General features: G+C 36.5%; 1 protein-coding gene across 1 annotated transcript; it reads right to left on the reverse strand.

Annotated features, from left to right (window-relative positions):
* Positions 1-3,213: 3,213 nt before the first annotated feature.
* On the reverse strand, positions 3,214-36,119 carry TMEM170B (transmembrane protein 170B). Its single transcript, XM_069493455.1, has 3 exons — positions 36,023-36,119; positions 13,068-13,238; positions 3,214-3,958 (listed from the first exon to the last, which is right to left on the reverse strand). The coding sequence occupies exons 1-3, from the start codon at positions 36,117-36,119 to the stop codon at positions 3,828-3,830; spliced, it is 399 nt and encodes a 132-aa protein (XP_069349556.1). The 3' UTR covers positions 3,214-3,827.
* Between the last annotated feature and the right edge of the window lie 35,970 nt (positions 36,120-72,089).

The raw sequence follows: 72,089 nt of genomic DNA on the forward strand, positions 1-72,089 counted from the left end.
ATGAACTGAAGATCAGAGAGGTTAAATAATTTGCTCAAGATCAAACAGCTGACAAGTGACAGCCTGAATCAAATCTACGTTGCTGGCTTAGAGTCCAATATTCTCTTCACTATGCCACAGCAATGATATCTCAGTTATTGAAAATCCATTTAGTAGATGAAGAAGGAAAATCAGAATTTGGGGGTAAAACCCAGGATTTGAACTCTCAACTAGAATCAGGAAGCAAAATGTTATCCCAACCATTTTAAGATTTAAAATTATCTTGCTAGTTCTTAAAGGACTCAAGGGCAGGAATCCCATCTTGATCATTCTTGTATTACTATACGAAATATCTGGTATAGCACTTTGTATATAGTAGAGCCACAAAAAATGTTTACAAAATCGAATTAGCATGTGAGTGTCAGCCCGGGCACATTGACATGGCAGTCTCACTCTCCTCATCTTAATTAGAGGTTCACTAAAGACCTTTTCTGACAACATTCTTTGATTTTAAATTACCCCTTTTCCTTATGTAAGTCACAAATATTTAAGTTATGCAGACCTACTCATTTCTTTATTTCTCGCATTTAAAGTATAAACAAGACCCTTATATGGTTTGGGGCAGTAGTATATTGGGTAAGAAATACTAAGGAAGTATATTGGGTAACAAACTATAACACTGTTTGGTAAACATTAAGACCTAAAATAATACTAAGTTGCAAGCACTGAATATAGCTATCATTTAGGACTTTCTTTATTCTAGGCAACCAATGGAACTGTTCCATGGGGCAGTCACATTTGTAGTTTATAGGAGGCCCCTGGCTAACTCTGATCTATGGACATATCTAACCAGCATATTAAACAATTCGTTTGGGCATACAGGAGCTCCTTCTCTGGAGAACAGATTACACTATCAGCAATATTTCACTAAACATTTTTTAAATAAAGGTATATCAGCTGTAGAGGATTTCCCCCTTCCTTTCTGCACTGTCGCAAAGAAAATTTACTGCTAAATCACATACAAATTTTAAGAAAGTTTAACCCAAATACATCACTAAGAGTTTTTGTTATACCCTAAAAAAGGGTCTCCAGCTAACTATTAAGTCAAGAAAATTTTCCCAAAATTCAAAATTCTCAAACATCCTCAAACCTATCTAAAAAATCATTCAACTGAACAAATATATCAAATTCTCCACTAAGAACATGAAAGTGTTCATTGAACAAAAGCTTTCCAGTTAGACTGTATTCCTATACAGCAGCTCTATATATATGTATATAATGATATATATGCATTTGTATATATATCATTAAACATTTCTTGTCTCTATAGGAAAACCACTAACTTATTTAAAAATCTCAGCATATAAATAGCTATTAAGACAATTTCATAAATTCACACGATTCAACTGCATTTCAAAACATCAAGAGTGACAGTTGCACAAAATCCCAATGGAAATAACTGAAAACAGCAAAGAAACCAAAAATATTCCCTAAAATTAAAAGTACACACACACATACCCAGTTCATAATGTAAAGCAATTTGATAAAATTAAGACAATTGCAGGACACCCTACAAACTAACTATTAACCATTCAATTATGCTTTCATTCTAGAGCAAAAACAAGAGTTTAAATCTCTTTGGTCCACACATTCATGTATTTAATGTGTACAAGTGATTTTCTGGTTAATTCTGGATTATGAACCACGTATTCCATATTACCTTACCATGATAACTTTCTTAAATCATAAAATAACCGTATTTTAAAACAAACATTCATTCTGTAGATCTGAAACAATTTCTACATATTATTGGTAATTCCTCTGCAAGAATATCAATGATTTAAATTATTGACAGAGTAGCCAAAATAAAGGAAAACACAGTTCAAGTCTAACAGAAAAGGAGAAATCAAATTAACATGAAAAGTTATGCCTAAATTTAATTTGTGAAAACATCTGGAATATAAAGAACACATAAAAATAATTTCAGGCTTGCACATAATAAAAAGAATCAATTTTAAGATTTACTTCAAAGATCCACACATAGTAGCTTATTGGTTTTTTTTTTTTTTTTTTTGAAGAAAAACAAATTTTCCAAGTCTCAGTGTTTTAGTAAATTGCCCCAAATTGGCTTCCATACTGGTAAAAGTACCCCCTTCCCAACTCCTCATTTGTAAGTTGTTGATATATCCTGGTTTTGGTGGAGAAAAAGTAGTGTGGGTAACAAAGATGTAAAATTTGAGTGAGACCTAACAGAAGGCCACTATTATACCAAATTAGGTTAAACAGTGAGGCTGGGTTGCCAGATTATTTTTTAAATTGTCCTGAACTTCATATTCTCTGCAACAGCTCTTTGTTTGAATTAGCACATTCATAACTGCACCTGGTAACAAAAAAATCTGATTAGGAGACCAAGTCGGCCAGGCTGTGTGTTTCCCCTATACTTCCTGTACTCTTGCAAAACAACTGTATTGCCGAAACCTCTGAAAATGTTTTATACAAAGGATATTTCCATTTTTAATAAATGTCCTCATAGATTCTTCTAGTAAACTTAAATCATAACCTATAAACTTAAATCATAACTGAATAGCATAAATCAAGAACTGAACTGAAATAAATCATTCAAATACATGTTCAGTACTATACTGATATGCTGAGACTAACTGCCAAATTTTAAAATTATTTACTACATTTCCAATTTTTACTTAGCAAAATTATGATGTTACCACATATCCAAAGTAAAATTGTTTATTATTCTTCCAATATAATTTACTTATTATTTATCTACAAATGAGGCTTTTTATATCCAGGGCCTAATTTAGGCCACTCTCTAAAAATAGTTAATACTCCAGAATGAAAGACCATTTATGTTTCATCAAAAATCAAGATATATGCAACAAGTAATATAATCCCATTGAGATACTAATTATAAAAATGTTTTCTCCATGAGATACAAGGCCAGAACTTTCTTTAGAAGGGTCAAAGATGCAACATGCATTTCAGACTTTTTTCTTACAAAATTTATAAGAAAATTTTCAAATTATATTTTCATGGCACACAAACTACAATCAATGCGTGTAACCCATAAAGTTTTTGAATTCATATAAATAGAATGTTTATGCATGAGGGCAACTATTAAAAGGGTGTTGTTTAAGTTAGTGAAAAGTATGCACCCTATAGATCTACTCTGAGTCCTTAAAACAGTTTTAGCTAGTCTTCCATGAAGAAGACTATTATTTTCCACACAAATTAAATAACAATAATGCCTAAACATATTACAGCCCTAAATCCCAGAACACTCAACATTAAAAATCAAATGTCTCTCATATTAAACGATTCCATATTTAGCACTCATAGGGGATTCAGCGTTACAAAACAAAAATCTTACATTACTTGAATTCATGTCAAAGATGTTCACAGCACTCATCTACATCTATGCTTGCAAATTGTCACATGATCAATGTTAACAAAAAGAAAAGAGTTTGGCACATATATCAATCCCTCAAAACGTCCCTGTAACTGAACACAACACTGTTAAGAACAATGATTTCAACACCAATGTTAACCTGATAGGCAGCTAAACAAGGTGCTTTTCCGTGTAGCTTCACGTAGTGTCTTAACGCACCTTGCCTGGGACGGAGGCACGTAAGGTGCAGTGCGGTAGTGCAACCACTTGAACACCAGAGGGCAACCTTTCCCCGCAGCTCGAGGTCCTCGGTCCTCCTCGAGTTCCGACCCGCTCGCTCGGTCCACGTTCTTGCACACTTGCATTCCTACTTGTTAACAATGCCATTTTCAGGGAATCTGTACATCTGTTTCCTTAGGTGAAGCAGGACATTCCCACAGAAACCTCAAAGTGTAGCAAGGATCCTTGAAAAGGAGATGATTATTGTCAGTACAGTCTGTCCGACGCCCCACACCAGCGCTTCCAGGGGGGCCATGTTCTTCCCCGCGACTCTGTAAATGCCCGCCACCGCTGCACCTGCGGGGACACACGGGCAGGGTGAGACAGGCAGTAACGCTCGCACACTGCATGGCTGTAACCTAATATCTCTTCATTTTATTTAAAAAAAGTTATTATCCATTCGCATTTTGTAAATTTTCTACGAAAAAGTTTCCATGTGATTTAAATAAGAGTTATACTGCATCTTACCACATTTAACCACTTAATTGAAAAACAGACTTTTCTATTCAATCAAAAGATATATATTTATAGTACATGCTGCATACCTGATACCAAATATGTTCATAAAAATGACAATTCTTTATTGTCATCTCTCAACTGGGCATTCAACTAGCTAGACCTCATTAGCGTTTTTGTAAACAACAACATAACACATTGATAATTATAAATCATAATGTACAAAAATGATACAATTTAATGTAATTTCTAAATTAACAAAAATCTTAACATTAAATGTATATTTTTTTAGTAAAATGAATTAATTCTTAAATGTCACATAAACTATAAGAATATTTGACTAATTCATTTCATGGTCTACCATATAAAATAGTTAATTAAATTTTTAAATAAACCATATAACTCTAAGTTATTTGGAGACTAGTATCTTGACATCTAATAAAAATGGAAGATGAACTTGATAGCAATTCTAGGAAAAATTTTTTAGATAATGCGTACTTTCTAGAATGAGAAAATCTCAGAAATAAGAGGAATCAGGGACCATTTGATGCACTTCATCTTAATACAGTAGACAGAATGATGTCGTATCTAAGTGGCAAATTTTAAAAGTACATTCATAAATCTTAAAGGAGGAAACATTGAAATTATAATATGCCTCCTCACAGACTGAGATAGCCTTAAAACTATTTCCCTAGAAAAACTGTCTACACATCCTAGAATAGTTAGAGTTATGTGCTTTATTAAAAATTTCAATTAACTATTTTGCATGATAGACTGTGAAATGAATTAATCAAATATTTTTATATTTTATATGACATTTAAGAATTAATTTTACTCAAAAAAGATACCTTTAATGTTAATATTTTTGCTAATAATTTAGAAATATAATTTACAAAAGAAGAAAAAACAGAAATAAGTTTACTAAATTAACAATTACTTGAGATACTTAATTTTTACTAAGTTTATAATTTTCACTTAATTTAAAAATTAGCTAACAGTGAACTCTTTGTACTTCACTCAAAATCTCCCAAATAAAACTTACTGTATTCCTCTATGAGAGATATAAACAGGAAATACAAATTATTAACCTAAGCCACAGACTTCCATATATATGTTTTAAAATAAAATTAAAATAGTATACTTACCACATAGTATGTATCTTTACAAATATTATCTTATTTAAATATCATACCACCCCCCCTCAGTATTATCACCTAATTTAAAGATAAAAAAACAGAGGTTCAGAGATGTTCAATTACTTGCTCAAGGAAACACAGTAAAAGTGCAAGAGCTAGGATCTCAATCCAGGCTAATCTGGCTACAAATCCCAAAATCATGCTATCATTTCAGATGTATGCTAAGTACAAAAGAGAACAAGGAAATCAGAAAATAATAAAGTAGCTGATAATCTCAACATTAAATAAAACTCCAAATGGCACCAATATTTACTTAATCAAGTAATAAACTCATAAATTGACCAAGTTTTCACTTGGTCATATATCCAAATTTAAAATATCTTAAAAATTTTTAAAGATATTACATCTTGTTTGTTATCAGAAATATATTAAAACAAACCTGAGAAATACTGGTTTTTCTTTGGATTTACCCATGACTATCTTCAATTTTAAAAACCACAATTTGGCCTCTATCTCTCTGACACTAAGTTTTCAATCATGATCCAAGAAGGGGAAAATCTAAGCAATTACTGGCTCAGGCTGCCTGGAAAATGGCAAATAAATTTATCAATTTAAACTTCCCATATTTACCTAAGGTTAAGAGCATGGGTTTTGGAGCTAGATTCATGGATGAAAATCCATGCTCTACTATTTAGTTACTGTGTTACACTGGACAATCACTTAACCTCTCCTGTCTTACTTCCCCACTTGTACAATGGGTGGTGTAAAACTTAAGAGATAATACTGGTAAAATGCTTAGAATAGTGAGTGGTCCTAGTATATACTCAACAAATATTGGCTAGTAGTGGCAGTAGCAGTAAATGATAACGATAATGAATGTGCACTAAGAGATGGACACATTTGAAGCTCTGACTCGGGGGGTGGGGGGGCAAGGGCAATATACGTAACCTAAACTTTTGTACCCCCACAATATGCTGAAATAATAAAACAAAGAAAAAAAAAAGATGATTCCAATCAGTGATTACCCATTCAATAAATGATGCTGTAATAATCTGTAGCCATTTGAAAGAAATAAATTTATGTCCCTACTTCATACCATTCCCCCAAAGTATTATAAGTTTCAGATGGATTAAAGAACTAAATGCTAAAAACAAAACTACAAATGGAAACTTTAAAATGTAAGAGAATACAGGCCAGGCAGGTGGCTCACAACTGTATCTTAGCACTTTGGGAGGCCAAGGTAGGAGGATCACTTGAGGCCAGGAGTTCAAGACCAGGCTGGGCAAAATAACGAGAACCCATCTCTACAAAAAATTTAAAAATTGCCTAGGCATGGTGGTGCATGCCTGTAGTCCCAGCTACTCATGAGGCTGAGGCAGGAGGATCGCTTGAGCCCTGGAGTCCAAGGCTGTAGTAAGCTATGTTCACACCACTGCACTCCAGCCTGGGCAACAAAGCAAGATTCTTCTAAAATAAAATTTAAGAAAAATAATAAAATAAAATAAAATATTTAGGATCCTAGGAAAAGAGATCTTATGACCACAAAAAAAAGAGCAAAAGCTGTAACAGTTTGATGTCAAGGAACAGACTAGAAAAATATTTGCTATGTTTATAACAAACTGATGATTAGTATCCATAATACAGACATATAAATGTATAAACACACATATAATAATCAATGTAGCATATTTTTGTAATCAAACAAAAACAAAATAAATGTTCATCAGTTGGGTAATGGCTAATCTATACAAAGTCTATACTATGGAATACATACAATTTCAAAAGGAAAATATACATCCTTATAAACTGACATATAAAAAACTTGAGACATTTATAAAACAAAAAAGCATAAAACAATATATATTCACTACTAGTACATTTGTACATATGTATGTATGTACATATGAATGTAATGCATAAACAAAAATCTGGGGGCTACATCCCAAACTGAAAACAGGCATTACTTTGGCGAAAAGCACTGGTTTGGTAGTACTGGTCAAAACAGACTTTGCTTTTCCATTTGTTTTTAAGTTTTACACGATGAATACAGTCCTATATTACTTACATAATTAAAATTAATTTTAAAAATCATAGTTTCCATACATCTTACTTGCCTAAACTTCTCTACAATTCCAATAAACTTTCATTTTAAAGGCCAAGATATCTTTCTATCCTATTTTTCAAACAAAAAATATCTGTATCCAATGACAAAGTTCAATAAATTCTTGATTTAAAATACCAGCGCATAAATATATTTATAGCAGAGAATAAATATATTCCCTTGTATGTAGCTGTAACTTATTTTCACTGCTGTACAGAATTCCAAGTATGAATACATCACAACTTATATATCCATTCTACTGCTGATGACATTTTTTTGTTTCCAATCCGTTATGATCACAAACACTGCTCCTGTGAGTGTTCTTGTCCACGACCCCTGGCACACATACACAGTCAAGTGTTTCTCCATGATCTGTAGGCAAAAGTGGAATTTCCTGGCCCTGTGGTATGGGCATTTTAACTTTACTAGGTAATGCCATATTGTTTTTCCAACTTAGTTGTACCAATTTATATTCCAGTTACACCCTATCCTCAGAAGCAGGTAATACCTTTTTTTTTTTTTAATTTTTGCCAATCTGGTGGGTAAGACATGTTATCACTCTGATTAATTTACAAGTCCTTGATAATTAATGTGGTGGAGCTTTTCTTCACATATGATTGGTCATTAGGGTTTCTACTTCTATGAAATTCTTATCAAGTCTTTTGTCCATTTTTTCTATTATCTTTTTATCATTTGATTTGAATGTTTTTTAAAAAATATAGTTTGGACATTAATCTTTTTACATTTATTTATGTTAACAAATATCTTCCCCAAATTTGTACTTTAGTTTTCACTCTAAAGCATGAAGAGAACAGAAATAGGATAGAGTGTTTAAATGACATGTGTGAAACTGCCAATGCTAATGGCAAACATAATCAATTAGAAATAAGGAATGATCCCAAAAGTATTAAATGGCTAAAGAAGATGGGCACAGTGAATATGAAGTGGAGAAACCAATACAACTGCGTTGATCTGAAGGTGTGTAAGATAAATAAACCTACAAGGACAAAGGAGAATAGGATAAGAGTCATCAGTAGACAGAAAATGTCAATAAACAGCAACATAAAGTGCTTGCAGAAAACTATACCAATGGAAAGTGATATAATTTGCCCTGAATATTTCCTAACAGAAAGCAAATAATAAAGGTAAGGGAAGAATTATTTTTAACAGGTGTTGATTCTATCAGTTCATATAGTTAGATCAGGAGTTGGCAAACTACAATTCTCACGCCAAACTGGGCCCATCCACCTGTTTTTGTACAGCACGTGGGCTAAGAATGGTTTTTATATTTTTAAATGATTTAAAAAAAAATCAAAAAGAATATTTTGTGATGTATAAAAATTAAATACAATTCAACTTTAGTGTCCAAAAATGTTTTATTGGAATACAGCTGTGCTCATTTCTGATATTAAACTATCTTTTCATTCCAAGGATAACATTCATAAGGTAAATGAGTCTACACTTTTCTGTTCTGGTGGTCTTTATCTTGTTTAGCAACAGGTAATTACATTCGCCTCAGAAAATAAGCTGTGCTCAGCTTTTACTCTATTTTCTTCAATAATTTGGATAAAATAGGAACTAACTATTCCTTGAAAATTTTATATAACTCTCCTATAAATGCCTTTTGGACCTAGAAATTTGGGGGAGAAGGAGTCTTTAATTTTTCAATTGTTTAAAATAATTATCATCTTATTCACATTTTCTATGTCTTCTTATGCTAATTTGACATTTTATATTTAGGAATATACAGCTGTTCCTAGAGCTTTTATTTTTATAATTCTTTATTTTATCTTTATTATTGAGATAAAATTATTGATTCTAGTATGTTCTATATTTTACTTGTCTGTCTTAACTCTTTTTCTTTATTAGTCTGCCAGCAGTCTATTCAACTCATCTTTCAAAAGAACCAGTTTTTGTTAATCTTTCAAAAACATAAATTATATAACTTAGTATTTCTCCACATCAATAAAACCAATCAATGTAATAAAACAAGATGCCCATACACTATAGCCATAAGATAATAAGTGTCTAGGAATTAACTCAATCAAAAATATACAACCCTCCTATTGAGAAAAACATTTTTTAATTCAAAAAAAAACAAAGATCATGATCTCAATAAATGAGGAAATATTACATGTCCCTGCATGATGCAATTTAATATGCCAATTCTTCCCAAATTAACCCCTACATTTAATTAAATCCTAAAGAAAATCATTCTCATCCTTCTTGAAGGATTCAGTAGATATATTCTCAAATTTATATGAAAGAATAAAGGTCCACGAATAGCTAGCTATGTTAACTCTGAGAAAGAAAAGTAATGAGAGATACCTATTCCTTACAGATATTAAGACATACTACAAAACCATAGGGATAAAAGAATGTTGCCCTGCTGCAAAAACAGACAAAAAGACCAATGAATCAGAATAGAGGTCAGAAACAGATCCCAGTAACTTGAGAAGTAATACAAAAGAAAGGTAACACTACAAATCAATGAGGAAATAATGTATTTTTTAGTGGATGGTATCATAAAAACTGACTTAGTATGTGGGAGGGGAAAACAAACACCTGGAATCCCATGTAATACCAAAAACAAAGGTAGACTCTAGACCTGAATGTCAGATGTCTGTGTTTGTAAACAAAGTTTTATTGAAACAAGCCATGCCCATGCATTAATGTATGTCTATGGCTGTTTTAGCACTGCAATGGCAGAAATGAATAGTGTGACAGAGACCACTGGCTTGTAAAGTCTAAAATATTTACTATCTGGCTGGCCTTTTAAGAAAATGTTTTCTGACTCCTGTTATAGAAGAACTAAAGATCTTAATATAAAAGGTAAAACTATAAAGGAAAATATATAAGAATATCTTTTGACCTTGGTATAGGGGAGAACTTCTTAAATAAAACAAAACCCTCAATTATAAACCATATGGCAAAAAACTCTTGAAGCTGATTATATTGAAATTAAGGATTTCCACTCAATAAATGACATCATAGATGAAGGTAACTGATAAAAGACTGAGAGAAGTTATTTGCAAAGTCCAAAACCAACAAGAAATCAATATCTCTAATATATAAATACCTATAATTTAATCAAAAGGAAACAAGAATACCAGAAGAAAAGCACAAAATTTAAAGAAGCAATCTGCAGAAAAGAAAACCTAAATATACAGTAAAGATAGGAAGAGCTGCTCAAACACATCAGTAATCAGAGAACTGCAAATTAAACCAACAATATGTCACTTTACACCTTTAGACTGGCTAAAATGAAATAGCTAAAATTAGGCATTATATAGAAACCCAGTTTCTCCTAATTCTGGTATCAACTAATAATCCTAAATGAAAAATCACTTTACTCTGGAAATAAAATCTTCAAGAAGCAAAACATAATAGACATGTATCTATATTCGGTCAGCATCTTATTGAATATAGATATTCAGCAATCGTTAGCTGAACTGAATATATAGCTACGAGTGCACTAGCGTTCACAACGTGTTTTAAGAAAATAAATATAGCTAAATATTCACATTAGCTAGCTTTTGCTTTTTTAATTCAAGTGTTTGCGGGTCAGAAAATCAGCCAGAATAAATTTAAATGTTTTCTTGCTAATCTAGACAGAAATTTTTACTTGAAATTGTGTTTGATATATTTTTAAGGATTTTAAAATATAACCCTGTAGTTTCTAAAATCATTGGCTTATTTTATTCTTGAATGAATTGAAAGTACACATAGATACACATTATTAGAGATAAATGTAAGCAGAATTATATTTCTTGTGCTCTTTTAAAGTTTTACAATAATGTATGCCAATAAACACACATAACACATACTACTTAACAACTTCTGAACGAGGTGTTCCTTCTTCCTTCCTCCTCTGTTCATAGTTCTACAATTACAACAGTGGCCCACATCAAAAACACGGGCAGCCCCCTTCACATCTTTGCATGCCACCACAGTGAACAGCAACTAATCTGGATTTATTGTCCTTTGCCACAGTTCTCACCTCAACTTCTCCCTTCCTAACCCACGGCCATTACTCTAGATCAGATTCTGGCCTCAAGCTTAGTAATGTTAACACCTCTTAATTCCTCTTCTTTCTCCTTTATTCTATCTCCTTGACTGACTAGACCCTCTTCCTTCCTGTCTCCTCCTCCTCCTCTCTCCCTGCTTCCATCCATCCAGCTGGTATTTTGAGTCTCTGTTCTGTCCAGAGACACTGTTCTATTGTTGGGGATACAGCAGTGATAAAGACAGACAAGGTCCCTGCTCTTTCAGGGTTTTCTTAGTTCTTTACATACATTCTATATTCAACTATAAAATAAAATTTCCCATTGAACTGCTTTGTCCCTTGCCAACCCCACTTAAAGTTTTCCACGGCCTGCAGGATAAAGTCCAAACTTTCCAGCTGGCTTTCCAAGACCCTCCATTCTATCTTTCCAGCTAAATCTGCTACTACCCCCATTATGTATACGCTGGGCTTCAGCTAAAACCTGAGTACCTGTTTAAAACTGTATCTATGGCAAAATGGATAAGGTACAATATGATAAAGATATAGGTTAAATGCAGAAACAATAAAAACAACTACAAAAACTTAATGTAACACAGAAAAACCAAATAGTAATTGAAGGATAAGAAAACAGCCTACTCCCTGTTTCCCACAAGTATTTTATGATTGTCTTACTAATCCTATAGGACAGTCAGAGACATGAGAACAGGACTTTCCTCTCAAGATAAGGGATGCCAATCACTCTGGAAAAGATGAAGGAGGGAGGCCTTTGAACTATGAAGATAAGTTTTCTTATTTCTGAGGCATGAATCAACTAGAAAGGAAGAAGTCCCTCTCTAAGAGTCCTGAAACAAATCTAGTGGTAGCAGTGGGCTGCCCCAGACATATGGGAGTAGGCCAGAAGTGAAGGGCAATATAAGCCTCTACTATTCACTGGCAGCGACAGAATCAATAGCAGCACAGAGAAGCAGCCAGTTTCTGGCACAACCATATTAAAGAAGCAGCTGTGGCACTCTCCAGTTTCAACAGGATGCATCAAAGTTATGCTCAACTAGAAGGAGCAGAAACCATAACTAACTCTTTGAAGCCAAGGCTGGATTTCGGGCCTAAGTACAGTGTCAAGAGGAAGAGGCTGGAGGAAGTGACCCTGAGGACTTATCTGAAAATACACGAGGCAGCACAGCAGAAACTTGCAAATTGCTAGAGGACACACTAAAGTGGCTTATTTCTAGTGGGCAGAGGAGATCTGTGTCATAATAATTTGTGTATAAGAAGAAAGTGCAATTTTATTTTCTAGTCACAGGAAGATGAATGACATCAAGGACCTGAGGACTATATTTTCACTTTTTTAATGATAATTATCACTGTCATATTTTTGTGCCTTTCTTTCTTACTAGTGAGCAACTTTAAAGCAAAAACTACAATCACTATAAGATAAATTTTCCCATTGAACTGCTTTGCTCCTTGCCAATTTTTATGAATTTTTCTATTTCCCACAAAACTGTGCAAAACGAGACTTCACATAGTAGTACAACTATCGGTTCAATGAATAAATAAACTCATCTTTACCTTCTACGTGGAGTGTGTAAAATCCTGAAAAATATTCTACATAAAAGATTACACTAACGCTACATTTACAATAAGAAGACAGTTACCAAAATGATAAGTGCATATAAAATTATGTCTTTTAACAAAACAAAATCGACTTACTGGTAATCATCGCTCCAGTTACAGAAGCCAGAAATCCGATGCTGACTGCGATGAGGGAGATTACTCTCCCCTGCCTATGCCTCTGCAGCATCACAAACATCAACACGCCTGCAGCACCATGGACAAACAGAGAGGAGAAGAGAGCCCAGAGAAAGATCCAGTACCACATCTCTGAAAGAAAAAGCAAAGTGTTCATCATTCTGTTGAAATACATCTTAGAAAATCTGGTTGAACAAATAGTGAGCACCTATGGTTTGGGGGAATGTTAAATGTGATAATACATATACAAATGCCTTGCACAGTACCTGACACACAGTAATAATAAATCATAAGAATTATCATCATCACTAATGCTTGATGGGGAAACAATTCCCTCCATGACTTCAAAAGGCTAAAGCTATACTCTAATTTTCTCTAAACGTCCCTATTATATAGCTGTCATCCACCAATTTTACAATAAACACCTAATATATTTGTAAATGTCTTAGAATATATTATAAAAGTTAATTGCTGTTTGATAAATAATTTACTATTTTCTACACTAATTAGCAGTGTTAAAAATTTTTTTTAAAACTACCCCCTAATACAAATCATTCCAGAAATCAGTCAATGATTTTACCTTCATGACTGTAAGAATTTCAGGAAATTCCTCTCATGGCCCTCAACTTTGTATACTAAAGAATCAGTCAGCATTTTTTTTTTTTTTTTTTTTTTTGTTCTCTGCCTCTAGTCATCCTAACATTCCTTACCCAGAACTTTTCAAGCTCCGTTATTCTTTCTTCAATGTGTCCTTAATCAATCGCTAATTGACAACTCAGTTTGTAGATGATGAACGAGCACACCTTTCCTTCTGGCTTCCCTGCTGCTTCCCAGTCAAGCCACACAGTATCCACAGGTGTCCCTGCATTAACGCCATCTCCCTGATCACACTTGTGGTGAGGTACTATCAGTAAGAAAATTGATCAGAACTGTGCCAATGGTTCCCTTCCCCTGGAAATTCTGGATTGGGATCAATTCCCTTCCCCTGGGAATTCTGGATTGGGATCAACTCCCTTCCCCTGGGAATTCTGGATTGGGATCAACTGATTCTCCTCTATTTTTACACAGCTGATACTGAAAGGCTCAGGATTTCTGAAGCCATTTCATCATCACACAATGAAAGCCACAATATGGGAAGAAAGTATAATATTAATAAAATAGATCTATCAAAGACAAAAGACAACCAAGTCCCTTACCAGTAATATCTATGGCCCTGACATATTATCATCCTTAGATTCAATGTAACATCCTAGTTTCCTTATAATAAAATCCCCTTTTAATTTAAACTAGTTCAGGTAAGGATTCTGTTACTTAGAGCTAAAAGAGCTGAGTCTACAATGTTTAGATGTTGTCTTCAGTGAGAATCATCCTTGACATGCAAACTATTCTATATCATTTGGGATTTGTGCTAGGTATCTACTCTCTATCAAGTGTAAAAGAAAAGTTAATAAAATAGCCATTAAATAAAGAGAACAAAAATGGATGAATTAAAACCTATTTATCCAAACATCATTAAAGTGTGGATATACACTGTTGGTGTGAATGTAAAATAGTACAGCTACTATGGAAAACAGTATGGTAGTTCCTAAAAAGACTAAGAATATGATCTAATTCTTTTAGGTATAGACCCAAAAGAATTAAAAGCAGAATCTTGAAGAGACACTGGCTTATCCATGTTCATAGCAGTATTATCCAGAATAGCCAAGAGATGGAAGCAACTCAAGCGTCCATCAATGGGTGAAACAGATAAACAAAACATGTGGTGCATGCAATGGAAAATTATGCTGTTTAAAAAATAAAAGGAAATCTTGTCACATGCTACAACATGAATGGACCTTGAGGACATTACGCTAAGTGAAATACACCAATTACAAAAGGACAAAGGATAAATACTATACGATTCCATCTATACAAGGTATTGAAAGTAGTCAAATCCATAGAAACAGAAAATAGAATGGGGTTGTCAGGGGCTGGGAGAGGGGAAAAGGTGGGCTTTAATGAGGATAAAGTTTAATTTGGCAAGATGAAAAAGATCTGGGTATCTGTGACACAACAATGTGAATATATTTAACATTACTGAACTGTACATTTAAAAATGATAAATTTTATATTTTGTGGTATAAGAAATATATTTAGTCTTTGTCCCTAGTTCCTGGCACAGAGCTCCTAAAATTCTTGAAATTTTTTGAGTGACAGGAGTGTCTTTTGTTATTCATAATAAGACCCTTTTGATCTTACCTGAGTTTATGCTAATGAGGTAACTTTTGGAGGGATCCCTACATAGCCTCAGTGTGGGGCTGCTCACCAGAAAGACCAAGTGATGACAGGGCTGGAACTTTCAGCCCCACTCACAGACCTCCAGGAAGGTACGGGGTGGGAGGCTGGAGAACAAGCTCTATAAAAACTCTTAAATGACTAAATTTGATGAGCTTCTGGGCTGCTGAACACTGGAGGTGCTGCAAGGGTGATAAACTTGGAGAGCACCTGGAAATTCTGAGCCTCCCACCCCCCACCCCACCCCACACACCTTGCCCTATGCGTGTCTTCCATGTGGCTGTTCTCAAGCTGTAACCTTTATAATAAACCAGCAGGCCGGGCGCGGTGGCTCACACCTGTAGTCCTAGCTTCCTGGGAGGCCAAGGCGGGAGGATCGCTGCAGCTCAGAGGTTCCACACCAGCCTGAGCACAGTGAGGCCCCGTCTCCAAAAAATAAAAAGATTACAATAAACCAGTAAACATAAGTAAAGTGTTTCCTTGAGTTCCACGAGCCATTCTAGCAAATTATAGAACCTGAGGTGGGGTTTATGACTTATAGCCAGTCAGAAATATGGAAGCCCAGACCTTCTATTGATGTCTGAAGTGGGAGAAGTCTGTGGGACTGAGTGCTTAACTTGTGGGATCAAATGCTAACTCCAGGTAAATAGTGAATTGAACTGCAGAACACCCAGTTGGTGTCCTGGAAAATTGCTTGGTGTGGAAAAAACCCACAAATCTAGTCACAGAAGTGATCTGTGTGAGGGTAAACAGTGAGTTTATTTTGTCAGATGTGTTTGTTACTATAATTTTTAAAAAATAAAAAAAAATTTAAAGTGTGAATATACATTTAAAAGATAATTATTTTAAGTCAAGACCATAAATGACTAAAAATTTTAAAACAAAACAAAAATGCTCTTTAAAAGGGAAAGATTATAAAAGAGCTGTATGAGGGATCTTTGTGGCAATGGAACTGTTCTGTATTTTGACTGTGGTAGATATATATATATATGTAAGTAATAAAACTGTATAGAAATAAAAACACACAGAAGAGTACAAGTATACAAGTAATATTGGTGAAATCTGAGTAAGGTCAGTGGATTATATCAATGTCAATATCCTGGCTGTGATATTATACCGTAATTTGCCAAGATATTCCCATTGGGTAAACTGGATAAAGGGCAAATAAGCCCTCTAGTTATTGGGTCTTACAACTGCATGTGAATCTACAATTATCTCAAAATAAACAGTTAAATTTTAAAAAAAAAAGGAAAGGAGGATATATAGAAAACAGATTTTTTTTTAAAAATCAGCTTTATCCTGCCAAACTCTTAGGAATTGGCACATAAAATGGACTGAGACAATTTGAAATCACTTCGAGGAAGAAATATCTGATATATTCTACCATGTGTATTAAAATACCATGCATGCTTCTCGATAGCGTAAGACAGATGCTGGTGATTAGGGAAAAGTAGACAGAGCTTGCCTTTTAGAGGTTCTTCTCTTCCAGCTTTCAGGGAAAGAGTGGTTTCACACTGTCACTCCCAAACAAATGGCTTCAATTTATAATAAATGAATTAAAGGTTAAAAAAAAGCTTAACTTGCTCAGAAGATATTTATATATTAAAAGATATAATTTTCCAAAGTGAACGTAATAAAATGAGATTATAAGGGCGAAATAATACAGAAGATGCATATTTTCATTACGAGACCTCTTCGTAACTTACTCTGAGACAAGGAAAGGCCCTGCCACAACCATGTACTCCTCAAAGAAGAGAAGTCAACAATTTGCCTTGATCCCAAGCCCATTCGTAGCAGCTTTTATCTGATCTACCTCTCAAAAAGTACTTTTCTTTGTAGTCCTTATAACTAGAGGAAATAATTCCTTTATTATATTTAACACCCTAAACAAGAGATTATCTGACATTATAAAAAATAGTGTTGTCTGCCTGCTGAATGAATATATAGCTATTGGCCTCGACACAATACATTTACTTAATATAAGGAAAAGTAAATTTTAAGTTTGATGTTTTATAAAGCTTTAAGATATCAAAATAACCATACAACTAAAATAGAATCTCAAGTGCTTCTCTAATGGTCAGTCCAGGAGTACTCCTTCAGTAGACTGAGCATAAACAAAGTACTCCAAACTCAAATTTACTTTTATGTTTTTTTCTCTTTTTAAAAATCATACTACCTGTCATGCGAAAACCTGACCTCTGCTGAGAATATTCAGCGCTTTGCTAGTTTTCGTGTTATTACTATTATTTTGAACTACCTGATAGATCAACATAAGCTTGTGAGTGAACAGGACCTGCCTCTAAAGAGTTTGATCCACTCTGGATAAGCAAGTCTGTCTAAGGTCCCAATTACTATTGGCAAACACATGAAACCTACTGGATTAGTTCAAGTGAAAAGAACTGCAGGAACCTAAGGACTAGAGTAAAAACAGATGCCTAAGACCTTAGAGGAAAAATAGTCTAAGAGGACTGGAGTGGAATATCCCAGCCTTTTCTTAAACTCTCTATGCTGTACACCTAGAGGCCCACAGTTTTCTCTTTTGTCAACGGGAAAAAAAGCCAAACTCTGTAAAATAATTTTAAAGAGATTTACTCTGAGCCAAATTTGAGGACCACGACCCAGAGCCACGCTCAAGCCTTCTTGGACTGGCTGTGGTTGGGTTATAGTTTGGTTTTATACATTTCAGGGAGACAGGGGTTACAGGTAAAGTCATAAATCAATACGTGGGAGGCATACATTGGTTTGGCCCCAAAAGGTGGGCCATCTCGAAGGGGGTAAAGGGTTACAGGTTATAGGCTGGTTTAAAAATTCTTTGACTCCTAATTGAATTGGTTAAAGACATGAAACTTTGTCTAAAGGCTTGGAATGCTTTAAGATAAGGAGCTGTTTATCAGAGACAAGCCACCCAACATAGATTTGTTGTGTAAATAGAGGACCAGCAGGTTTGTCTTGCATAACCTTAGGGCTGTTAATGGGTTACAAAGGATGTCCCCAAGAAGGGAGGAGGGCATGAGGAGGCATGTCTGACCTCCCTCCTTCTGGCAGGCAACTTAGTTTTAGGATATTCCTTTGGCCACGAGGGGGTCCATTCAGTCAGCCTGTGGGGGCTGAGCCTTAAGATTCTATTTTAGTTCACACTCTCCACCCATATCTCACTGAATCCAAGCTTCTAGCACTTGGGTAACAATGAAGGGAGGAAGCCAGAGGGAGACTTTGCTACTGCCAAACAAAATACAAAGCAAACATTTAAAAAATATAATACACAAAACAGAAACTTTGAAGCATCTTATGCATACGATCACCTTAATTCACTGGGCTGGTCATGAGAATTACCTATAGAGCAACTAAAATAACTTTTGAAGATGTGACCTAAATAACTGTAATTTTATCAAATCTCTCAAATAATGAGGATATGCAGTTAGAAATGGAAATTACTACTCTAGGATAGATCCATCAGGACCTAGGATCCTATTTCAAGCAGAGATCTGTTACTATTCAGAGAAGGCCAGGAAACTCCTGCCCAGGAACAATCACATATACCAGGGCTGTCTGGAAAGTATCCAGCCATTGTTAATATAACAAGAATGGTTTGCCTGACATCTGGCACCCAAGGAGAGTGGACTGTAAGGCGCATGCATGAACAATGACGACTTCACTGTACTAGTCAGTGGGGTCCTAGAGCCAGCTGATGAGCACGTGTACTGTGTGGCCGTTGCATTCTAAGTAAGTGGAGCAACAAATCTGTATCAAATTTTGCGTTAAGCTTGAACATTCCTCCGTGGAAACTATTTGGATGATTCAGAAGGCGTTCGAGGACAGTGCAATGAGTGCAGCGCAAATAAAAGTGTGGTACAAATGTTTCAAAGATGGTTGAGGATCTGTTGAAAATGATCCACGTTCTGGAAGGCCTGTAACAAGCAGAACATCTGAGAATTCTGAACTAGTATAGGTTAGGTTAAGAGATGCTGGGAGAACTGTGTGAGCTCCCAAGGTGCCTACTTTGAAGCGGACTAAGGTGTCATTGTCCTTTGTACAATGTTTCTTGTATCTTCTTCAATAAATGTCTCTATTTTTCATATTGCATGGCTGGATACTTTCCAGACAGATCTCATATAAGAGAGACTTTGGCCACCATGGTTCAGAAAGACAAGAATACTGACAAAGTCCTGCCCTCTGAAACCACTGTACATAGAGCATTCCCAAGACAAAAACAGGACAGCCCCCTCATGAGCCTTGCAGCAAGTAACAAGCAACAGTGACCCACCTGGGTTCTGTGGCGCAGGCACACAGCAATGGCTAAAAGCTAATAGTGGAGCACTAACACTGAGACTAACCCTGCAGTACTCAGCTCCCACCCTAAGCTCAAGGCAACAATAGCAACCTCTAGAGATTTTGAAGCATCTGATACACTGAAGGTAACCATAGCAACAAAAAAGTCAAATTCAGCTCAACTCCTGAGTAGATTAAATCAACTTTCATACTACTGGTCTAAGAGAAGCAGCAGCCCATTTTCAGGCATAAATACTGTGTACCTCAGTCTCTACTGTTCCACATACTAAGTCCTGTATTCAAGAAAAAAAATTATGAGACACTCAAAAACAGGAAAAACAACCAATTCATTGTTGAGAGATAAAACAATCAACAGAAGCAGACTCAGAGATGGCCTAGAGGAACAAAGATAAAAAGTAAGGGAAACTTCTCATCAGAAACTATCAAACCAGAAGACAACAGGGTGACATCTTTAAAATACTTAAAGGGAAAAAAAACTATAAAGCCATAAATCTACATCCAGCATAAATCTTTCAAAAACAAGGTGAAATGAAGATGTTTTTTGTAGGAAAGAAAAAAGCTGGAGGAATCAACTGCCAGAAGACCTATACTACAAAACATATTAAAGGAAGCTCTTCAGACAGAGGATTATGATACCAGATGGAAACTTTATTCAAAAAAATGAGCAACAAAGAAGGCTAAATTGAAGGTAAACATAAAAAATATTTTTTCTTATTTTTAATCAGTCTAACATTTCAACCAGATTTAAAAATAAATTGCTGTATTTGTCCACTTGCAATCTCATTTAATATATAAGTTAAATTCTATGTAAGTTTAATATATAAGTTAAATATCTATAAGTTATTATAGATATTTAATAGTTGTCTGCTGCTTCTTCTTAAAAGAAAGAAAAACACTAGTTTTCAAAGTTAATTGTGACACCTTCAAGAGTTGCTTTAACATACTGCCTCTCTTAAAACTTATGGCAATAAATACTGTTTATTACCCACTTAAACTAAATTACCCTTTTGCTTGCTAATTATATAATTTCAAACTGTAAATTACATACATTTGAATAGTAAAAGAAAATTCCTAGAAAAACGGGTTTTTAATTAAAAACAACCAGAATATCCATTTGCTTTAAAGAAACCAGGTTAAGGCTATTTAAAATAGCTCAAAAATTGCTCTATATGTAAGCCACAGTACTATCTTCCTAAAAGATTCCATTCAATTTTTTCTTCCTCATAATTGATTAACTAAGTAATTAATCAATTATGATTCAGGTGATTTTTACTTAGATATAAAAGTACAAGGATTAAATGTCAAAATCTGAATCTATTATGAAATTATAACACTAAATTATATAATAGTTTCAATTATTACTTGTATGCCTCAAGCATCTAAAATTATATATCATATAAAAAAAGTACAGTAACAACATGTTTTTTAAAATCACTGACCTAAAAAAAATCTCAAGGAAGGGTACTCCTGATATAATATTTCCAAAGGCTATTTATATTAAATACTGAAAAATACACTTTTTACATCAGTGAGTATAACTTATAATGAAACTCTCAATATAACACATCCCTAAAATTAAAACTACTATAAATAATGGACCAAATGAATGACATATCAGGAAGCAAAGGCACAACCAAGAAAACTTAACAAGTAATGCAAAGCAAGGTCGCACCTTAAATATTATTCTGACAGTAATCCTGAGGAAGCAATTATGCTGTACTGGGATTTAAAAAAAAAAAGACAATTTCATAACTGGAAGGGATCTTTCAATATTGAATATAGTTTCCTAAACCAAGTTTCAAGAAGGCCTAATTCTAAGAGGTCAGAGGTGTTCAGAGAACAAAGATTTCCTGAACTTATTTGTAGGATCCTACAAATAAGCATGTTAAAGGTCTGAGGAAGCCCCACATAAAAAAGAAAGTTGTTTAACTTCAAAGATTAAAGAAACAGTGGGCTGCCCACTGTCCCCATTACTTTTCAACATAGTATTGGAAGTCCTTGCAAGAGCTATCAGGCAAGAAAGCAGAATCAAGGGAGTCCAAATAGGGACAGAAGAGATCAAACTCTCACTCTTTGCTGATGATATGATGTTATATCTAGAAAACCCCAAGATTTCAACCAAGAGACTCCTGGAATTGATTAATGAATTCAGCAAAGTCTCAGGATACAAAATCAATACACACAAATCAGAGGCATTCATATACGCCAATAACAGTCAAACGGAGAACCAAATTAAGGACTCAATACCCTTCAAAATAGCAACAAAGAAAATAAAATATCTAGGAATATATCTAACTAAGGAAGTAAAGGACCTCTATAGGGAGAACTATGAAACTCTGAGGAAGGAAATCGCAGAACATGTAAATAGGTGGAAAACCATACCATGCTCATGGATCGGTAGAATCAACATTGTTAAAATGTCTATACTGCCCAAAGTTATCTACAGATTCAATGCAATCCCTATTAAACTACCAACATCTTTTTTCACAGACATAGAAAAAATAATTTTACGCTTTGTATGGAATCAGAGAAGACCCCGTTTAGCAAAAGCAATATTAAACAACAAAAACAAAATGGGAGGTATTAATTTGCCAGACTTCAAACTTTACTACAAGGCTGTGGTTCTAAAAACAGCCTGGTACTGGCACAAGTGCCGAGACACAGACCAGTGGAACAGAACAGAAAATCCAAATATAAAACCATCCTCATATAGCCATCTAATCTTTGACAAAGCAGAAAAAAACATACTCTGGGGAAAAGATTCCTTATTTAATAAATGGTGCTGGGAAAACTGGATATCCATATGTAGAAGACTAAAACAGGACACACAGCTCTCACCCCTCACAAAAATCAAATCACGGTGGTTAACAGACTTAAACCTTAGGTCAGAAACTATTAGAATTCTAGAAGAAAATGTAGGTAAGACTCTTACAGAAACAAGTTTGTAAGCAAATGCATATTTTTTTCTTAACTCTTAGTAAAATCTCTAAACTTTTTTTCTTAACTCATAAAATCTCTAGATCATGATGCCTTCCCTTAACATCAACATGAAAATTGTTGACATCATATTGTACTACAGATGAGGAAACCAAAGCATGGGAAATATGTGACTTGTCTAAAGTAAAAAAGCTAGCCAGTGGCAGTCAAGGATAAAATTCAGTTTCTTGACACTTAAATCAAGGATCCTATTGCTTCTTTACTTTTTATCTGTAAACAGAAATCTAGCATAACTGCAATTATCCAAGTGGGGGGAAATTCCAATAACAGCTCATTTAATGTATTTACATAAACATTTTTAATGTTTAATTCTCCCATAAACTTCAGATTTACTATAACCGAAGCATTTAGAATTTTTAAAATATAGTTAACCCTTAAACAATACAGGTTTGAACTGTCATGTTAAAAGTCACTTAAAGAAAAAACTGGGTTATCATGTCCTCTTGGAAATAAGTCATTTATGTTGAAATTTTAATGTCTAGCTATACTAACCATCCTAAATTAACTTTTATTATACATCACAACATAGCTAAAAACTGGTCATAAAAAAAACTTAAGGTTTTTTAAATCAGATGTTCCCAACCCTTACGCTCTCAATAACAAGATCACCTGAAGAACAGATTCAAAATGATGCTTCCTAGTCCCTGTTCTCAAAGATCCTAACTCCACAGGTACGGACTGGGGACCCTGGATCTGCATAACCAGCCCCAGGTAATTCTGATATGCAGCAAGGCTTAAAAACCGTGATAGATTAAAATAATTCATGGTAGCAGATAAGAGAGGGAGAATATTTTATAATGGAAATTCAGTTTCACGTTACTGATAAAAACATCTTTGCTAGACATAAGACATCAAAGAGAAGCAACTCCATAAAGTTCCAGTAGTACAATCCCATAAGCAGTTCCCCTCTCCTCTCTCTCTAACCCCCCATAAACAGGTTCTTCCTCCACCCTCTACCTGTTTCGTTGTGTTCAAAATCTTATTGCCTGGTTCTCCCTGAACTCAACCAGCCACAAAAGAACTATTTAATATTTTATCTAAAGGTTAGCTTCTCTAGACCACCACCCTCCTCAAGAGTGATGACGAGTATTTTCATTTTTGTATATCAGTATTTACTAGAGACTGGCACATAACACATAATCAAGAAATATCAAGATTAACCCTTGAAAATGCTAGACACTGCTATTTAACATAATTCTTTTATATATCAAGATAGACTTTTGCTGTTCTAGTCACCTTCTATTTCCCTTACAGATACTTCATCTCCTCACCTGCTATATTGGCCCCGGTCTCCCCTCTCAGAGCCTCACTCCTTTCTCCCCATTCCTACTCTTAGCCAGCCTCCAGGAGGCCTCCAAAGATCCCCAACCACACTCTTGTGCAGTCCCCTCCCACAATGTGCTAGCGCTGGTCTGCATGACCCATAGAATATAGCAGATGTAATGGTATACCATTTCTAAGATTAGGCTATAAAAGACGCTGCAGTTTCTATTTTGGTTTCTCTGTGTGCATGCGTCTCTCATGTTGTAAATAGCCCTATGGAGAGACTTACGTCTCCTGCCAACAGCCATAAGACAGTGCTTGAGAGCTGACCCTGTAGCCCCAGTCAAGTCTGCAGAAAATGCAGTCCTGGCAGACAACTGCACTGAAACACTGTAAGACCCTGAGCCAGAACCAGCAATCCTGACCATCAGAAACTGTGTGGGAAAATAAATGTTTCTTGTTTTAAGCTGCTAAATTTGGGGGTGATTTGTTACTCAGCAATAGATAACTAATCCAACGATTGATAAGTTAATACCCACTAGAATATAAGCTTTCGAAAACAGTCACCATGTGTTATTTATCTTTGTATCTCTGACAGCACTGTATCCAATATCGTTATTCAAGTGTTTGCTGAATTGGACTGACAGTGATAATTTTTCAATTCAGGCTTACAAGCGCTGTTACAAAGGGGCAAGATATCTCTGTGCCTGTTTCCTTACTTTTAAAAATGGAGTTAATAATGGTGCCTACCTCAGGGGATTATTGTGATTTATAATACATGTACCATTCTTAACAATGCCCAGCACATTAAAAAGTGTTAGAGAAATGTTAATTACTAAAAGTAAAATTTCTAAAAAGAAAATATATCACTCTCCTTCCTTAGTATTGACATTCTAGGTATGATTTTTCTTATATAAGAATTACACAGTCTTGTTGATTAAAAAAATAGAATTATAAAATATATGACAGAATTATGAAAAAATCTAGAAAATTGATATACATTCAAATACATGAGTTAGCATATCAAATAAAGGGTATTAATGGAACATGTTAGTAAGCTAATGTTAATTGATCTAGCAATCTATATTCCTCAAAACTGTTTTCATTTTTTTCAAGTCCTACTACAATAAGTGCATATATGCTCCTAGATTATATTCTAAGACTTATATTTTATCACAAGCAACTGGACTCCAGGTAAAAATTTTGTTCTTCCTATTTGCATGAAGCCTAGTGAAAAATATTTTTCTTTTCAGGCTTAATCTACTTAGCTAAGGTCACAGGATGGAATTTGATGTCTAATGAGACCTCTTTTAAATGTGTTGCTACTGCCACTATTTATTCTATGATTTTTTAATGCTAAAATATTTAGTCTTTAAAAATACTTACCCTGTCATGCCTGATATATACATTAAATAATATTATATGGTCACTTTAACTATAAGAAGATGTATTCAAAATGCTTTACACAGTAACTGACACATAGTAGTGGTCCAATAAATACAGCATCATTAGAATTATTCATCTGATACTATTACAGTTACGATAGTACACGCTACACTCTCTGGGCTTTCCTTTTACATCTGATCATTCTTAATTCCACTTTCCTTCCTAGTTCCAATTCCTCATCTCCATCATCCCTCCCTCCTCCCTTGTCTTCTGTTTAGGCTTCCTTTCTACAAAAAAAAATATCCCTGGTAACTATGACTCCTCCTCATAAATTATCTTATTTTCCTGGACCTTCCTTTCAATCATTAAACAAAGATAAATATATTTTTGCTTTCATAGTTAACTACTAAAGAGTCAAAATCATACTTAAGCGGTCCCAAGGCTTATTTAGAAATTGCTTTATGTTTAAGAAATGTCAGCTGGACCTTGGACTTGGTATTGCCAGAGGATATGGATTTATGATCCAAAGATAATGAGGTAAGAATTAAAAAAGTAAAAATCTGATGACAATCTTGATTTCTAAAAAACTGCAGCACCTTCATTTTCAATAAGATATACAGGTAAGCCTCATAAAAAGTTCAGTCCTATAAAGTATCAATCATACCAGCACTTATTGTCTTTGTATCACAAAAGAGTAAGAGATTTTTCACATATTTTGCAGAAAAGTAAATTTGGGCGTCTGGCACAAATACTGAAAAGCAGCATACACCTTTAGGGATATGCTTACAAAACATAAATAACTCTAAGTAGACATTTGTAACTTCATCTACAAAAACTTGCCTCCAATAGAGCATTTAGGAATAGGAACTTAATCTCATGGGAAGCTAGAACACAGGGTAACTCTAAGAGAAGCATACCTGCTTGTGAGCACTACTGAAGAAAGGAGATGACTGTGCCAGGATGAGGGTGAACAACTCCAAATATACAGACTAGATACAAACTTCTTTTCCTTTTTTTTTTTTGCAGACACTGAATATTAAATCTAAAATGGCTTAGCAATCATAAAGTCTAAAAGGAAACTACAATATGTGTATTCATATCCTAAAAATTAAATAAGCACATATACACACACACATACATACATAGATACTCAGATACATACATATATATGCATACAATAGTCCCCCCCTTATCCGAGGTTTTACTTTCCGCGTACCCAATGTTAACTGTGGTCTGAAAATAGGTGAGTGCTGTACAATAAGACATTTTGAGAGAGACAACACATTCATGTAACTTTTATTACAGTATAGTTGTAACTGTTCTATTTTTAGTTATTATTGTAAATCTATTACTGTGTTTAACTTATAAACTTTATCATAGGTATGTAGGAAAAAACACAGTACATTCATATGTCGCTTAATGACAGGATACATTCTGAGAAATACATCAGTAAGGAGATTTTGTCATTCAGCAAACATCACAGAATGTACTTACACAAACATAGATGCTATAACGTACTAAACATAAGGCAGCAGTCCCCAACCTTTTTGGCACCAGGGACTGGTTTCATGGAAGATAATTTTTCCACGGAAAGGGGGGAGGGGGAGAGGGTGTGCGTGGAGCTCAGGTGGTGATGCGAGCGATGGGAAGTGGCTGTAAATACAGGGGAAGCTTCGCTCACTTGCCAGCCACTCACCTTCTGCTGTGCGGCCCACCAGGTTCCTAAGTTTGAAGGAAGAAATTTTTCCAAAGACACCAGGGCAGGTAGGCGGGGTGGCAGTGTGGGCCATGGCCCAGTGGTTGGGGACCGCAGCTATATGGTATGGCCTATTGGTCCTAGGCTACAAATCTACACAGCATGTTACTGTACTGAATACTGCAGGCAACTGCAACGCAACAGTATTTGAGCATCTAAACACATTTAAATGTAGAAAACGTACAGTAAAAATAAGGAATAAAAGACAAAAAATGGTACACTTGTATAGGGCATTTACCATGACTGAAGCTTGCATGACGCAACTTGCTCTGGGTGAGTCAGTGAGTGAGTGGTGAGTGAATGTGAAGGCCTAGGACATTATTGCACACTACTGTAGACTTTATAAACACTGCACAATTAGTCTACACTAAATTTATAAAAAAAAATTTCTTTCTTAATAAATTAACCTTAGCTTACTGTAACTTTATAAACTTATTTATTTATTGAGACTGGGTCTCTCTGTTGCCCAGGCTAGAATGCAGTGGCATCATTGTAGCTCACCTCAAACATTGTAGCAACCTCAAACTCCTGGGCTCAAGCAATCCTCCTGTCTCAGCCTCCTGAGAACTGGCACTACAGGTGTGCACCACAATGCCCAGGTAATTTTTTTTATTTTTTGTAGAGATGGAGTCTTGCTATGTTTTTCAGGCTGGTCTTGAACCCTTGGGTCAAGTGATGCTCCTGCCTTGGCCTCCCAAAGTGCTGAGGTTACAAGCATGAGCCATTGCGCCCAACCAACTTTATAAACTTTTAATTTTTTTTAACTCTTTGACTCTTTTGTACTAACACTTAGCTTAAAACAAATGCATTGTACAGCTATACAAATATATTTTCTTTCTTTATATTCTTATTTTATAAGCTGTTTTCTATTTTTAAAATTTCTTATGTTTTTGCTCCTTAAACTTTTTTGTTAAGAACTAAGACACAAACACACGTTAGCCTAGGCCTAGATAGGGTCAGCATCATCAGTTTCACTGTCTTCCACCTCCACATCTCCCACAAGAAGGTCTTCAAGGGTAATAACACGCATGGAGCTACTATCTTTTAAGATAACAATGCCTTCTTCGGAAATCCCTTCTTAAGGACCTGCCTGAGACTGTTTTATAGTTACCTTTTTTTTAATAAGTAGAAGGAGCATATTCTAAAATAATGATAAAAAGTATAGTACAGTAAACACATAAACCAGTAACATAGTCATTTATTATCACTATCAAGTATTATATACTATATGTAACTATATATATATGTGCTATACTTTTATACAACTGGAAGTGCTGTAGGATTTTTTACACCAGCATCACCACAAATACATAAGATGTTGTGCTATGATGTTATGACAGCTAAGATGTCACTAGGCAATGGAATTTTGCAGCTCTGTTATAATCTTATGAGACCAGCATCATATATTCAGTCCATTGTTGACCAAAATATCATTATGTGGTGTATATATAGGGTTTGGTACTCTCCATGGTTTCAGGTATCCACTGGGGATCTAGGAACATATTACCCTTGGATAAAGGGGGACTATTGTATACACACATACACACACACACACACACACACACACACACATAAAAGCCTTTTAACCTTCATTCCAGTTTAAATTCTCAGCCTCCCAGTGCTTATTATCAATAGAAAAAGGGGAGTACCTACCCCCACATTTGTTGCGAACACTGACAGAACAGCCTAAAGAAGCCTCTGCTTTTTTTCCCAGGGACAATTATCCCTTTCCAACATCAGCCCAACTCTGTGTTTATCCAGGGGTTTAGGGACCCTGATTTTTTCTAAATATTCTTTTCTAAACCCTTAGCAACCAAATTTGGGTCAGACACAAAGTTGGAAGCCAAAGTAGTTGAAGGAAATAAAAGTAAGGCAAAAGAATACATTTAACTGTAGATTTTTTTAAAAACCAAAATACCATAAAAATGAAAAAGCATACACAATATTGACTATAATTTTAGAGAGAAGGTAGGGATTTAGGACACATTCAAAGAAGAAAATCTATTTGAGAAAGAAAGGAAGTAAACTGAAGAAGCATATAATCTATACACAGCAAAACAATTTAGGAATCCTGTGAAATACACACTTGGGGAAGTGATAAGATATAGAAGAGAACTATGGCAATGGTTATTAAGTGACAGAGATGGAGGTCTCCAGGGATTAATATGCCATATATGGAATTCCCATACTATATCTTCCAATAGGGAAAAATAGTAAAATAAATAAATACTCGGACAAAGCAAATAGGATTTCTAAAACTGGATAATATAATAATTATGGATCACTAACTTTTATAAAGGCAATGGCAACTTAAAATTTTAGAAAGCATTATTATTCAATAATATCTTACATTTTCCAGTATATTTTATTTGTTGGACAAATTTGTTCCATTCATACATTCTCAGGCTCACTGAGACAAATACTCATCAGGCTAATCTTAAATATAGGTTGAATACCCCATAACTGAAATGCCTGGGACCAGATGTGTTTCAGATTTTGAATTTTTTTGGATTTTGGAATATTTTCATTATATTTATCAGTTGAATATCGATAATCTGAAAACATGAAATCTGAAATGTTTCAATGAGCATTTCCTTTGAGTGTCACGTTGGCACTCAAAAAGATTCAGACTTTGGACCACTTCAGAGTTCAAATTTTCGGATTAAGAATGCTCACCCTGTACGGTAAGATTTACCATCCCTCAGACCTGCCTGGGTTAAGAAACTATGTGGAATAGAAAGGCACAGAACTAAGGGTCAGGAGACACTGGCTCCAGTCCTGCCTCTGTGATTAAATAACTGCTTGATCCCAGCCATGTCATGTCACTAATCGAGTGATATTTCAGTATTTCTAAAATGAAGTAGTCCTAGCTCTAAAACGTTAAGATGTGTCTAGATTTCATCTTTACTTTCTAGAAGTTTATTTTTATCAAAGTAATACGTACACAAAACTTACTTTCTAAAGGTCAGTCTCTAACATAAAATGGTCAATACATGTGTTGGGAGTATATTGGTAAGCATAGCTGCCTTCCAAAGGTCAATGTATTTTCCCATTTTGCCTATGGGATAAGGTACAAAGATAAGAATAACATCACACCTGTTATTTACACACAGGAAAAAAAACAGAAATAAGAGCAGATTCCCCTTTCATATGGTATTTAATCAACCTATTCTTCAGTCATTTGTTAAATCCATATCACTCTAGCTCCACACTATGCTCCTTTCTACTATCTGTTTCATTTCCATGTTTTTTAGGATGATAAAAATGTCTTCTGATTTAATAGTATGTGTTATCATGTGAAAAAAGGTAATGACTTTTTCACTTATTAGCTATCAGCTCTAAGCAAATTACTCTTTGCTTCAATATCTGAATCTATAAAATAAAGACAAACACTAATCCCCTCAAGATTGTTGAAAAGATTGAATAAAATACATGAAAGCATGGTACCTAGCACAAAAAAACTGCATTCAAAAAGCATTTGTAGGCCGGGCGCGGTGGCTCACGCCTGTAATCCTAGCACTCTGGGAGGCTGAGGTGGGCAGATCGTTTGAGCTCAGGAGTTCGAGACCAGCCTGCGCAAGAGCGAGACCCCATCTCTACTAAAAATAGAAAGAAATTATATGGACAGCTAAAAATATATATAGAAAAAAATTAGCCGGGCATGGTGGTGCATGCCTGTAGTCCCAACTACTCGGGAGGCTGAGACAGGAGGATCCCTTGTGCTCAGGAGTTTGAGGTTGCTGTGAGCTAGGCTGATGCCACAGCACTCACTCTAGCCTGGGCAACAAAGTGAGACTCTGTCTCAAAAAAAAAAAAAAAAAGCATTTGTATGCTTTAAAGGTATGTATGACAGTTATCTATACAAGTTGCTTAAACACCTCATTCCTCATGTTCACTCAGAGATGTAGCTAAAAAAACAATGCAACGTAGAATGTTTAAATCATGCAACTGTTAAAAATTGTTAAAAAAAATTATTTTAAAAACTCACTTCAATAAACATGTCTTTAGCATATACTATGTGCCAGGTACTATAATGCTAGGGTATGAGAATTCAAAGATGTGTAAGATAATGGTCCAATCCTCAAAGAGCTCACAGCCCAAAAGAGACAAATAAAAATTATAAGGTAACTGAAATACATAATAAAAGTATGTACAAAGAACAGAAGTAGGAGGGTGAAGCAAGAAATTAGTTCTGCTGGAAGGGTGTGAAGAGGAAGTAGCTAAAGTGGCATGGTAAACAGGAAAGAGGAGTTCTGTAGGCAAAGACTTGGGTCTAAAAGCCCAGCTTGGCCATTTACAAGCTATATGATTTGAGGCAACTTAATTTACGTTTCTGAGCTTCCTTGTAAATGGGCTCTGAAGAGCTATTTGGAAGATTAGAAAGAACACATGTAAAGTACCTAATACACAGCAGGCGCTTGATAAATGGTAGTTGTCTTACTTTAGAAGGAGTCATTTGCTTGCCTCTTTATTTTAATAGACTAAGTTGTAAATGGCACTGTAGGTAACATCTCTTGACTAATGATTAAAAATATTAATACATAACAGATCCCTAAAGTCACTGGCATGGAGGCCACAATGAACAACATCACAATGTTACCACTCACAGACTGCCCCTTTTTAGAAATGATGTGGTTCCTAACGTGGTTGGTACACTAAGACACTAGAGAAGCATATTTCTAATGTTTCCTTCTGCATTCTTATCCTGACACACAGAATTTTGCATGTTCAGACACTAGTTATTTCCTAGCAGAGGATCCTATGTTCCTCAGTTCTACCTCAATCCTAGTTTTGGATGTTCAGTACTTTATGAAATGGCAAGGTCTGATGAGCAAATGACAAATATTAAGATCATATTGGGAGACAATGGAGCTAACCCTGAATTAATGACTATTATTATCCACTTAATGGGTGACTAATAGAAATGGAAGACACTAAAATGATTAGAATCTTAAATACTTTAAAATATCGTAAAATCTGGCCAAGAGGTAAGTTACATTTACTCTATGGCTCCCAAAGCTAACTTTCTCAAAATACCCTTTGATGAGCTAAGCCAGTCATTAACAAACATACACAGCCATACCGCTTTTATTGCATTTCACAGATATAGCATTTTTTAGAAAGTGAAGGCTGTGACACCCTGCATCAAGCAAGTCTATCAGTGCCATTTTTCCAACAGCATGTGCTTGCTTTGCGTCTGTGTCACATTTTGGTAATTCTTACAACATTTCAAATTTTTTTATTATATCTACTTTGGTGCTCTGTGATCACTAATCTTTGATGTTACTATTGTAATTGTTTTGGGGTGCCATGAACCACGTCCATATAAGATGTCAAACTTAACTGATAAATGTCATGTGTGTTCTGATGCTCCACCAATAGGCCATTCCCCTGTCTCTTTCTTTCTCCTCAGGCCTCCCTATTCTGTGAGATACAATGTTGACATCAGGCTAATTAATAACCTTGTGATGGCCTCTAAGCGTTCAAGTGAAAGGAAGAGTCAAATGTCTCTCACTTTAAGTCAAAAGCTAGAAATGATTAAGCTTAGTGAGGAAGACATGTCAAAAGATGAGATAGGCTGAAAGCTGGGCCTCTAGTGCCAAACAGCCAAATTGTGAATGCAAACGAAAAGTGTTTGAAAGAAATTAAAAGTGTTACTTCAGTGAACACATAAATGAGAAGACAGCAAAACAACTGTATTGCTGATATAGTCTGGATAGAAAGATCAAACCAGCTACGATATTCCCTTAAGCCAAAGCCTAATCCAGAGTAAGGCCTGAATTCTCTTCAATTCTATGAAGGCTGAGAGAGGTGAGGAAGCCGTGAAAGAAAAGTTTCAAGCTAATAGAGGTTGGTTCATGAGGTTTAAGGAAAGAAGCTGTCTCCATGACATTAAAGTGCAAGGTGAAACATCAAGTACTGAAGTAAAAGCAGCAGCAAGTTTTACAGATCTAAGATCACTGATGAAGGTAGGTGGCTACACTAAACAACAGATTTTAAATGTAGAAGAAACAGCCTTATATTAGAAGATGACATCTAAGACTTTCATAGCTAGAGAGAAATCAAGGCCTGGTTTCCAAAGACAGGCTGACTCTCTTTTCAGGGGCTAACGTAGCTGGTAACTTCAAGTTGAAGCCAGTGCTCATTTACCATTCCAAAAATCCTAGGGCCCTTAAGAATTATGATAAATCTACTCTGCCTGTACTTTATCAATGTAACAACAAAGCCTAGATGATAGCCCAGCTGTTTATAGCATGGTTTACTAAATATTTTAAGCCCACTGTTGATACCTACTGTTTAGAAAAAAAGATTCTTTTCAAAATATTACCACTCATTGACAAGGCACGTGGTCACCCAAGAGCTCTAATGGAGATGTACAAGAAGATTAATGTTTTTTTGCCTCCTTAACACAACATCCATTCTGCAGCCCGTCAATCACGGCGTAATTCTGACTTTGAAGTCTTATTAACAAATACATTTTGTAAGGTTATAGCTGCTATAGATAATGATTCCTCGATGGATCTAGACAAAGTAAACTGCAAACCTCCCGGAAAGGATTCACCATTCTAGATGTTATTAAGAATACTCATGATTCATGGGAGGAGGTCAAAATATCAATATTAACAGCAGTTTGGAAGTTGATTTCAACCCTCATGGATGACTTTGAGGGGTTCAAGATTTCAGGGGAAGAAGTAACTGCAGATGTGGCAAAAACAGCAAGATAATTAGAATTAAAAGTGGAGCCTGAATGTGACTGAATTGCTGTAATCTCATGATCAAACTTGAATGGATGAGGAGTTAGTTGCTCCTTATAGATAAGCAAAAGTGGTTTATTTTTCTTCTTTTTCTTTTTTTAGATCCAGGGACAGACCAGAAGAAAGTGGTTTCTTGAGATAGAATTTACTCCTGGTAAAGATGATGTAAATACTGTTGAAGTGACAACAAAGGATTAAGAATTTTACATAAAATTCAGCTGATAAAGTAGGAGGAAGGCTCAAGAATATTGACTCCAATTTTGAAAGTTTTAAAATGTGCAATAAATGCTATCGAACAGAACTGCATGCTAGAGAAATCTTTCATGAAAGGAAGAGATCAATGGGGCAAACTTCATTCTTGTCTTATTTTAAGAAATGGCCACAGCCACTCCAGTGTTCAGCAACCATCAACATGGAGGCAAAACCATCCACCAGCAACAAGATTACAACTCCTGAAGGCTCAGATGATCAAAGTATTTTTTAATTAAGATATGTATATTGGTTTTTTTAGACATGATACTACTGCACACTTAATAGACTACAGTATAGTGTAAACATAACTTTTATATGCAGTGGGAAACCCAAAAATTTGTGTGACTCACTGTATTGCAATATTCGCTATATTGTAGTGGTCTGGAACTGAACCATCAATATCTCCGAAATGCTGTATAAATACATTTTCTTATTAAGTCCTTACTTTTCATTTCATTCCAATAAACACAATTGATATGTCTGAAATATGAAACAGTGGATAAACGCAAGGAAAGCCATAAATGAGATGAAGCAGTTTATCTCTAAATTCAATTGAATCATGAAATGGTCTTTGTCAATTTAGTTTTTCAAAACTACAAAAACATGTTCCTGACCTGCAACCATCATCTAAAGACAGTTTGCTCCAAGTTAAACCTTGAAAGTCAATCCAGAATCTACCTTAATTTCATAGTTTCTATATTCAAGGAAACCAGTGTCCCTAAAGTTGTTCTTTGTGGTATATAACTCCATAAAATTTTTCTCTATGAACATCTTTTTATATATATATACATATATATATAGTATGGTATGATAAAGAATTGTTACAGAAATGTTATCTATATCAACATATATATTATATGGACATCTTGTCAACATAGATTATATTTATAAAATACTCATAGCACTCTTAATCAGTTTGATACAATGCATTTTTGAAATACTAATGTTCTATTGAAATAAACTGCCTTATACATTTCCAAGAATTAAATCTTGAGTATAAATTTTTTTCCTCTAAAAATCAGGCACTGAGGAATCACCAAATTGCAATTTAATCTTTTTCTTGCAAATACTACTCTTTAGAGGGTATTTTTAAAATTCAGAACTCAGTGTAATATAAGCATTTCCACATTAACAAAACCAGAAGTTTCTTCACAAAGCAAACCTACAGATTAGATAAAAATGTTATGTGTTAACGCTCACTTTTACAATTAGAAATTATAGTTATTAACATGTAGTTAATTTCCAAGCCTTAACGAATGAAGGGAAATTCACATTATCAAATGTCACAGAAGCAGTAGCTGAGGCCGGAGGGGGGGAGAGAGAGAGAGACAGACAAAAGGAAATGGGAAGAAGAGGAGATATATAAAGCTAATGCTCATTACGCACTAGACCTTGGCCCAGCCCCTGACCCATTATAATCTACTTAGTCATCTATATCGCCAAAAAATTAACGGTGAAGCACACTGATCATTGTGAGCGGGGAATTTAAGTTCTACATCTGGTTTGAGATTTGCCATAAACAAAAAAAGCTAACCAAAAAAAAAAAAAAAGATCTAAACGGCAAGAAGTGGTGTGTGTGTGGAAGAGGGGAGGAGGGTAATGAAATAAAAGCTAACTGTGCTCAAGTCTCTGCACTAAAGCTACTCCGCGCGTACTCCAGAGGCAGGCCCGCCGCCGGCAGCCCTCCCTGTGCGGGGCAGGAGGCAGGGGTCGTGGATGCTCCCCCGGCGGTTCAGGGAAGGGGGTGGCGGGCGCCAGCGCCCCCGGAACAGGCACGGAGTGGATGCGATTAACACTTTCCTCGCTGGGACCTGGGACCCGGCGCTCGCGAGCGAGGCGCGCACGGGGGTGGGGCGCCCAGGAGCGCTTCCCCGGCTTCGGAGGGAGAAAGGAGGCGAGGGGCGGCACCGCATCCCCGTCCCCAGCCCGGGCGCATCAATTACCCGTGAGGTTCCTCAGCACCGTCCCGTGGGCCCAGAGGCTCAGGACCTGCTGCACCGACAGGTTGATCATGGAGTGGTCGCCCCCCTCCGCCTTCATCTTCCCCGGGGGGCGCCTGCCGCCCTCTCCTCGGGCGCCGGGCGGCGGCTGCGAGGCTCGGGGGGCGGCGGCGGGTGCGCGGCTCCTCCAGGCCGCCGCCGCCGGGGAAGGCTGCGGGGCGCCGGGCTGGTCGCTGCTGCTGCCGCCGCCGACGGGCCTCCGTGGGGGGGCCGCTCTGCGTGTCTCCCAGGCAGCCCCCTCCCCGCCGGGGAGACATTGAGGACAGCGGACGGAGGAGGGGAGGGGGCCGGGCGCTGTCCCTGCGCGGCCCCCGAGCGAGGAGTCGGGGCGGAGGAGGCCGCCGCCGCTCCCTCTCAGGGGCAGCGCCGCACCGCGGGGGCCGGACAGGCGAGGAGGCCGAGGTCACGCCAGGAGGCCCAGGCTGATGGGCAGCCGGCAGGTGCAGCCCCCGACGGGGCCCAGCTCATCCCCGCCGGAGGAAAAGGAGACGCGGGACCGGCAGGAGGCTGCGGCGGCGGCCGCAGCGGCACCTGCCGCCCGCCTGCCCGCCCTCGGGTCGCCGACACTCGAGGAACCGCCCCCTCCACCCGCGGCAGCCAGCGGGGCCGCTCGTGCGCGCGCGCGCGCGCGGCTCCCCACGCCCGGCCCCTCCTCCCCCGCCTTCCCCGGAGTTCCTGCGCATGCTCACTCCCCCTCTCCCCGCGACCCGCCGCCCTCCGACAGCCGGTCGGCCCAAAGCCCTCCTACTCCCTCTCCCCTCGCGCTCGAGCCCGCTTGGCTGACGGCGCCGAGCGTCGGCCCGCAGCGGGGCGGAGGGAAGCGCAGCTCTACGTCACTGGCGCCACCGCCGGGCCTCGCTGCTGATTGGCTGCTCCGGGAACAGCCTCCACGCCCCCGCCCCGGTCCCCAGGCGCGCGTCTAGTGAGACCAGCTCCCGGCCCCGCTGGGGTGGCTGGGGGCGGCGCGGTGCCGGAGCCAGCGCTGGAGGGACGGCCCTCGCCACCGCGGGGGATGCTAAACTGGGTGACATGCAAGCTGTGACAGTTCAGATCTTTGCCTTCGAATGAAATACTTTTGGTAAAGGTATTTGCATATAACTTTTTTGTAAAGGTGTATATATCTCAACATTTAGATTTATTAATTTGCAAATTTTTTCTGAGAGTGAATCAAGTGACCTGGAGAGGTCACACTCACTTGCAGAATATATGATAAAACCACTAAAACGTATATAGACCCGCTTTATCATTCAGTCAGACCTCCTTTCCGCAGCAAGAACTTGGGCCTCCCTTGGTTCCAGGATGTAAAATCACCTATTGACTCAAGGCTCAGCCTAATAATCGTCAACACCTTCACAGTCTCTAGCACGTTTTTTCGTGATAATATTCTTTGTATCTAAATTGTAAGTCTCCGTTATTATTTTTCTCCAGGACTTAAACTAGATCTCTCTCCCCATGATTTGTCGTCTTTCTTCATGTCCAGCGTTAGTCAGAGAGGGTCTAAAATCTGCCTACAAGTTACACTCCTCCTTGAAGTTTGAAACCTTTTAACTTTAAAACTCAAGTTTTGCCGATAACATAAATATGCACTAGCCAGCCCCTTCCCCTGTCTTTTTTCAACGCCTCTGCCATCTGATAAGAAAATTTACAAAAGGAAATGAAGAAATATACGCTGTACCCAAATCATCTGAAGAGTTGAATCACCTGTAAAATGGCGCTCTTGGTGACCACTTTAAAAATAATAATTACACACACACATTTATTTTCTTTATTTATATTGTCCTTTTGATGACACAGCACAGGAAAGGGAAATTTTTGTATCATTAATAGGAATTGACCCAAGACTCATAATGTAGATTTTATCTTCCTCCTAGAATTTAGACTTAATTAGATCTGTTAATTTAAGATTATAGAATATCGGACATAAAAGAGGCTTTAACATTTTTCTAATTTATTTTATTTTACAGGTAGGAAAACTGAATCTGAGAATTAAGTGACTTGACAGGAATGACACCACTTCAGAGCCTAGTTTCTGAATTCCTAGTTTATTATTCCTTCTAGCAACCACACTATCTTTCTTAAAGTCACTATTAACTCCCTACTTTTAAGGTTCTCGATGGGGAAGTGCAGGTGACCTTTTATGGTGTTGTCAAGGGACTTAGCATTATATAATTAGTAATGTTAGAGAATGTGACCACATTCATGAGCTCATTAAACTCTCATATCAGGAACTTTTAGTTAGTTTACATGGAATCAATTGGGATTCTTATGGTTACACACTATCATTTAAAACTGGGGTCCCCAAACCCGGGCTGTGATCACTACTAGTCTGTGGATTATTAGAAACCAGGCCGTACAGCAGGAGGTGAGGCAAGCAAAGCTTCATCTGTATTTACAGCTGCTCCCCATGGCCGACCATCCTCACTCTCCTATCCCCATGGAAAAATTGTCTTCCATGAATCTGGTCCCTGGTGCCTAAAAGGCTGGGGACTGCTGATTTAAAACAAAGTAGCATATGTTGAAAATATTCAGAACCTGGGACAGTACCTGGCACATGGTGCACCATAAATATTTGTTGAATGAATCATCAAATGATCTTCATAGAAGAGTCAGCATTTTTCTTGTTCTGCATAAATATTTTTTAACAGAATCCTAGTATTGATGTCAGGAAATGAGAAAGTAAGACATAGTAGTGAAGCCTCAAGTCATGAATGCTCTTTGCTAACCTGACAGCTTTTTCCCTGCTTTCCAGTTCAATTCAGTTTAATAGGCATTTATAATATTTGTTATCTACTATCTGTAATGTTCTGTGAGTAGTATTATCTGTAAGATTTGAAGATTACTTAGATCCCTAATCCCTAGGCCAACTCATTGCATGTAACTTGTGTTTACCTTGATAAAGCTAATGATACCTGCTGTGTTGGCAGCCTATATCCTTAAGGGAATTGAAAACTTTCCCAACAGCCAGAGTTATGAAACTCAGAACTGAGTTAATACAAACGAAAATTGTGGAATTCCTTTCCTACAGATTTTGATATTGAATTATTAATAATACACCATTTTAGGAATGGTTCAGTCACATTTCTGCCAGAAATAAGGGAACACCCCAAATTAATCCTAGAGGTTCCTTTCCACCCTGTGCCCTCTAGTGTGAAACAACACTTCACAAATAAAATTCAAAAATTAGAATTCCTGGTTTATTTCTTACAGATAAGTGAGGGAACACCCATAATTCTCAGCCATTCTAAAAACTGTCCAGAGACAGCCTAAAGAAAGATTTTAAAATCAATTAGAATATGTTATTGATCGTTTGAGAAATATTAATATATTAATAATATTAACCATCAAGGACATTTTTTTCTCCGCCTTTCTTGCTCTATACTATATTGTTTATCTTCCTTTCTTGCTGTTGTAGAGTCACATTACACAGGCAACTGAATTTCATCTTATTACACATTTCTGCATTTCCAAACCCTAGGTAGTTTCAATAGATTAATTATCTGAAAAATATGGTTTGAACATGGCTCCAACACTAGTAAGCTATAAAATAGGAATAATAATAGTATCTCTTTCTTTAGATTTTTGATGTCCTTTTAATAACAGTAATAACGCAGAGCTCCTTCCTCATACAGGCATTGTGCTGAGTGCTATATAGTATCATTTAATTTTCAGAAGGATGGGCTGAAACTTCACAGCACCATTAGACTGATTTTTTTTCAAATGCCACACACACCCATCCTTCTGCCCAAATCTTGTTCACACACATGCATAAACATAGAAATTTTTATTAGTTGTTTTTTGAAGAAGAAAATATTCAGCTGCGCAAAATGACAGAAATAGAAGGGTGAAAGAGTAATGCATATTATTCTGAAATATGTATTACATTAAAATTTACATATTGAAATGTTTCTTAGAACACCTATTAGAGTCAGATATTTCCATCGCAGTAAATCAGAGAAACAAGCTAAAGAGTATTTTCCTTCTCTGAAAACACCGGTGCTAAAATAGATGTTGCAAAATGACATTGTGGAAATTCACATTCAAAATGGATTTAGTCTGCCTACCAAAAGAAGAATCATCCAAATTGCCCAACTAGGGCATTTAAAAAGCTGAAATTAGCTGGGTGTGGTGCCTCATACCTGTAATCCCAGCATTTTAGGAGACCAAGTGGGGAGGACTGCTTGAGGCCAGAAGTTTGAGACCAGCCTGGGCAACACAGCAAGACTCTTGGCTTTACAAAATTAAAACTAAAATTAATTTCTGGCACTAGGAAATACAAAGGTATGTCTTGTTCTGTCTCCCCAGTAAGATATGACACACCTCGGGTACCATGAACAAAATGGTTAAATGATACTTTGCTGATTTTAAGTGAGGCTACACATTCTGTATGTGTGTGTGTGTGAACACTTGGATTATCTTTTCTAGGGACTTATTTTTTATGAATTTTGCCCAGTTTTTTCTTTTTTTTTTGGATAACTTATCTTTTAAAAAATTATGTGTAGGAGGTTTTATATATTTAACAGATTAACCATTTGTGATATGTCTTGCATACATCTTTTCTAGTTTGTCATTTGCCTTTTAACTTTAATAGATTTTTTCTGGTTCATGCAGAAATTTCTGATATTTATGTTGTCAATCTTTTCTCTTACAGTATCTGTGTCTTCTATCATGGTTTTAAAATGTCTTCCCTTCTCTCGGATTTGATTTTTTAAAGTCTCCTATGTTTTTTCTAGAAATATTGTGGGGTTTTTTTCATGGTTACACCTTTGTTCCACCTGGGATTTTTTTTAATGTAAGGAGATTGATAGAGATCCTTATTTTTTTTCTAGATGGTCACCTAATTGTCCCAAAACATTTATTGAATAATTCATCATTTTCCCAGTGACCTAAAATACCTGCTACAGCAGGTACAAAATTCCTATATATACTTGGGTTTTTTATAGACTTTCCTTTCTGTTCCATCTATCTGTCTGTTCATGTGTTAGCACCACACTATTTTTATTTTCTTTAATGCGTTAGTGTCTGCTAAGATAGTTCCTTCTTTTTTTACTCTTCATTTTCAGTTTTTTTTTCTGATTAATCTTGAATGTATATTATTCCAGAAGAACTTTAAAATCAGCTTCCTAATTCTAAAAATATTACTGGTTATATTTTAATTGGAATCATGTTAAATTTAAAAATAAATTTAGGCGAAATTGAGAAGATTTAATCTATTCTTATTATATTAAGAATTGTGATTTTACATGATTATTTAATATGTCCTTTTTAGCATCTATGAATTTGACCATGTGATTTTTTTCATTGTTTCTCCATATACAGTGAGTTATGTTAATACATTTCCTAATATACTTTCTTTAAAGTCCTGGAATTAATGCTGTTTGGTCACAATCGCTTATTCTTTTAGTTGCTACTAAATTCTGTATCTTAATTATTTATTAGAATTTTGGCATCAATATTGTGAGATTGAGCTGAAGTTTTCTCTTAGAGTCTTATTTAATTTAGCTTTTTTTCGTATTAATTTTGTGTTGCCTTTATTAAAAAAATTAGGAAGCTTTCCTTATTTGGATTTATCTTTTCCTTAGATGTTTTGTGAAATTCAACAGTGAAACTATTCTGAAGCTTTGGGGAAGGCAGCTCTTTCCCTGCTTTTTCCATTTAGTACTTTTTTTCCATGATAATTGGTCCATTTAGATTTGTTTTCACTTCTTAGGTCCTTTTTATAATTTTTTAAATTTTGAACTCTTTTATCTGATATAATTTTAAAAAATTATTTGCAGTGTTAATCAATGCCTCTTGCAATTCTTTTAACTTTTCCAACACATTTTGTGAATTCATATTTTCTCTCATTTTATATTTTTTCCAGCTAACTAGGTCTTAGGCTTCTTAGTTTTCCATTTTTCAGTATGCTAATTTACTTTTTTTTTTTCTTTTATCATTATCAGTTTCTTCTTTTCTTTGGATTGTTTTGTTATTTTCTGTAAATTTTTATATTAGCTGCTTGATTCACTTATTTTATTCTTTCTTGTAGTATTTAAAAGTAAGTTTACCATAAACACTGCTTAACTTGTATCCTATAGCTTTTGATATATAGTGTTCTGTTAATACTTTGTATTGTTATCTTCCAGAAATTCTGCCGTTTTCGTTTTGATTTCTACTTTGAAGTTATTTTATAAAGAGTATCTTTTTAAATTTTCAGCTTTCAAGGAGAAGGGGTTCTATATTTATTAGCAATCGATAGTTTAATTACAGTTAAAGAATGTTAACTACACTATTTCTACTTTTTGAAATTTATTGAAATTTTCTTTGTGGCCCAGGATGTTGTTGATTTTGGTAAGTGGATACATGAAAAAATGGTATATTCTCTGTTTTTAGGGAATAGTATTGGTATATATGAATAAGATCTATCATCCTCATCATGCTGCTAAAGGTCTTCTATAATCTTACTTATTGTTGTCCACTAGGTCTGTCATAGACTGTACATTCGGGTTCAGCAGCCCATGCTGCCTAACAAAGAAACTCAAAAATCTCATTGGCTTAAACAGCAGGTCCTATTTCTTGCTTGTACTGCATGAGAACTGCAGATGAGTTATTGTTCCGCTGGGGCCTGCTCAGCCAGCTCCTTGGGTCTTTTCATTTCAGACCCAAGGCTGAAGAAGTAGCCACTCTCTGAGTACACGCCATTCTCATGGTATAGGGCAGTAACGAGGGTCACAGTGGACATTTGCCTTGCCTGCAAAATTTAAGGGGACTCCAAAACACTGATACCCAGGTAAATAATATTTTAATGCAGTATTTTTAAAAATCAAAATTGATACAAAAATCCATGAGGAACAACATATTGAAATTTTAAATAAAAATAGAATCTGACCCTGCACTTACATAATCTTGCCTCACCCACCTCACCCTTATTCCAGCTCTAACGGGAACAAGAGGGGCAGGGCCAAACCACATGGGTGCATTTAAAGTTTATGCTCAGATATGGTCCATGTCACATACATGTCACATGTCACCCACATTCCTTTAGCTGAAGCAGGTTGTATGGTCATGTGGCCAAAGTGAATAAGATAAAGAAGTATCTTCTCCCTGCAGGGAAGGTTGACAGGGGTGAATGACTGCAGGAAACAAATGATCGTGAACAAATAATGCAGCCTAACCCAGGCTGAATGAGGTATCTGCAACAAATAATATATTTCAGCCTATTTCTCCTTGTATTTTTTGTGGTTTGAACTTCATGAATTTTGAGTTTTTTAGTTTTATTTTTTATAGCTACATAATAGATGTACATATTTTCATAGTACATGTGATAATTTAATACATTCCTATAATTTGTAAAGATCAAATCAGTATAATTGGTATATCCATCACCTTAAATATTTGTCTTTTCTTTATGCTAGAAACATTTGAATGATTCTCTTTTAGCTATTTTGAAATGTACAATAGATTGATAGATTTTTGTAAATTATAGTCACTGTACTGATCTGTCAAACTCTTATTTCTTCTATCAAACTATATATTTTTATGTATGAATTTTGACTCTGTTCTTTGGTGAACAGGATATTCGTGTATGTAAGATTTTAATTATTATTTTGCTTTTTAGTTAAAAATATATGGATTTGTTTCATGAAATACTTTTTAAATTTAAGTTAATATTGTCTGATGTTAAGGACATGACCCCTGATTTCTTTTTGTTTGAATTTGCCTAATATGTCTTTGTCCGTTATTTTTCAACCGTTGAATCACTTTGTTTTAGGTGTGCTCTTGTTGAGTTTGACTTTGTGATCCAGTGTGACATTCCTATTTGAATAGAAGAATATAGATCATTTCTATTTGTTGATATAATGGATATGTGGTATGAGTTATATTATAGTTCTATTATTCTTTCTAGTTTTGTCACTTCTTTTAAAAAAGTATTTCATTGGTATGGTTTGTGTTTCTCTTGCTTTGTTCATGTGTTCCTTATAATTTGAAAGGATTGGTTCTGTTTTTATTTTTTATAGTAATCTCTATCACCATAAATGATATACACTTTATTCCCTGGTTAGAGTGTATCTAGTGGCCATTCACTGTAAGCAGTCCAAAAATTATATTCCTCTACTTCTCACATCTGTTCTTCTTCCCCTTCTGTATCAAATTAGAGTAGATTATGCATTTTTTCTACTCTTTACCTCCACAGCTAAACTTCCTAGGTACTTTTTACTGCTTTACCAGATGTGAACATTTAACATTCAGTGAGTTACTTAACCTCTCTAACCTTCAGTTTTCTCCTCTGTAAAATGGGAATTGTAATATTTCATTATACATATTATATGCATTATTCAAATACATATTATATATTTCATTATAATATTTCCTTGAGCTATTCTGAGGATGAAAATACTTAGTATTAAGTACTTAAGTACTTAGAGTGTGGAATCTGGAGCTATAAATAGTAAATGCTAGTTTTTGTTATTGTCACTTTTAAATATTAATAGATTTTTAAAAACTGTATAGGAATGTCAACCTTCTTTTTTGTTTAATTTCAAAATATTAGGGGGGTACAAATGTTTCTGTTACATGGATACCTTTTATAATGCTTAAGTCAGGGCTACTAGTTTGCCCATCACGCAGATAGTGTTTATTGTACCTGTTAGGTAGGTTTTTACCCCTCCCCTTCTTCCCCCTGCCCCCTTCTTGATTTCCAATGACCTTTACATCTCTCTGTGCCCATGTGTGCCCATCGATTAGTTCCCAATTATTAGAGAGTACATGTGGCAACCTTTTAAAAAATATTTCTTCTAAAGAACAAGCAAAAAGCACTTGTGCAGGATTCTCTTGATGGGCAAGCATCTACCCCTATTTTCCCACTATTTTTTTAATGTAATACATTCACATGAGTCAAAACTCTCACCATATGAAGTATGTTCAGTGAAAAGTCTCCCTTCACCCCTGTTCCCCAGATTTTCCCAAGTTTTAGTCTCCTTAAATGATATGTTTTCAACTCTATCTATGAAAGATAAGGAAATCAGCATATTTACGTTTCTTTCCTTCTCCTTTTCCCTCCCAGTTTCTGCTAGTTACACACTATCTTAGTCTGTTTCTTGCTGCTATAACAGAATACCACAGACTAGGTAATTTATAAAGGAAAGAAGTTTATTTAAATGGCTCATGGTTTTGGAGGCTGAGAAGTCCAAAAACATGGTACTGGCATCTGGTGAGGGCCTTCTTGCTACATCATAACATAGCAGAGGGTATGACATGGCAAGAGAGGAAGACACAGAAAGAGCTTGCTTGTATAACAAAGCTATTCCTGTGATAATTAATCCACTAATCCAGTCACGAGGGCAGAGCCAACATTAATCCGTTTGTGAGGGCACAGGGATTACATGTCCAAATTTGGGGGACTCATTCAAACTGTAGCACTCACTTTTATTTCATTATTGACATTATGAATTCTTATGGAAATCTCAGCACATTCCTTGAAGTTATTTTGTTGTTGTTGCTTTTGCTTTATACTTGAATGAAAATTTGAGCAAGTATAAAATTAATGGGTAAGAGTCCAATTCAGGGTAAAATGGAGTAAATATCCTTCACTCTATATCCCTTGCTGGATGTAAATGTACTCCCTGCATTCTGTGTCTCCTACAAAACTTAGAATGCAGGGAGGACTTTGAAAAGTAAAGAGTAGCAGGTGGATTGGGGAAAAGGATGAGAATTCAAAGTACCACCAAACAGGCCATGAGTTTCTTATGCTTTTCCCTCTTATATCCCTGTACTAAAGACATCACAAAACCTGGACATGGACACAGGAGCCAGAATACAGATTTTTAGGAGAAGTCCTCTTGTTTTGGCTTGAGGAGCAAGAAAAGGGCCTCCCAACACCCAGAGGGAGTGGGAGAAATCCTGTTTTCTTTTTATTTTCTTGGTGCTCTCTGTCCCACTCATCATGTAATTCTGTAGTTACGACAGCAGCAATAGCAGTCACATAGGGGAACTGCAGGAGACAAAACCTTTCAGGAGTTTCTTCTCTGGTTGAAGAAGCTGTAGTCCCAAGAGGATAGGCCAAACCCAGTTGCTTCTTTTTGTCTCTCTTTGTCCTCCTCCCAGTTAGCTTGGGATGCAGGCACAGTCAGAGGAAGTGTGCTGCAAAGCAGGGTAAATAAAGTTCCATTCTTTGGCATGTTAGATCCGGTTCCCCTTGGCCCCAGGAACAGAGAGGCAGAGTCACTGAGGCTGCAAAAAGGCAAAGGAGTTTATTGACTAGTCCTGGGCCAGGGTCTAAATTCCAGAGCACCAACACAGTGGCCTCTCCAGGAACTAGGACCCCGCCCTGGGGTAAGGGTTAAACTTTTATACTTTTCTGTATGCTAGTTTTCACACGACACATTAGTCTGCACACGACACGTTATTCTGCACACAACACGTTAGTCTGCACATGACACACTAGTCTGCACACGACACACTAGTCTGCACTTCATCCCCCTTCAGTTTATTTGTTCTTTTTTTAGAAGTGGCTGATCGCGTTGGCTTCAGGTTTGTTGACTCTAAGCTTCGGGCTTTTTGCACTGGCGCCAGTTGTAGTTAACATCATCCAAGGGAAAAGGAGGGTCTCCGAAGGGGGAGGGGGCTGTTGTTGCATACCTTCTAGTTTTTGGTTACAAGCGATACTGGGAACACACGCCCTGCACAAGCCGTTCATGCGCTGATCATGTCTTGCTCTTTTTATCTACTTAGTTGGTTGGAGGGCCCCTGGACTCTCCAGCCCTTTATCAGGAAATAACTTGCGGTTACCTTCCCGGGGCTTTGTTTTCCCTTACTTTAGTGAAGCCTGTCATACGCTAAGCACCAAGCCAGCAAGCCATATATACAGAAGCAGAACTAGGCTTCTCACATCCAGGAAGCCTAGCCTATCATGGAGTTACCTTTGTTCTTATCTCTGTTTTTCACTCTGATTAACTATATTTATTAAACAACTAAAAGCAAGCATGGTCACAGAAGCGAATAGCATCAGTTAGAATCAAAGAGAGCACACATTTTCCTACTATCAATTCCTGTTCTTCAGGCAAAAGTCCTGAAAAGGGGAGTCCCAGGGAACCAGAAATTATTGAAGAGATTACGGAGGCAGAGCTCATGAAAGCAGCTCCATAAAGTTGTTAATAAACTTCTGGATTTACTGCTGAGTTTTTCATGCATGAATCTGACCCGAAACAGCACAAAATAGACCTAGAGAACTGAACTATGGGTAGACCATACTATAGACTGAATGTTTTTGTCCCTCTAAGATTTGTATGTTGAAGCTCTAATATCTGTGATAGTATTTGGAAGCGGGGCCTTTGGAAGATACTCAGGTCATGAGGGTGGGATGGAATAAGTGCCCTTCTAAGAAGCAACATGAGAGAGATGACCTTTCTCAGCCACTTGAGGGTACAGCAAGAAGGTGGCCATCAGCAAACCAAGAGGAGAGCCCTTGCCAGACCTGGAATCTGCTAGCACCTTGCTTTTGTACTTTCTGGTCTCCAGAACTATGAGAAATAAATGTTAGTTGTATAAGCCACCCAGTGTATGGTATTTGTTACAGCAGCTCAAGCTGACTATGACAGACCACCACCCACAAACCAGACTAGCCACTGAGTGATGTCCACACAGGAAAGCTCCAAATAGCACTGCAAAGGCCCTGAAAACACAACCCAGAGAAGGCTGGTCTGAACTTGTGGCCTGAACCCAGCCACAATGATCGCTTGCTTTAAAAAAAAAGTCAATATTCTTCATAAAATTTAAATAAGATGCAGAATTTTATAATATTCAAAATGGCCACGCTATAATCCAAAACTACTGAACAAGTGAAGTGCCATGAAAATTTCAATTTTCATGGGAAAAGATGATCAATAGACATCAAATCAAAAATGGCATAGATGTTGGAATTATCTGACAAAGATTTTAAAGCATTCTTATGAAAATGCTCAAGCAAGCAACCAGAAACAATCTCAACAGTGAAACAGAAGATATAAAAAAGAACTAAGTAGAAATTTTAGAACTGAAAAATGCGACAAAATTTATAGATTATAACAAATGTACCACTCTGGTGTGGGATGTTAGTCGGGGAGGCTGTAGGTGTCTGACGGCAGGAGGTATTTGCGGACTCTCTGTACTTTCTCCTCAAGTTTTCTTTAAAAACTGCTCTAAAAATAATCCATGTAAAAAGCAAATAGCCAAAAAATTTAAAATATATAATAACCAAAATTAAAAACTTGCTGGATGGATTCAGTAGCAGGAATTTTATAGCAGGTCTATTCATAAGCACCAAAACCTGGAAACAACACGAATACCCTTCAGTGAGTGAATGGACAGACTGTGTACATACATACAATCAAGTACCACTCAGTAATAAAAAGTAATGAAATATTGGTACACTCAACAACTTAGATGAAACTTAAAAGGTATTATGCTAAAAAAAAAAAAAAAAAAAGCATTATGCTGAGTGAAAAAAAAAAGCCAGTGTCAAAAGTTCATATGTTGTATGGTTTCATGTATATGACATTCTTCCATAGACGACAGTGACTGAAAACTGATCTGTCCTCAGCAGTTGGAGCGAAGTGAGGGTGTTGTTAAGAAGAGACAACACAAGAGAGTTTTGGGGGTGACAGTATTTCCATTGTGGTGATGTTCACACAAATCTATACATGCATTCAAATTTGCAAGACTGTACATCAAAAAAGTTCAATTTTGCATCTTAATTTAAAATAAAATTTTTTTTAAAAATTAATGAGTCACGTTGTTTTTCCTGAGGAGTGTCAGGTATTTCTCCATTGCCTTCTGGCATTAAGTATGACTAAGAGTGACGCGTCTTCTTTGACTTTATAGGTACTTGATGTTTTTTGCCTGGGTGCTCAAAGAATTATTCTCATACCTTTGAAGTCCAATAATTTCACCAGGATACATCTCAGAGTTAACCATTTTGAATCAATCTTGTCCCAAGACATATTATAGGTTTCAATCTTCTTTTATTCCTATGAAGTTTATTTGTTTTACAAATTGTCTCTTTAAATATTTTTCCCATTTTATTTGGTTGGGTCTCTTCTTCAGAGACACTAAGTATATGTTGGATTTTACTTGCCTGTCCTTTTTAGCTATCATTTCTTTCTGATCCTTTCAGACTTCACTTCTGCTTCAGCGTGCGCATGTTCCTTACCCCGGCCCTCGTGACCTTCGCTGTGTTTGAAGAGCTTATTGTTCTTTATGCTGCCCCACTGGACCTTCGTTTTAGCTTTCTCCTCCTCTTCACCAGATCCTGCCCACTCATGTGTCATAGCCTTCTGCTGCCTCGACAGATACTTGCCAAGCTCTTGTATCTCTACTTTAAGATCCTTGTTTCATCAGTCTGTGCTACCACCACGTGGAAGACCCTGTGTCATCAGATTACCCTCTCTGTATCCGAACACCCCTCTTTACCCTCTTCACCTGCTGCATCCCAGCAACCCTGAGCTTCTTGCTGTCCCCACCTCGTCCCCACAGCCTCCATCCGGGGTCACTGCAAGCACTCACTTCTCTGCCTTCAACACTCTACCCGCAAAGATCTACATGACTTGCCTCCTTGCTTCATTCAGCTCTTATTTGACATGGTGGCTCACCAGAGAAATCTTACCAAGCCATCACACAGAAAATATCGTCCATACACATCCCCTCCACTCCCAGAAACCCTCCATACGCTGGCCCTAGCTTACCGTTTTTCATAGCACCCATATCACAGTATATATGGGCATTTGTCTATTTTCCATCTTCGCTTGTTTTTTAGGCGTATTTGTGTTCAGCTACAGGTAACAGACACAAAACTGCTTTGCTTTTCTAAATAGCTGTTTCATTTTTCTACAGTATCCAGATACAGAAAAGCAGGTACCCATGGCCAATGTAGTGTGTACTGTGTGCTGTGCTTTCAGGCTACTAAGCTACATTGGTCTTTCTATTTCGACATTTTTAAAGTGACTTTTGATGTGCTGCTTACCATCCTGTGCTCACAACATTGCAGAGTCCGATTCATGTTCTAGGAAATAAGAATTGTGACAGAGAAATGGAAAAAAGAGATGTCCTATCTGAGTCCACTCCCCTTAAAGAAATTTACCTGCCACACCCAGCATCTTCCATTTTCATCTCTTCAGTCAAAAGGGTGTCACATGGCCACTCCTAGATGCAAAAGGGACTGGGAAATGCAGTTTTAGCAAAGTGAGCGCATTGTACTCCAAATAAAATAAAGCTTTAGTAAGAAAGAAGGATGAATGGCTATTGGGCAGGCAAAGAGCAGCACCTGTCACTTTCCCCCAAGGGGCTCAGGGACTGCCTGATCAGTTCATTGACCTATCCCCAGCACTGATAACCATGCCTGGCATGTAGTGTATCTTAATAAGTATTTTTTAAATAATAATTTCATCTCCTTGGTGGTGGTGACATTTCAAGTGTAGGTTTTTGTGGTATTGTGAAGTATGTATTTGGTCTTCATCCCCGTTTCCTGGCATACAACTCCTAAAATCCTTAGAATCTCCAAAGTGGTGTGTTTTGCATGCTGACAATTGACTGATGGCTGGCAATCCCTCAGTAGCTTCAGAATGGGGGCTGGTCACTAGAAAGACCAAGGCAGGATTAGAAGCTTGGGACTTTCAGCCTCACCCCCGACCTCTGCGACAAGAAGAGGGACTGAAGGTTAAATTGATCACCAATGGCCAATGGTTTAATCAATCATGCCTATGTACCGAAGGCTTCATAAAACCCCAGAAGGACAGGGTTCGGAGAGCTTCCAGATAGCTGAACATGTGGAAGTTCCTGGAAGGTGGCGCCCAGCGAGGGCATGGAAGCTCTGTGCCCCTTCCCTCATACCTCACCCTATACATCTCTTCATCTGTATCCTCTGTAATATCCTTTATAATATGCCATGGTAAATGTAAGTGTTTCCCTGAGTGCTGTGAGCCACTGTAGCAAATTAACTGAACCCAGGGAGTGGTTGTGGCATCCCTGATTTAGGGTACACAGGTGAAACAACCTAGAGCTTGCAATTGGCGTCTGAAGGAGGGGGCAGTCTTGTGGGACTGAGCCCTCACTCAGCCTGCGGGATCTGAGGCATCTCCAAGTAGACAGTGTCAGAATTGAATTGAATTAGAGGACACTCAGCTGGTATCCGCTGCAGGATTGCTTGCTTGCTTGCTTGCTTGCTTGCTTGCTGGCAAGGAGAAATCCACACACACTTCTTGGTGACCAGAGGTCACAGAAGTCTTCTGTGTTGATCATGGTTGAGCAAGAGAATAGAAAAAACTCATTGAGTTTGAATTTTTTCCATTCTCAGAGTTTTTCATCAGCCTCTTGTTTTATCTGTTCCTTTTCTTCTTTTTTCTTGTAGTGTCTTTGTTTATAGCCTAAGAGGGTTCTTTTTCCCCCCCAAAACATTTCATTTTGAAAATTTTTAAACATAGAGAGAAACTGAAAGAATTGTGGATATCAGTTCTTTTTTGATAATGACATTTAAATAAGATGAGTTCTTTCCAGACCAGCTATGTGCAAGAGACTTGTTGGGGAGAAGCACAGGGCAGTGTTCTATGTGAGCAGGAATTCTTCTGGGTTTACAACAAAGTGCCTCAGGACACAGAATTTGGGGATTGAGAGCAGTTTTCCATCTTTGCTTCTCCCAAGCAAAAGTGAGCAGCAGCTGCAGATTCATATTCTCTAATATTCTCGCCTCACTGGCACCCAGCTTCCTAGAAAGAGGGCCTGGCTCTGCCATGTCTCCTTATGCCCTGGGTTACCTCATTCTCAATGTTCCAAACAAGACACATGTGGACTTGCCCCTCAGAATGTGCCACCACTTGCAGAACTGAGCCCTGCTGGCTATATCTGAGATGTGCATCCTCAGACATCGTTTTTTACAGTTTTCCTGTAAGCCTGCTGCAAATTCCTTGTTTGAGGCTCTGCCTCATATATTGTTGTGCAGGGCCACAGGATTCTCCACTTCATCAACGATGAAGTCTGCATCTCTCTTTATCATTCTCCCTGTTGCTTCTGGGGTGAATTTTGGCAATAATGAAGGGCACAGTCGCTGTTAACTTGCTGTCTTAAAACAGAAACAACCTGCAAGTTACTGTTTAAATCAAGCAGCAGTGCTCCTCTAAGTTCCCTTTCCCCAACCCTACCCATTGAAAAACTGCACTTTTTAGACTTTTCTTTGTTTTTTCTATGGCTAAAAATGAGAGCCTGGTTTGACTGGTTCTTTTGCCTACCTCCTTAATGTACATTTTAAAAAGTTCTTGTTGGGTGCAGTAGCTTGTGCCGTTAGTCCCAGCTACTCGGGAGGCTGAGTCAGGAGCATTGCTTGAGCCCAGGCATTCCAGACTGCAGTGAGCTATGATTTCACCACTTCACTCCAGCCTTGCAAGACCCCATCTCTAAAAAATTAAATTAAAAATTCTTAATTAAGGTAGTACCTTCAGACCAAATGACAGAGGTTTAGTCAAAAGAGCTAAATTTCTTGCACAATAAAGTAACAGAAATGTTGAGTTTTCAGATAGTGCCCAGCAAAGTAAGGCTGGGACTGGGCTTATATAAGAGTAAAGAAAACAATGCCCGGCGCAGTGGCTCATGCCTGTAATCCCAACCACTTGGGAGGTTGAAGCAGGAGAATCTCTTGAGCCCGGGAGTTCAAGACCAGCCTGGGTAACATAGGGAGACCCCATCTCTAAAAGTAAAATTAATAATAAAGAAAAACAAGGAGCAAGATTTGAGAATTAGAGGGAAGCTTAGTAAGATGGTGACAATGATCCAAGGAGAGACATAACCAGTGAGAATCCTGTGATGGGGAAAAGTGATGATTTCCTAAGGTCTGTGTTTCCTGGGAGTTACCTGCGCCTCCTGTGCCATAAACCTCTGTTCCCTTTAGTGAAAGTGTGGGAGGGGATGTTTGGGCGTTAAGAGAGTGTTTAATGTAGCATAGAAACAAGGTAGTTTCAGGAGGAGACAAGAGAGAAAACTGAAAATTCAGGAGAAACCCAAGTTTAGTGAAAAATGACCATTAAAAGCAGCCCCATTCTGCTCCCAACCCCAGACATTCAGAGAAATATTGGTAAGAAAGGGGGCATTAGGAGTTCCCAACTGTAAGTAGCATTTTAATTAAAAATTAAGGGGAAGGTGTATTAGGGTTCTCCAAAGACACAGATCAGTTGTATGTGCATATAGAAAGAGGTTTATTATAAGGAATTGGCTGAAGTGATTATGGAGGCTGACGAGACCCAAGATCTGCAGGGTGAGTGGGCAAGCAGGAGCCCCAGGGGAACCAGTCTGAGGGCCCCAGATCCAGGAGAGCCAGTGTTTCATTTCAAAGGCAATCAAGCAGGAAGAGTTCTTTACCCAGAGGAGCTTTTTTGTTCTCTTAACGTCTTCACCTGATTGGACGAGGCCCACCCCTATTAGAGAGGGAAAACTGCTTTATTCAGTCTAGCAATTTAAATATTAATCTCACATAAAAACACCCTCACAGGGACACCCAGAATAATATTTGACCAAATGTCTGAGGACTGCATGGCCCAGTCACACTGACACATAAAATTAACCATCACAAAGGGGTAGGTAGTCCAAGAAATTCAAGAGATCTGAAGATAGGTGGGTTATACAACATGTGAGACAGAGGGCACAACCCTCATGTTATTGAAAGAAGCTATGAAATGGAAAGTGGAATTGTTAGGAACAGCTTAAAAACTCTTTACACTTTCTGTCTTCCACGTACCAGGCTATAAACTCAACCCTCACAACACCCTTTTAAAGTTGTGCTATTATTACTAATAATTCAATTTTTCAAATGAGGGAATTGTGGCTCTGGGCAGCCAGTAACCTGCCCAGGTCACTGACCCAAAGCTGTCTGACTTCAAATCCTCTCATTTTAACCATTACTTCCCCAAATTGCCCCTTCTTTTAGTAAGATTTTGAGGCTCAAAACTTACATATATCTTAGAAGACCTGCTTTTTGAGTGACTCATGGCAGAGACATTAGCTCTTTACTAAAATCTTTTTTTCCCTTCTTCCTGGGCATGCAGCCAGATACATTTCCCAGCTGCCCTGGCAGTGAAGTATGGCCATGGAATGTGCCCCGATGTGATGTGTGCCACTTCCTAGCCTGGCGTATCAAAACCTCCCATAACAGTTCCTCCATACTCTTTCGCTTTTCTGACTCATTGGGATGGTGATACTCAAGTATCTTTGAAAGTCACATATCAAAGATCTCAAAGCCACCATCAGCCTGGGTTCTTGAAAGAGTGCATGGAACAGAGCCCCCCAGCTGATCTGGAACCCACCTTGAACTTCCTTCGTGCAGAGCTTGTAAAAGAAAACAGAATTTGGGGACCTCTAAATTTATTATGCCAAGAGGTTACGCTAAGCCCTGGAGACTGAGTGACATGCTTGCAATTCTGCTTCTTAGATTATAGCTTACCTCCTTTCCTCATTGTTCTTGTTCTGTAAATGACTAGGAGAGACCAGAGACCTGACCTTCTCCCCTTCCCATCACTGATCTTTGTTATAGATTACCTGCCTCCTTTATTGTCCTGTACCTAACTCAGACTGGATGGCGCCCGTGTCCCCGTGACAGCTACATCTTCAGAGTGGAATGTTAAGTATATCTTTCCCAAAAGAAAAAGACCACCTAGACTAATCAGATCATTGTAACTACTCATTAAGCCTTACATAGGAGAATGCTGAAATTTTGTTAAACTTTCCTAAGCTCTGTCTATATAAGCAGTCCCAAACTTCTACTCTGGAATCTCTGCTTCTCGCGTGGGCTGTCCCCAATTTTGTGCTTGAATAAACTCTCTTTAAAATAGATTATGACCATTTAGATTATTCTGGGCTGGTAAGCTATTGTATTTGGGGACTTTTCTTTCAGCAGTTTAGCTTGCCTAATATTCCAGTGCTGCTCTGCTAGGAATGCATCCTTTTGTATTCAGTGTTTCCAGTGATTCTATTTCCTACAAGTCTATTAGTGAATTCACTTACTAATCAAATCCAGATGATTTAAATTTTATATCAGACCCAAACAATTTGAGTGGACTTTGTCTATGCACAAAATCCTGCTGCCACCATGCAAAAGTCTTGCAGCTGGCAAAGGCTATTCCTGGAGAATTCATCCAGACCACCTTCCTTCACCCATTATGACTTTCTAATTTTTTATGTCACATAGAGAATGTTCCCCCACCACTCTACCCCATCTTAACGTTCTGTTCAATTAAGTTACATAACCCAATCTATCATAAATTGAATTCAACTAGAATATTAAGTTGCAGTAAAGAAATTGAAACTCTGAAAATAAATTTTCCCAGTGGTCATTTTGTATGCCACCTTAGATTATATAAGCTCATATATTAAATATCTGGGGTAACTGGAAAAATAATGAGAACATCTGGTCCATGGTAAAAGTATGAGATTTAACCCAAGTTTATAATTTTCATCACTTTTCTTTCATTAGGCTAATCATATGTGTTAAAAATAGGAGAAATTTTTCCTACCCTTGAAGACCTTAGCATCTGTTTAAGGAAGAATAAAACATACATTAGAAATAATAAAGAAATAGGTAACCCATGACTGAGAACACACTTACATTATATATACATATATATGTGCCATACATAATACCAATAAATATATATGTATTCTATAACCTATATTATAATCATATTATATGCAATATGTATAGTATATGCAGTCATGCACTGCTTAACAATGGGGATACCTTCTGAGAAATGTATTGTTAGGCCATTTTGTCATTGTGCAAACATCATAGAGTCTACGTACACAAACCTATATGGTATAGCCTACTACACACCTAGGCTAGATGGTATAGCCTATTTATTGCTCCTAGGCTACAAACTTGTACAGCATGTTACTGTACTGAATACTGAAGGTAACTGTAACACAATGATAAGTATTTGTATATCTAAACATATCTAGATATAGAAAAGGTACAGTAAAAATACAATATGAAAGATAAAACATGGTACACCTGTATAGGGCACTTACCATGAATGGAGCTTGCATGACGGAAGTTGCTCTGGGTGAGTCAGTGAGTGAGTGGTGAGTGAATGTGAAGGCTTAGGACATTGCTGTACACTACTATAGACTTTATAAACACTGTACACTTAGGCTACACTAAATTTATTTTAAAAATTTTCTTTCTTCAATGATAAATTAACAGCTTACTATAACTTTTTCACTCTATAAGCTTGTTGACTTTTTGTAATAACAGTTTAAAACACAAACATTATACAGCTGTGTAAAAATATTTTCTATCTTTATGTCCTTATTCTATAAGATTTTTTTAAATCATTTTTTATTTTTTAAACTTTTTTGTTAAAAATTAAGACACAAGCACATATTAGCCTAGGTCTCCACAGGGTCGAGATCATCTGTCGATATCACTGTCTTCTACCTACCCATCTTTTCCCACTGGAAAGCCTTCAGGGACGATTTAACATGCATGAAGCTGTCATCTCCTATGATAACGATGCATTCTTCTGGAATAGCTCCTGAAGGACCTGGCTGAGGCTGTTTTATAGTTAACTCCTTTTTTTAATAAGTAGAGGGAGTACAGTCTAGAATAACAATCAAAAGTATAGTATGGTAAATATCTAAACCAGCACCATAGTTGTTTATTATCATTATCAAGTATTATGGACTGTACATCATTGTATGTGCTCTACTTTTATACAGTGTGCAGTGCAGTAGGTCTGTTTACACCAGCATCACCACAAATATGTGAGCAAAGCATTGTGCTCACTAGGCAATAGGAATTTTTCAGCTCCATTATGATCTTATGGGGCCACCATCGTATATGCAGTCTATTGTTGATCAATACGTCGTCATGCAGGGCATGACTGTGTATTATAAATTCATACATATGTATTATATATACAGGCATGTATATTATATATAACGTATTATGTGTAATATATAATACACATATGTATTAATGCATATGTATTATACATATATGCATATATCGTACATATATTATACACAGTATATGTAATGTATGTGTTTAGTAAATATATGATGTATATTAAATAAAATATGTGTACTCATAACATATATATAAATGTGTATTGAGTCCCATACAAATATATTCCATAAATACTGAGGGAATCATAAAAATAGGATACAATGAATGACTTTCCTCATAGCCATCGTCATGTGACCTAATTTCAAGTTTGAAAAATGACTGTGTCAACTAGACAGTCAACTCCCTATCTTAGTTTCTTCATCTTTCCTGATGACCAGAGGAATTTAGGACAGTGTTTTAAAATCAAATTAACAGATATTTATGGAGCAAGACACCGAGTTAGGCAATGGTGGAGCAAGTGTCGTTTCTCAGAATTAGGCCAAGGGTTCGAACTAAACAACAAGTTGCACAACAGACCCGGCTTCCTCCCTGCAAAGAAGGAGCCTCAGGTGCTGCTCAGAGTCAGGCTGCCCAGGGAGCCTCTCCTTCTGTTTCAACTTCCTCATATTTGTCTTGGATTTTCAACTTCAAATAAAGTACAGTTTGGTATTGTACAGTAAACTATGATGCACAAAGTCCAGTAGAAGGATGAATAAAGAATTTTATTTACTTCAAGGTGAGATTAGGCCCTGACAAATCCCTGGTCCATGCCTAATGACAGACCCATGTAAAAGGATCTCACTGCTAAGAGAACAGCTCTCATGTTAAGTGTTGTTAACAAAATTCAAAAAAAAATTAATGAAAGATATCATTGTGACTTTTTGTTAATGACCCTTTTATTGCCTCTCTCTAGAACCTCTGGGAAAGTTGTTTAAAGAGGACACAAATTAAAGAAGGCCCTTTGCTCTGCGCCCATCCTCCTTCCTTTCCGAAAGTCTGAACATGGTATGAATAGATTACTAAGCATTTTCACATCATTGCTTATTTCTTTCTACTCATTGTAAACCTTTGAAAAGTAAAGCCATTTCCTTCTCATGTATACTGAGGTCTAAGACATGAGGAGGAAAAAATAAATCCATATATTCAAATTGGTCACTTACTTTGAACTTGCTGAGTAGATCTCAATTAGAAATACACTCTCTGAAATTTTCATCATTGCTTCAGTCAGAGTAGCCAGTTAGGGTTAACCGTTTAAGTATCTGGAAAAAGAATAATGCATAATTTACACTTTTTACAAATTATATTAAAAAGCTTACCTTGTTTAAAGTCATTAAGAATTTAAGCCAACAAGGTTGATTTTCCATTCAAAATCAGAATGTTTTATATTTGGGTATTTAAAACTAGCTCTGATAAATATTTGGCACATTTTTAAGTGCCCTATGGTGCTAATATTTATAATTTGAGGGTAGATTTGGTGTTTAGAAATAGTCAGAAGTTGTTTGATGTCATATTAGTTTGAGTGACCAGGCTGGAAAATACTTCTTTTGATCAACAATTAGGTGTGTCATAAGAGGCGAAACTTTTGCCTACGTAGTTCATAACCTGGTTTTGAAGAAAATTCAAAAGTATTTGAGGTAATGGTAACACCATTAAAATAACAATCTAACCTTCCAGAGTGTCTTATCCGAAGGGTAGTGTTAATTTGGAATTATAAATGATTAGGAAATAATTTAACTATGCAGTATTTCACTTTATAGCCATATTTCTTGAAATCTTTCATTTGCACCAGATGTGGTCTTTGATGAAGATATCATATCATATCCAAATTCTTTAGCTATCCCTCTTCCTGGAGATCTTATTTATTTTCTGTTTAGGCACAAATAACTCCTATTTAAAAAGAAACAAAAACATTTACTTTATTGTCTATCTGGCTTATCTAGGAATCACTTTTTCCTTTCTTTACAACCAAATTCTTCAAGGAATAACACAGTATATTGTCAACATTTCACTGACATGGGGCAGACACCATGCTAAGTGTTTTTCATGTTATATTGTTCTTCGTCCTCCCTATGAGGAGCATGTTATTCTCCTCACTTTAAGGATGAGTGTATTAGTTTCCTGGAGTTGCTGTAATAAAATACCATAAACTGGTGACTTAAAACAATAGAAATTTATTTTCTTACAGTCCTGGAGGCTAGAAGTCCAAAATCAAGGTGCCAGCAGGGCCATGGCCCCTCTGAAGCCTCTAAGGGAGAATCTGTTCCATGCCTTTCTCTGAGCTTCTAGTGTTGCTAGAAATCCTTGGCATTCCTTGGTTTGTAGCTGCATAACCTCAATCTCTGCCTCTGTCATTACCTGGGTGTCTTCCCTGTGCATGTCTGTCTCTGTCTCTCCTATTCTTATAAGGACACTAGTCATACTGGACTATGGGTCCACCCTTAACACTATAACCCCATTTTAATTATTAGTAGTTATATCTGCAATGACCCTATTTCCAATTCTGAAGGTCTGGAAAGGACATGAATTTGGGGGACACTATTAAACCTGTGCACTGGGACTTAGGTAAACTTCTGCACATTAAGTTGTCTAGTTTGGCTGGAACCAGGAATCAGGGACAGTGGCCGTCAGAGCCTGTCCTCTTAAGGGCTTCACTGTTTTGCCATGACCACTGGCCTATGGCCTTGCTGCTCCTTCCCTCTTTGATCCATATGATCTGGATTCCAGTCCCAGATCACTATTGAAACTCTCCTCCTAAAGGTGCTCACCTTCTGGATCATTCAGCTTCTTCCTACATTCGTGGTGACATCCTCCTTTTTAACCACTCAGCTCCCTTAGTTCTCTGGCCACACTCTGAGTCTCACACCCCAGGCTGAGAGTTCACCTTTGCACTTGCTCATCTTACTCGCCCTGTGCCCTAAATGTGAGTGCTTTCCAACTCACGTTTCTCTCTTCTTCCCTCCATATTCCTTCTTTCTGAAATCGCCATTCTCTTGGCTTCAGCAGTAACTGCTATGCCATTGACTGCTCTATCCCTGTCAGTCTAAGCTATCCTCTCCCTGAAGCTCCAACCTTACACCTTCAGACTCCTGTTAGACCAGAAGTTCTACCATCATCTCTAACTCAGCATGCTCAGACCCAGGTGTTTGTCTTCCTTGAAAAGCTCTCATCCCTTCCCACCATTTGCACTGACACTGTCCTGCTGTCTCATGGGAGGATTGCTACAGCAATGCATGGTTAGCTTGCCTGCTGCAGTCTCCACCCTCACAATGCATCTTGCATAACCTTGCCCAACTGACCTCCCCAAACACAATTTTCATCCTGTCATTCCTCTGCTTAGCCATTCCCTGTGTTCTGCTGCTTCATGTTTAAACTCCTCTGACATCTCTTTATCCACCATGCTCATCCAGGATAATTTCCCATGGCTTCAACATGCACTTGTATTCATATCTGTAGTCCCTCCTACCTGGGAGGCTGAGGCAGGAGGATCACTTGAGGCCAGGAGTTCAATATAGGGAGACCCTGCCTCAAACAAACAAAAACATGCACTTGTACTCTAGTAAGGCTGATTGCTTCTCTGAAAAACTGATCACATTCTCATTGCCATACTTTGGCTTGTTGACCATTCAACCCTTTTATTCTCTTAAGTCTTACCTCTTCCTTCAGGCCTCAAATCAAATCCCACCTCCTCCAGAAAGTTCTCTCTGCCCATTTCAGCTTCCATTCATTTCAGTGGAGCCCCAAGGAGAGAATGACAGGGAAGTGGTCAGAAATGCAGGATGGACACACACACTCTCTCTCCTCTGTTCTAGCTTCTGTGTTTATGTTTGTTCCATTTCTTTCTCCCCCATCTCAGAACTTCTAAAAATCAGCATATTCACTACTCGGATCTGTCCTGTTATATTAACTGTTGTTTTTATATCTCTTCCCAACTACTTCCCAACTACAAGGCAAATGAGGGCAAAGGCCACATCTCATCTTGTTTTTCTATAACACCTATACCACCTAGCACAATGCTAAATACTTATAGAATAATTTTTGCCTGATTCACTTAATAAAGTTTCCCAATAGTGTGAAAGAAGTGCAAAGAAACCAAGTTTCTAAAACCTAGAGTGTTCTAGATATCAGTTTTCTAAGCTAAAAATATTTCACCAAAGGTAGACAGAGTCTGCAATATGAATTGTGAAGGTAATTTTCTCAATCATGTGAGCAAAATTTAATCATCAGAATATTTTATAGTTGTGTTAATTCTCTGCTATCTTTGGATTTCTAAACACATGGGCTTACAGTTACAATAACCAATATAAATTATATTGGCAATACTGGAAAATTTTTATTCAGCAATGTGAGTGAATGGCATTCTTTTTGTCTTAATCACTAAATGTATATAAAATAAATTTATGCTGAACCCAAGCCAAATTTCTGAAGATAGAACTCATTGATTTTCAAAGCCTAAAAAACTCAAATGCTTTATTCTTACAGTAGTAAAATTACTGACTACATTGGAAATGATAGTAAAAGGCAAACAAAACTTGATTTCTTTTCCAAGAACAATATGAAGAGGTTGGAATTTTTTAAAAAAACTAATCTGAGGAAGCCACTGAATGTCAAATCCTGAGCATTTTATCACATCTACTCACTCCAGTCAGTCAGGAAAATAAACATAAAAGTTTGACATTGAAGCTTCATGAGACTTTCAGCACTTTGGTGAGCAAGCAAGAAGCACTGTAAGTTTACAGCTAAAATGGACCCTTAAATCGAGGGAATAGATAAGAGAAGGGTTCTCTCCATGGGGGAAGCCAAGAATATATGGACCATGATTGAGGTTAGTTGTTTATGAAGAAAACCTCCTAAAAGCCATATTAATTTTTGTATTATTTGAGCCTCATTAACAGAAACTCAACTTGACAAAAAAATAAGTTGGGAGTTGGGTATTATAGTGATTGAGGGGTTTCACAGAACCCAAAGGCAGGAATACAACTGGAGTTCTTAAAGGAAGTGAAACTAGCAACTGACAGGTGACAGAATCAAGGAAGTCCTCTTGATCCATCTCTGCTTCTCCTTTCTTCATCTCTTCCTGTCTTCTTTCTCTCTAAAGACTTCCTTTCTCTGGTCTTCAGTCCACAAAGTAGGCTGTAGTTGTAGAACACGTAAAGAGATAAACTTTACTCTGGAATGTAATTTTGAAATTCCTGGGGGAGAGCATAATTGGCCCACTTAAGTCAGATTGCCAGAACTTGAGCAATCAACTGTGGCCATGGAATAGATTATATACTGCAAATTTGGCTGCCTGGAGACTGCTTCTGTGGTTTTTCTTGTAACAGGATCTTAAATATAATGTTGAAATGCTCAATTTTGTGACCTGTTCTAAATTTCATCTGGGCAAGGGAATAACTAAGCATACAAAATAAGCTTAAATTGACAGTAGATGACAAAAACAAACTTGTTTCATAATTACTTCTTTGAGTCATGCTTGTTCAAAATTAAAGTTACATTTTGGATACAAGACTGTGAAATGTAAAATTTCTATAAAAGAAGAGTCATTATGAGTTTGGCAGATACTCCAGAAATAGATGTCTATTGGAAGTGCAATTTGGATATAGCTCACAGTTAAAATTGACGCCTTCAGAAAATGCAATTACAAAAGTCACGAAAATATGTTGAAATGAAAGTTATCATTGTCATATTACAAGAAAACAAAAATAATTGAATCTCAAGCAGTCTCAAAAAACAAATTATATGCTAATTAATATTAGGCTAAAAATCCATTATGAAAATTTTATGACATCATATACAGAAGATTAGGAAGACCACGGCATTTGATAATTTCTGGGTTGTGTGATTATGGGTAATTTTTGTTTATTTTATATGTTATTTTTGTAGCTATTATAAGTGAAAATATGTTTGTTGCTTTTATATAATAATTTTAAAAGATTATTTTTATAAAAAGAAAAAGAATACCCCTGCAGTAAGAACATCACCATATTAGTGAACACAGTGCTTTGATCAGCTGATACTACATTAGCAACGTATAAATAGAAAAGGATAACACATTAGATTACCATACTGGACAAACGCAATGCTGAAGAACATCTGAATTCCTTTTGTATAAACTTTTTCCATTTAAATATCCAATTGTTCCAGCACCTTTTGTTGAAAAGATTTTTCTTTGCCCCCAATAGATTGCTTAGGTGCATCTGTTGGAAATTGACTATCAGTGTGTCTATTTCTGGGCTCTCTATTCTGTTCCACTGATATTTGTTAGTACTTATGCCAGTACCATACTGTCTTTATTAGCTTTAGTAAATTGTGAATGAAGATAGTGTAAATCTTCCATCTTTGTTCTTTTTCAAGTTTGTTTGGGCCTTCTAATCTATGGACATGGCATACATCTCCATTTATTTTGTTTTTCGTTAATTTCTCTCTACAATGTTTTGTAATTTTTAGTGTAGAGGTCTTTCATGCTTTTGTTTAATCTATTTCTAAGTATGTCATGTTTTTCTAATTGCTATTATAAATGGAACTTTTTTATTTTCCAGTTGTTTACCGCTAGCACATAAAAGAACAATTGATTTTAGATCATTGATCATGTATCCTGTAACATTGTTAAATTTGCTTATTAGTTCTAGCGGTTGCTTATAGGTTCCTTAGACTTTTCTACACCAGCAAACACTATGCTATTTATGTCATTTTCTTGCCCTAGTCCACTGGCTAGGAATTCTATTAGAACATTAAAAGGGTACATCTTTGCCCTGTGTCCAATCTTGAAGGGAATACAGCTAGTCTTTCACCATTGAACATTATATTAATTGTAAGATTTCATAGATATACTTCATTAGATCAAGGAAGTTTCTTTTTATTTCTAGCTTGCTGAGAGTTTGGATGAGTTTTTGTCAAGTGCTTTTTATACATCTCTTGAGAATATCCTATGATTTTGCTCCTTTATTCTGTCAATATGATGAATTATCTTGATTGACTTTTGAATATGAAACCAACATTACATTTCTAGAATAAAATCTACTTTGCCATGGTGTATCAGTCTTTTAATATATTGCTAGATTTAATTTGGTGATGATATTTTGTTAAGAGGTTTTGTATCTATGGTTTTGAAGGATCCTGCTTTGTAATTTTCTTTTTTAGAAAAATAAAACACATTTTATTTATATTAAAATATATTGTACAAAATTTCTTTTTCTCACCAAAAATAACAGCAATAATTTTTGTATTATTCTCATATAAACAATAAAATTTATATTTTCCCAGATAAGTCTTACAAATCAAGACAAGGCAGTGCCTATGGTCATAGAAAGAAAACATTCAAATAGGTCGTCAGTATCCGAGGCCTCTAATTCTTTTTTGACCATGAAACAGAAGTGTTCACTGTGTACCTGCCAGAAAGCTCGTGACTCAGTTAAAGTGTAAACTCAACAAATGAATGTAAACAACCAGGTGAGGAATAACTTTGGATTGCTTTCTATTCAAACTTCAATTTTCTCTTTACAGTCATTTAAAGGAAACAGTGAAATTTCTGTTTGGTGAGGTCACAGTTCCTGCTGTTTATTGGTAACTTGCTTAACTGCCCATTACGGATTTTTAATAACACACAAAAACACCTACTAGTCAGTGGTCAATCCTGTGCTTTATTGTCATATTTTACAAAATATATTAATTCTCCCAACATTTCCCCAGCATTTACTTTTTCAAAGAACTGGTAACTTAATACCTGATAATTAGATTTGTGGCATTATGTTCAAAGTGACTTTAATATCCCTAGAGTGCCAACAACAGAAATGAAATATTCTTTTAATGCTGTTTTCTGAAAAGAGGACTTCAAAGAATGAAAGTTCAAATAGTGCCTATTTAACAGTACATTATCAATGTTTAATGCATTCAGTGAAAGACCCATAGGCAAATATTCAGTGATTAAGTGGCTGACATAAACCTTACAGTTTTTCCTCCAAATATCAAATATAAAAAGAAAATCTATTTTTAACGATTCCTTAGGTATTTTCAGTGGCTTCTGAAGTGCTTATAGGAAGCTCTGACTTAAACATATAGTTTGATATATGGGTCTGCCATTAAATTAAGATCATGTTTCATAACAACGTTTATGTTAAGCAAAGTTAAGTTACTTGACACCTGGTCTGTTGAAGTGTTTCATAGTTATGTTTTGAGATGCTTTCATCCAATTTCTTAGCTTTCATTTTCAAACTTCATCCAGAAAGAGTACACAAGACCTTCAGTAATGCATAGACAGTAAGAAAAAAAACTTAAAGTGAGACAAATAGGGAGGGAGCATTATCCAAGGTGGACAGAAACTCTGTCTTTCCCTCTGTGTTTTGGCTTGAGCCTCCAACAATGAAGATTGGCAGAGAATGTGTCAAGACTGAAAAAGTCACTTCAGTGCATGTTGACATGGTGTTGAGTGTGAGCTGTTCTATGACTGAGGCTACCAGAGAACTGTTAAAGAACTATTAAAGAATGTTTAAGAACTGTGAGGTACTGTTCTAAGAAAATGTCTTTAAGGTCCTAAATAATGTGCTTCATTGTTGGAACACTAAGTATTTCCTTATAATAATTCTCAATTATTAGTTGGGATTTTACATTATCTTGCTGAGCTCTGAGGAATTTCCCAGGAAGTTTCATTTCAACATCAAGTTTGGTTGCCAAATTGTGGCTTCCTCAAATCAAAATTTATAATAAACATAAATATTTCCAATCTTTTTATGTAATTCAGTTCTGCAGTCAAGCTGCCTGCTGCAAAGAAGACATTGGAGATGTGGCCCTGGAGATTTTTTCCAAAGGCTCTTTTTAAAAATAGGACACTTTCATGAACAACAATAATAATAACTAAATCAAAATGTTAACGCATTACAGAAAACAAAAGTGCAGCCAGCTATCAAGTTATTCCATCTAACATTTGTGTCATCTTTTATACCATCTAAACATAAGACGAGTGCTTGCAAAAAAATTTCAAAAGCATCCTGCCTGCCTGTACATCGAGAATGGCAAATTTCCTTCAGTTCATTTGCCTTTTTGTCATTGTTCTAAAAGAGGACAGAAATTATTCTGTTGAGTTTTAAAGCAGTTGTAATCAACAGAAAAAAACAATACACATTTTTAATTGTTCCCAAAGAAATAGACACTCCCACAACAGACAACTGGGATTTTGACAAATACATATATAAGGCAGAATATGAGCAAAGATGTAAATATCTTGGGGTTATTTCTCTCAAAGTCTAGTTACCATGACTTGCATTTTGGAAGAAAGTCCAGTAGACATAATCTAAGCCAGATCACACCAGCATTTCTGTTCATTCCCCATTTTTTAGTTATTGTAGTGTGGAATTTCACAGCCAAACTTTCTGCATCAGCTTCAGAAGGCAGGAATCCCACGTTACTCTCAAATCTTGAGATCATCGATGAGCCTCATCAATACTGGTGATTATTCTCCCTCTGCTGTGTCCACCATATCGTCAGTGACAGTGGAAAAGAAGTGAATCTCTCACTTCCCTGTTTCTTCCCTATGCAGCTCTTGCACATCTCTAGCACCTGTTTCTGCTGTGTTTTCAAACAGAATGATGTGTTCACTGCTATTGTCTCAAAGCACTTTCTCTGAACTGCCTCCCCAGAATGTACCCTGCATTGCAGCAGTGCCTAAACATTATCAGGAGAAAAGAGACCTTTGGGGATTTGGTCAGCCTCGTGTTGTGTAAGAACCAAGCTTCAAATAAAGACTTTATAAGTAATCTTTGTTTTCATTCTCTTCAAAGTTTAGGGGTAGAATATCTTCATCTTGTTCTTCACTTTCTTCCTCTGTGTTGGAGTTCTGAGCATGGCTGTTATTTATTTATATGCTTATTTCTGTTCAGAAATTTCATCTTTTTTTTTTCTGTTTGTCTCCTGACTTTATTATCACTCAATTATTTTATTTATTTTCAATTTCTACCATGTGGATCGTTCAGATGAACAATAAAATCAACTGTTGCTGGCATAGCCTAATCTCAAAGAACTCTCCTTTAAGTACTAGTTCTACAAATCACAGAGTTTTCAGTGTTTCACAATAATGTTTACTTAGCTGATGAGATGTTTTATCTTCTAAGTGAGTTTTCCTACATTTCTTCACCAGTTGAGGCTTCTGTCTATCTTGCAGGAACCCGAGGAAGGCCAGACTGGGCTTCATTATCTTCCACGTGCAGTTGGGAGCTGCATGATAGTTTGATGTTGTAGCCCACCGGCCAGCTATCCCCCTCAGCCCCCCCGCCTCCAGATTTAGGGCAGCCTATCTGCCAGTTGGTAGTGGGGAGAGAAAACCAAACCAGGTGGCCAACTTGACTAGTGTTTTAATTTTTTTTCTTTGAAATGTCTTTGTCAAATTTAGTATCGGGGACATGCTGGCCTTATAAAACACATGGAGATGTGTGTCTTCCTCCTCTATTTCTGAAAGCATGTGTGTGAGATTGTGATCTTTTCTTTTTGATAACAAATTCAGTTTCGTTAATAGATAGGGGATCAGTCAAAATTTTTTATTTCATCTTGTGTCAGTTGTACTAAGTTGTATTGTTCAGGAAATGTATCCATTCCTTCTAAGTTGTTGAATTTGTTAGTATATGTGTGTTCATAATATCTGTAGGATTTGTAATAAATTCATATATTTATTCCTGATATTGGTGATTTCTCTCATTTTTTTCATAATCAGTTTATCCAGGGTTTATCAGCTTTCTTATCTTTCCCCCCCAAAACACAAAAATGTTTTATAAGTATTAATGTTCTCTATAATTTGTTTTCTATTTCATTGATTTCTCCTCTTATCCTTATTATTTCCTTTCTTCTACTTACTTTGGATATACTTTGCTCTACTTTCTCTTGGTCTTACTGTGGAAACGAAGGTCATTGATTATATACCTTTCTTCTTTGCTAAGTATTTAAAATTCTCTCTAAGCATTACTTTAACTATATCCCAGAAAATTTGCTATTATATTTTCATTATTATCTGGTTTGAAATATTTTTAATGTGTCTTGTGACATTCTTCTTTGGCCTATGAACGATTGATAAGCATGTTCTTTAACTTCCAAATGTGTGGATTTTATCACCCCATAGATATCTTATTGTTCTTGGTTTCTAATTTAATTCCACTGTGGTCAGAAAACATTGTATTATTTCAGTCCTTTTAAATGTATTGAGAATAGTTTTATGGCCCAACATATGGTTTATTTCAGTAAACATAACATGTGCACTTGAAAATAATGTTTATTCTGTAATTGTTGGGTGTAGTGTTCTATAAATGTAAATTAGGTAACGGAAATTGATAGTGTTATTCAAGTCTTTTATCCATTCATTCTATCTATTGCTGAGAGAGTGGTGTTAAATCTCCAACTCTCATTGTGGATTTGTCTCTTTTTCTCTTTAATTATGTTACTTTTTCATCTCATGTATTTTGAACCTCTTTTATTAGGCACATAGACATATACAATTCTTAAGTCTTTTTGTAAATTTATCCTTTTATTATTATAGTATATCTGTCTTTATCTGGTAATACTCTTTGTCTTGGCATCTATAACATCTAATGTTATTAGTAATATAACCACTCCAGCCTCCTTAGGCTTACTGTTTGCGTGATAAATATTTTACTATTTATTTTCAACATATATGTATTGCTATTTTAAAGTTTACCTTTTGTGGAGAAACTATATTGGGTCCTAATCTCTTATCTCTTCTGAGAATTTCTGATTTCTAATTGGAGTGTTTAGTTTATTACATTTAATCCAACTATTTATATCATTTAGACCAGCAATCTTATTAGTGTTTTCTGTTGGTCTGTCTGATTTTTGTTTGTTTTTTGACTCTGTTTCTACTTTCTCAATTTATTTTGATTTAATTGAATCATTTTGAGAATTCCTTTTTAATAGATTTTGGCTTTTTAGTTATATCACTTTGTATTGTTTCAAGTGGTTGCTCTAGGGATCACACTGTACATCCTTAATTTCTCGCAGTCTACTTAGATTTAATATTGAATCACTTTATGTAAAGTGTGAGAATCTTTCTGAAAATACTGATTCATTTAGTTCCTTCTTTTGTTTTTTAGTTGTCATATTCACTTCATTTAAAAATGTTTTCAGGCCGGGCGCGGTGGCTCACGCCTGTAATCCTAGCACTCTGGGAGGCCGGGGCGAGTGGATCGCTCAAGGTCAGGAGTTCGAGACCAGCCTGAGCAAAAGCGAGACCCCGTCTCTACTAAAAATAGAAAGAAATTATATGGACAACTAAAAATATATATATAGAAAAATTAGCCGGGCATAGTGGCGCATGCCTGTAGTCCCAGCTACTCGGGAGGCTGAGGCAGGAGGATCGCTTGAGCCCAGGAGTTTGAGGTTGCTGTGAGCTAGGCTGACGCCACGGCACTCACTCTAGCCTGGGCAACAGAGTGAGACTCTGTCTCAAAAAAAAAAAAAAAAAATGTTTTCAATCCCACAGTACAATATGGGGTTTAAATCAATATAAATTTTGCATTAAATATCATATTTATTTATAACAAATCAGGAGAAAGAAACCATCTTTTATATTTAGTGACATATTTATCATTTTGGGTACTTCGTTTTTTTCTGAAAATTTGAGTGTCCACCTAGCATTAATTCCTTCACTTGAAGAACTTCCTTTGTATATTTTTGTACTACAGGTCTGCTGATAAAAATTCTCTTAGTTTCCATTTATTTGAAAATATCTTTATTTTGCCTTCATTATTGAATGTTATTTTTACTGCATTGAGTTGACTTTTTTCTCCTTTCACCATTTGAGAAATGTCATTCCACTGACTTCTTATGTCCATTGTTACTGACAAGAAATCATTATTAATTCATATCATTCCACTTCATATAATATGTTAATCTGTGGTCAATCTATGGGTGCTTTCAAGATTTTAACTGTGGTTTAAGAAGTTTGCCTAGATATGGCTGTCTTTTAAATTTATGGCTTTCACTAAATTTGGGAAAATTTTCACTATTATTAATATTTCCTCAACTATTTTTTTCTCTTTCTCCTCTTCTTTGTCTACAACTATGCATGTGTTAGACTTTCCCACATTGTCTCCCTAGTTCACTAAGACTCTTCATTTTTTTCTAATCTTTTCTCTTGATTTTTCAGATTGGATGCTTTCTGTTGATCTATCTTCAAATTTATTGACTTTTCTCACTTTGCTCTTAGAGCCATCTTGCAAATTTTTTATTTTAAAAACTGTATTTTTATCATTTTTGGATAGACAGCACACGTATAGAACATTTCTATTACCCAAAAAGTTCTAATGGACTGCATTGATATAGGAGAACAGAGAAATATGAAAATTTATCAGTATAATGTAGTATGACAACATATAAAAATCGAGTTATGTGCAAGGTATGACAGCTCAACAAAGGTGATACTACTTAACTGATATTACAAAGATCCAAAGGGGGGATGATATTTTGAGCTGAATTTTTAATGATTAGAAATATTGGATCAGTTATCCTAGGGAGTATAAGCAACATGTCAATAAGCTATGAAGACTTAAAACAGATTAGGAAACTATAAGAAAATCCCTGACTCTCATATTTTTATGTTAGACATCTGGATGAATGGAAATATCACTCATTGATTTGGGACCATAAATGAAGTACATTTAAGAAGAAAGTAATGAGTTTGGTTAGGGCCATATTGAATTTGAGATGCCTGTTGGACACTTGAGGAAGGTGGATGCATAGTTCTTGAACTTAGATAAAGGAAGATTGAGGTGGAAATGCAGATCTGATGACATAATATATTTTAGGTGGCTGTTAAATTTGTTAGCATGTTTGAGATGCCCGAGGTGATGTAGAGTGAGAAGCAAAAGGAACTAGCACATCTTTAATCACTTAATATATGTCAAACATTCTGTTAGGCACTTTGCATATATTCAGGAAGAGAAACAATTACAATTGTATTTAGTACTGGAGAAACCTGGATTTGAATTCTTTTTCTACCTCTTTATTAACTGTGTGACCTTGAGCAAGTTACTTAATTTCTCTAAACTTCATTTTTTTCATCTTTCAAAAAGGATAACAAGAAGACCTACCTTATGTGTTTTCATGAGAATGAAATAAAAATTTGGAGCACCTAGCATATGATAAGTCCCAGTAAATATAATTCACTATTTTCCTTATTATTGTTATCACTAATGCCATCTTATTTAGCCTTCATAAGAACCTTATGTCGTGGCCCGATTATAGAATGGAGGATGAATATATAAACATAAAGAAATAAACAGACACACACAAAATAGACATAGCCTTGTGAAGATGGTTTAAGGTTGTAGTATTGTAATGTGTCAGTCATTTTATTTTTATATTTTTAGTCCGTAGTTATTTTTTGGTGTGTGACTTTTTTTGATGTCTTGATGTAACCTGTTTCATTTGTTAAGAGTGATAGTTTAAGGGAGGTGAATGTTTGTATCTCAACCTCTTGACCTCATCATTGTGTGTAGACAATGAGACACCTTGGCTTATTTGTTAAGACTATAGGCCCTTGGCTATCAGTTATAGGGAATAGGTTATATGATCATTAGGCCGTGTGTGGACCTATCGATTATTAACAGACTGTGTGTAGGACCCATTGATCTCTGGCCTTAAAAAGCACGTCTAGTTTTGCTGACTCTGGGCAAAAATTAATTTTTTGTCAAGGGGCGAGGGGCTCCTACATCTTATGAAGTAGCTCCATTGTCTTCATGTAACTGAAAGGATTATGTCTTGCCTAAGGTTTCAGGTTGACAAGGGAATGATCCAGAGCCTGAAGCCAGGTACTCTGATTTCTTTCCAGGGCTCCATTCATAAAACTGTTCTGTGGTAGTAGTTTCTTATAGGTATTAGAAATAAATATTTAGTTAATTATAGTTATAAAAGTATATATAGTCTTTGTTGTTGTTGTTATTTAAAGAAAAACAGAGAAACTCTAGATATGACTCCAAAGCAACTGCATAATCAAATTTCAGTACATACGACCTCTCTCTTTTCCAGGATAATTAGTGGTATAAAAGTAGTATCTGTCTGTTAATAGATTTGATTACCTACTGCTTTTAGACAACTGAAAATAATAATCTCCATTGTCAGAATATCAACTAGCAACTATGAAAATGTTCT

Source organism: Eulemur rufifrons, chromosome 18 (genome assembly GCF_041146395.1).
Source record: "Eulemur rufifrons isolate Redbay chromosome 18, OSU_ERuf_1, whole genome shotgun sequence".
In the NCBI taxonomy this organism is placed as follows: domain Eukaryota; kingdom Metazoa; phylum Chordata; class Mammalia; order Primates; family Lemuridae; genus Eulemur; species Eulemur rufifrons.

Excerpts from the sequence above, each read along its gene's own strand:
- TMEM170B (XM_069493455.1), bottom strand. The coding sequence starts at position 36,119 with ATGAAGGCGGAGGGGGGCGACCACTCCATGATCAACCTGTCGGTGCAG. Across the intron at positions 13,239-36,022 it reads GGTGCTGAGGAACCTCACGG|AGATGTGGTACTGGATCTTT; the intron begins GTAATTGATGCG and ends TTTTTCTTTCAG. Across the intron at positions 3,959-13,067 it reads AACTGGAGCGATGATTACCA|GTGCAGCGGTGGCGGGCATT; the intron begins GTAAGTCGATTT and ends GTGTCCCCGCAG.